At 38.7% G+C, this 70,075-nt stretch overlaps 7 protein-coding genes across 10 annotated transcripts in view; 2 read left to right on the top strand and 5 right to left on the bottom strand.

Moving 5' to 3' along the window:
- Nucleotides 1-21,010, bottom strand: part of nectin3b (nectin cell adhesion molecule 3b) — a 31,515-nt gene extending 10,505 nt beyond the window's left edge. Inside the window, exons 1-6 of one of the 2 annotated variants that reach the window (XM_042500025.2) lie at nt 20,806-21,001; nt 12,088-12,435; nt 10,219-10,518; nt 8,890-9,007; nt 8,243-8,394; nt 1-4,538 (exon numbers count right to left, since the gene is read on the bottom strand). The exon at nt 1-4,538 is cut by the window's left edge and continues 341 nt beyond it. In XM_042500025.2, the coding sequence (XP_042355959.1) occupies nt 3,868-4,538; nt 8,243-8,394; nt 8,890-9,007; nt 10,219-10,518; nt 12,088-12,435; nt 20,806-20,884 (1,668 nt within the window). In that variant the 5' untranslated portion in view covers nt 20,885-21,001 and the 3' untranslated portion in view covers nt 1-3,867. Of the gene's footprint in view, nt 4,539-8,242; nt 8,395-8,889; nt 9,008-10,218; nt 10,519-12,087; nt 12,436-20,805 lie in introns of both variants that reach the window. The other variant, XM_088088514.1, reaches the window with a different exon arrangement.
- A 5,888-nt stretch (nt 21,011-26,898) lies between these two features.
- On the bottom strand, nt 26,899-27,849 carry LOC121952785 (odorant receptor 131-2-like). The gene has a single exon (XM_042499610.2). It carries the CDS (start codon nt 27,826-27,828, stop codon nt 26,899-26,901), a length of 930 nt encoding a protein of 309 aa, XP_042355544.2. The 5' UTR covers nt 27,829-27,849.
- Nucleotides 27,850-30,810: 2,961 nt separating this feature from the next.
- On the bottom strand, nt 30,811-38,238 carry ppme1 (protein phosphatase methylesterase 1). Its single transcript, XM_042499100.2, has 14 exons — nt 37,928-38,238; nt 36,176-36,269; nt 35,852-35,944; nt 35,629-35,686; nt 34,419-34,470; nt 33,894-34,048; nt 33,622-33,712; nt 33,315-33,380; nt 33,094-33,217; nt 32,857-32,986; nt 32,620-32,664; nt 32,428-32,492; nt 32,155-32,222; nt 30,811-31,864 (listed from the first exon to the last, which is right to left on the bottom strand). The coding sequence occupies exons 1-14, from the start codon at nt 38,011-38,013 to the stop codon at nt 31,861-31,863; spliced, it is 1,131 nt and encodes a 376-aa protein (XP_042355034.1). The 5' UTR covers nt 38,014-38,238; the 3' UTR covers nt 30,811-31,860.
- A 7,661-nt stretch (nt 38,239-45,899) lies between these two features.
- LOC121952388 (dicarboxylate carrier UCP2-like) lies at nt 45,900-49,798 on the top strand. Of its 2 annotated transcripts, none has more exons than XM_042499035.2 (8): nt 45,900-46,034; nt 46,370-46,501; nt 46,989-47,122; nt 47,218-47,425; nt 47,505-47,702; nt 47,809-47,910; nt 48,018-48,198; nt 49,021-49,798. In XM_042499035.2, exons 3-8 carry the CDS (start codon nt 46,997-46,999, stop codon nt 49,133-49,135), a joined length of 930 nt encoding a protein of 309 aa, XP_042354969.1. In that variant the 5' UTR covers nt 45,900-46,034; nt 46,370-46,501; nt 46,989-46,996; the 3' UTR covers nt 49,136-49,798. The 2 variants fall into 2 exon arrangements, with proteins under 2 accessions (XP_042354969.1, XP_087945081.1); XM_088088955.1 differs by having other exon boundaries at nt 45,906-46,016.
- Nucleotides 49,799-50,575: 777 nt separating this feature from the next.
- Nucleotides 50,576-53,868, top strand: ucp2 (uncoupling protein 2). Its single transcript, XM_042498883.2, has 8 exons — nt 50,576-50,699; nt 50,795-50,936; nt 51,186-51,390; nt 51,529-51,745; nt 51,829-52,026; nt 52,732-52,833; nt 52,929-53,109; nt 53,278-53,868. The coding sequence occupies exons 3-8, from the start codon at nt 51,265-51,267 to the stop codon at nt 53,390-53,392; spliced, it is 939 nt and encodes a 312-aa protein (XP_042354817.1). The 5' UTR covers nt 50,576-50,699; nt 50,795-50,936; nt 51,186-51,264; the 3' UTR covers nt 53,393-53,868.
- On the bottom strand, nt 53,571-59,049 carry dnajb13 (DnaJ heat shock protein family (Hsp40) member B13). The gene is made up of 8 exons (XM_042498884.2): nt 57,717-59,049; nt 57,503-57,606; nt 56,306-56,467; nt 56,075-56,223; nt 55,875-55,988; nt 54,157-54,270; nt 53,996-54,072; nt 53,571-53,730 (listed from the first exon to the last, which is right to left on the bottom strand). Exons 1-8 carry the CDS (start codon nt 57,782-57,784, stop codon nt 53,571-53,573), a joined length of 948 nt encoding a protein of 315 aa, XP_042354818.2. The 5' UTR covers nt 57,785-59,049.
- A 155-nt stretch (nt 59,050-59,204) lies between these two features.
- LOC121952368 (ras-related protein Rab-6A) lies at nt 59,205-69,608 on the bottom strand. Of its 2 annotated transcripts, none has more exons than XM_042499000.2 (8): nt 69,235-69,608; nt 67,215-67,273; nt 67,039-67,092; nt 66,260-66,365; nt 65,273-65,384; nt 64,777-64,870; nt 62,639-62,705; nt 59,205-60,791 (listed from the first exon to the last, which is right to left on the bottom strand). In XM_042499000.2, the coding sequence occupies exons 1-8, from the start codon at nt 69,302-69,304 to the stop codon at nt 60,727-60,729; spliced, it is 627 nt and encodes a 208-aa protein (XP_042354934.1). In that variant the 5' UTR covers nt 69,305-69,608; the 3' UTR covers nt 59,205-60,726. The 2 variants fall into 2 exon arrangements, with proteins under 2 accessions (XP_042354934.1, XP_042354935.1); XM_042499001.2 differs by lacking the exon at nt 64,777-64,870 and adding an exon at nt 63,401-63,494 and having other exon boundaries at nt 69,235-69,607.
- Between the last annotated feature and the right edge of the window lie 467 nt (nt 69,609-70,075).

Here is a 70,075-nt window from a genome sequence, read left to right as displayed (position 1 = left end):
GCGTCAGAAAAGTGAATATGGCACTACGGAGTCCTCCTAACATACAGAAAACAAAAAGTCAACAAATAAATCTCACAGCGCAACAAAATATCCATAAGTAAACAACAAAAGAAAAAAAATTTCTCTAGGTATTCTAAGGCACTAGTTGTATTTCTCAACCCAACGTAAAGGACATTTCTCAAGGTAAAGATATCGACGACTGATCTCTATACAAAATATTACAGTACAAAAGAACTTCATTAATCCAGGTGCGGGGCTGCAAATTGACGAGTCAAGCAAAAATAGTATATTGATTAGTGGAATTTCCGTCTTAGTGCATAGAGGCAAACACAAGCAGGGGTTAGGCTGCTGTGCTTCCTGTTGTTCTCTGCATTTATGAGAAAGTGACCAGAAAGGCAGAATGAATAAGCATCAGCAGCACACCCACCATCCCAAAACCTTAAATTCAGCTATCTAAATGAGGTTTTGTGGTTCACAAATTGCCAACTGTACACTTTGTGTTGGACATTAAAGGGTCAGTTCACTCAAATGACAAAGAAATACATGTTCTCACTTACATTTAGTGGTATCCAATAACTTAGATAGTTTTGGATTTGACCTTCACCCCAACATAACAAGGCCCGAGTCCAGCAAAGTGTTTTTTTTCCCTCACAAAACACAAGGCACTCCTCAGGAGACGCCCAGCTGGGAGGACCAAAGAGTGCTTTGGAGGCGCAGCGTTTTTTCAGCTGAGACGTTCTGGTTGTGACTGGTTGCTGTGACAAGGAATACATTCACAGAATTAAAAATGTCACTGCAAGTTAGAGTATTTACTCTGGTTGAAGGGAAAGCTGAAGCATGCAGGGAGAGAGGACGGAGCCGCTAGTCTGTGTGGGTTCACGAGAGGAAACATATCTCAATGTACATACAATATATTAACAAATTTATCCTCCATTGTTTTTGTTTAGCACTTGTACACGTACGATGTGATGGTTGGTCTTTGTGGTTTTTTTCCCTCCCCCACTGTGACTGGATGGCTAGGTAACAAGTGACAGTGAGAAGCACAGTGTTTTACCCAAATTTAAACATTTTCAACTCTTGGTGCTCAAAAAAAAAAAAAGCCTAATGGGCAGTACTCAATGCAGAATAGACACTCGTCACCATGCTGGCGTTTGTAGTGCAAATATGCAGCACTCCTTTTGCAAAGAATTAAATAAATACGCTGGCCTCTGGGGAAAAAAAAAAAGACACTTCGTCGGACACAGCCCCTAAAGGTGGAAATATTGTTTGTGGGGCTCAGTAGACTGAAACAACGCATTATAGACATTTTACAGCAACATCACTTTAAATTGTTGTGGTTACTTTGGGTGATCCACACAGTAAAACACAGATTATCTAGAGTGCTTTAGGCAACAGATGCCAAACCTTTCTGTCCACCACTAGTGGTAAGTGTGGTATTGCATTAATGTCTTGGAGTGAACTGAAACTTAAAAGTTCTTGTTAGAAAGGGAAGCTTCTGTCTACAGAAATAAATTAGTTCTGGTGTACTGCACAGCATTTGAAACAACAGTTGAAACAACATAACCTGCAGTACAGGGGGCATCATCTCCGCTTTCAACTTACAGTGGCACATTATCAAACCTCACTATGAGAATTGCAGCCTATTCACTGCACAAAATTTACATCCTAAAAATAATCAGTGAGGTCTCAGAACAATATATAACTAATTCCCATTTTGACGACTGTTACTGTAATATTAAAGTGGCCTAAAGCATCTTTTTTACTTCTATTTCAGGCTACAATACCCTGTATACAACAGTGACACGTTAGTCATTTATATAAGCTTATAATCAGCTGTTAGCTAGTCAGCAATACTAATGTGAGACACTGTCACTGTCATATTTATACATACAAGTTCAACAAATATTTGGCATCTGGCAGCAAATATTGTATAGGTGACCATACTACTAAAGTTGGCATGTCTTCACAAACACTAGTGCACATGGAAGAAACTGTTGGATCTCCTCCATGCTGTCTGGTAAATAAGTGCGTGTGCCAAAAGACTTTATCAGTGTGTATCTGATCACGTACAAAAACTGAAACTCATTTAAATCTATAGTAGTTTTATCTAAGTTTGACACCTGAACTACGAGGGCTCCACAGCCCAATGACATTGACATGTAAAACACTTTCTCCTCAGTTTAATCACAGTACTTGGTGCGTCCTGCAACATCTGAGAGTCTTGATTAGCAATAAAATGTGACTGGTTACAAATTAATACAGATTTACTTGTAATTCAAACCTGAAATCTTTTTTTAGCAAGAAAAGAACAGGGGGTATTATTTTATAGCTACTCAAAAGATAATTATGAATGAAATATTTAATAATCAGTGCAACAAAATATTGGTGAAAATGATTAGAGCGTGCAGCTGCACACATGGATAAGCAACAATAATCCTATTAATGCCTCAGATTGTGACACAGCCATGTCTTTTTCTACAGATTACTCAGTGTAGTAAAATTAGTTCATCTGTGGTTATTTGTGGTCGGGTATACCGGCTGCACTCCTGAATGACTTCTTTGTGTAACAAAATACTTTGTGACTGGGAGGCCAGCGTATGGTGGCTGCCATACTGTAGCCTGCTTTCAACAATGCCCCTGCTGATAGCACTCTTGAATTTCCAAGAGGCCTGGGTTGATGCCAGAGTGCAAACTCTCAAACACATCCATGACCATCTGGTAGATGACAGGGGAATGTATTCGTGGCTGACTAAAGAGGACAACTAAACTGAAACTCTCCCTAAAAATCAATAAATCTCACAAATGTTAAGTAGACATAATATTATTCCAGCTTATCTAAACTTGCAGAGTGTTGTAGCAAATTTGCATAACAAGGCTTGACTGTTTGGTAAACACAGTCTGTTGTTACAGTGGACTGTGCCTCATTCATGCAGAAATCCCTGCTTGCCCTCCCTCCATCCCTCCATCCCTCCATCCCTCCCTCCTGGGGATAAAAGATGAGCCGCGCACATTACAGTAGAAATGCTCTCAAGGTTCCCACTCTAGGCCATTATTGGGACGTTAGTGGTCAAATCCTCAAGCTCACCAGTCTCCCATCGCCATAAGCTACAGAAAGAGTTGACATTTTAGTAGGAAATGAATGATGCGGTCGTCCATTATGAAGTTTTGCAAAAGGCAGTGCAATACGTTTTATATGTCCATGAATGAGAGTGGAGAGATTATCAGTCATAGAGGAACTCTGATTTTTCAATGGGATAAATCGGTTTTTAAATTAGCCTATATGCCTCTGCTATGTCCTACTGAGGTTTGGAAAAAAGACCTGTGACTCTCTCTCTCTTCCATTCATGGGTTATTTACTATTCTCGAACATCAGCCAATCATTTTCAGAGGTCAGAGGTCTTTTAAACAGATCTGTGTAAGCACTATCAACACATACAAATTCTAATGCGCAAGTGTCACATTTTGTAGAAACAAACAAAAAACATAAGCCCCCAGGGCTTCCCCTCTACTGAAAGACACTAGTAATGCTAAATAAATTGGCAGCCCATGTAGTAAGGCAGAGACAGCACGTGCATCATGATCTTTAGTTAGTCTCTACACACATACTAGTGACATGCCAACTTTTGTCAGCATGTTAATGACTGTCACAGTGGCTGTGCAGTCTTCAGTCCGTCCACATCAAGAACAGAAACACCACGTATCAAGTGTCGACCAGGACGCTTGAACAAAACAGGGAACTATAGAGCTGAGATTAGTAGAAGTGTGTGTGTGCAGAGGAGAAATTATGTGTTTTTTTCCCAATTTGATAAATGAAACCTTGTGATTTTTTTTCGTTGGATCTCTGCTCCTGCAGGACCAGGTAGCTTGTCAAACATACCACTCCCTGCGTGAGATGACAGACCCGTCTGTGTGGGAGACATAGTCGCCCTCGGGCCCGCTATCGTAGCAGTCATCTGACAGGTAGGGGGAGCCATTTCCCTGTAGTTTAGGTGAATGAGGATATCTGGCACATCTGGGCTGCCGTGGACTAGAATACTGCGCATGTTCCCGGTGGTGATTCTGCTGCTGGCTGTGCTGACTGCTCTCCCTCATTGCCCTAGTGTAGCCATTAGAGGGATACTCCTCTCCGTTGAAGTTGCTGTGGTGTCGTCGGTCACGCTCCTGTTTGAGCTGGCGGTCGCCCCACTCCTCTCGGTCGTGGTCCTGATGTTGGGAGCTGCTGCCAGCTTTGGTCGGGTGGAGCTCGTGCTGAGCGGGGGCTTTCTGGAGGTCGTTGGGGCCCAGGTAGTGCTTGGTGTAGTAGTTCCCGTGAAAGGTTTGCTGTTTTCGTAGGTAACACACACCAACCAGAGACAGCAGCAGAAGCAGGAACAAGGCCCCGCCCACAGCCCCACCCACTATGGAACCAAGATTACTCTCAGGAAGGGCCTCGAGTGTGGGGGAGCTGAGAAGAACATGCCCCTTATCATCGACTAAGGTGGAGGAGGCAGAGCCAGTTAGGACAGGAGCAGTAATGGTGGAAGGCATGGTGGGAGGATCTAATGGAGGGAAGGAGGGTGAGAGGGGAGAAGAGGGTAGATGGGAGAGATGAACAGACAGAGAAGCAGAGAATGTCAATGCCAACTACATCAGCATTTTACTAAGTAGGGATAGGTTGACAAAAACATCAGCTAAACTACCACACAAACTAAACTATGGAGTAGGCTTTGGTGGTATCTGTTTTTTTCATACCTTTCTGGTATTTCACTGGGGTATATGGTATATGAATATCAGTGTGTCCATAAATGGGTGGAATATGTGCTTTTAATTTTGAAAATAAAGTAGTTATAACAGTCGGCAGCTCTGCAGCAGCGCTGCAACAACAAACGCTGCCGATGTGAACACACAATGCTAACACATGCAGTTTGGCCTGGATGTAACCTCCAGGGCATTGTGATGCGCATTGCATGCAAGAACATCCTTAACACAGCCTCTCCAGCTTGACGTTAATAGAAAGATGAGGATTACATGTTTTTGATGGCATTTAAAGTCACACCGTTGGGATTTAGCCTGGAATACCGTAATACCGTGATACCGCCCGTGCCTACTATGGAGCAGGTTTGTATCCCCAGTTCTTCAGCGCTTATGGATGCAGTCTTTGATTATTGAACAATGATTGGTAAGTTACACATGAAAATCTACTTGCTATCATGGGCTAATTGAAATATTAGATGATGGACAATTGGGAAGGTTTGTCACAAGCAGGATCTATACAGAATTTCCATTAAAACAAAACACAACGACAAGGAACCGCATCACATCCCATTCCAAAAGGTTTTTCTGACACCAGAGTGTCTAAAGTTCTCTCAAGATAAATCCCACTTGTCAAAGTAATTACAGATCTGAACTAGCTTAACCCTTTGAAAACGGAGCAAATTGGCTTGATTTCTTTCTAAAACATGGGAAGGAGATGAGCAATGAACCAGAAATTAGCAAGAAATTATTAATCACACGAAAATTACCTGATTTTTTTTTTTAATTAAAAAATAAATAAATAAAAAATAAATAAAGACCAAAGAAAAACAAAAAAAAGAAAGTAAACATTATAATTATTTTTAACATAATGTTAAATTATTTATGATAATTATAAATATAGCTTCCCTTGCCATTTTTTCTTTTTCCCCCATGACATTTTTTGCTAGCTTTCTTCAAATAATTTTCTAAATCTACTTATTTCTTGCTATTTGTGAAACATTTCTTAATGAGTTTTTCATTGCCTTTTCCCTCATGTTTTTGAAAGAATTCAAACCAATTTGCTCAGGTCTAAAAGATTTAAATACTTGAGAAAGGCATCTGAGAGCAGCATAAAAAAGTGATGATGTTCCAGGTTTCAAATGGTGTAAAAAGTATTTAAGACCCCTGTAAAAGCTATATGTATACTCTGGTCACATCTCCCTATGTCATCTGTTCAATAATGCCATGATAGAAATATTAACAAATCTCTTACAGACTGTTTGTTCTGAATCAACGAGTGTTTCCTGCTGACAAAGTCTTATTTGAGTTAAGTTTTAGGAATTCGAGCACATGTTACTGTCTGTTTTCTTCACTTGGCATTAATATACTTGACAAATATTTCTCTGGAAATCTTAAGGCTAAGCAAGGTCACACCAAAGGCTACTGAAGAAATCGAAGAATTGGTGGCATGCCATATTTTAGGATTACTTGGTTCAGCAGGAGGCTGCCTGACCCAGTTAGTTTTGTGTCAGTTCAGTTACAAGTGTGTTGCAGCAAAAGCCAGGGATGTTTTTGACCACCGCCACCTGTAACACTTAATGAGTGCAGCTTTGTAACAAGTGGGTAATTAATTCCATGCTTTGTTGGCAGAGAAGCTTTTGGCTCTGTATCCAACACCCTTAATACTCCCGGATTTCTGCTACTGTCAAAGTAAATAATCCCAATTTTAATGACATAAATATTTTTTAGTGACTGAAGCCCCTTAAAGAAGAGTTTCTCAACCTCAAAATCAGGATATGCTGATGGCATTATGGGAGATATGACTGGTATTTATTTGTATGTGTTTGACATACTTGTAGAGAGAATAAAAATGGAAATTAGATTAAGTTACATTTCTACATGTAGTCACTGGGTTACCAAAATACTAGAAATTATTGTGCACTGTAATGCAATCAAACACAGGGCCAATAATAATATTACCTTTTCTGTTGACACTGACTCAAGGATAAGATAACTGAACTACATTCAGATTTTTTACACCTCCTCCTGACTGGACACAATGCAAACAAGCACACATCGGATGGTTTTGGTTTGTCCTAACCTGCTCTGTGTGTCAGTGAATAGGTAAAGGGGAGTGTTGTATCATTAAAAAAAAAAAAAAAAAAAAAAAAAAAAAGCTCACCATGGCTCTATTTTTACAAGCTTTGCACACCTTCAACCCATTTTCAGAGCATCTGCAAGCCATTCCGTAGGCTTGAAAGGCTCCCTGAATGTTGTTGTCGCTCGTAGTGTATGTGGACAATGTTTTATGCTCCATCCACCAGAGTTTGCTCACTCGCTGTATGTTAGGAATAGGTGTCAGGCTGAACATAACAGCCTAAAAAAAGGACCAGTTGGTTGACTACATTAAAATAGTGTTTTGCCAATTTTATAAAGGGCATAACCAAATTATTTTGTATATTGCATGCTTATATGAGCAGCATATGAATTATGTGCGTAAGACGATCATGTCAACATTAAAACAACTTTAAAATGAACTGGATTACTGTTTTGCGATTGACTAAACAGAAAAGCCAACAGCCATAATCAAAAGGAGCTTAAGTAATGGAAAGAATCTGAGTCTAAAAGCTTCAGTGGTACTGCAAAATTGCTCTGCCACTTTAACCTCGGTGCCAGGCCAGATGTGAGGGAAAGATTCCCGTCTGAGAGATGACATGAACCCGAAGGTTTGTAGTCTAAGTATATGAATCGTACAACTCCATGCAGAGGCAGTGAACTGGCACATGTGAGCACACCCACAGCAACACATACAACAGAGGGCACACCAACATGTGTAAGCTTGCACACACCCGTACAGGTCCTCTCAAAGGAAAATGAAATATGGATGATAAATAATAAATAGGAGTTGAAAAGAACTAGTTAATGTTTTATGAATCTGGGACATCATCTCACAGTAAGGCTGCAGGCTTTTGCCTCTTACTGCATGACACATGCAGAAATAAAAGAAACACAGAAAGGAAGCAAGAGAGATGTAAAAGAAAATCACATCATAATCAGAACTTCATTCAGGAAGAGAGTTTCCACAGACAAGAGAGATTTTTGTGAAACCAGAGGAACATGCTCATCATACACAACAGAGAGACACACTTAGATGCCAAGCCAAGAGGACAGAGCAGAAGCAGTGCACTGTGATTTGAAGAGGCCTTAAATATTTGCAGCTGTTTGGCCCAGTAACTTCTCTTTGGAACATCTGGAGACCTAATGTTAATCAAGACTAATCAGCATGCAATTAAGACTAAATGTAAAGGTCAAATATTATCAGTGCCAACACACTTTAGCATGGGTGAATGCCTGACAGGCTGTCAGTATGTACAGAATGGGTGAGAGTGATGCAGTGTCACATTTCAGCTTGAAGGACAATGTCACAGGCAGTGATACCCTCTATGACGTGCGTGAACACACAGTGCTTCCAAAGGGAAGAGTAAGGCAATAGGAGTCAGCTGTGTTCCGGTGTGCATGCTCTGCTCACCTTGTATGAGAATGCGCACATCCCGACTGCGGAGGTTGATGTCATTGGCAACCTCACACCTGTAAACTCCAGAGTCATTCCGCTGGAGGGGACGCAGGAAGAGCAAAGTGCTATTTATTATTTCCACCCCCTCTGGCATTTCACTGTCCAACCTGTGATGCACAAGAGACACAAATATTTAGACACTCAGACACACCCTTAAACAACTATCCTGTGACGTGACCTTGTACATATGAATTGGAAAATTGGAATCCAAAGAGAGGACATAGAATGATTTTAAAAAAAGGGACACACACAAACAAAAAAAGGGAAGTTTGCTGACACCTTTATCTCCGTCATCAGCAATCGCCACACACAGTTTCTGATTCTGCGGGGCACACTGTGGATATTAACTTGAAATGATGAGGTTTTGGATGTTTGAAAAGTAAACATTATTCTTCAACTGCTTATCTTCTAACAGTCTGTAAAAACAGAATTTTATGTTTACTGAATGTACTTCTAAAGCTACAACTTAGTGTTTAGGTCAGCTCTTTGGCTAAACACAAAACCTTACCTCAGTAGTTTCTGAAAGAAAAGTTGGCCTGTTTGGTCAATTTTAACTCAGAGAGAGAAAAAAAAAAAAAGATTTTACACACAGATACACATACCTGATCCATCTGAAGTGATTAGCTGGCGGGTTTGCGTTGGCTTTGCATGTCATTTGCACATTTTCCCGACCCACATACCAGTCTCCATCATAGCCAACAACGGAGATATCAGGAGCAACTACAGAGAGAGGGGAAAAAAATGATAATCACTAGAAACAATCAACCTTAGAAAACTGTGTTCAGCTGCACATAAGGATCATTTTGTCCAACCATAGCCTTTAACTATACTAAACTACCTGGTATACTAAGGCAAATTTACACATTTTAAAATTGTTCCTGCTGTGTTGCAATGGCAGTCATCAAGATGACCATTTGCCTGGTTTGTGTGCAGCACTGTATGAAGTCTGAGGACAGTCATGGCCTCAAGACACGAGCCAGTGTCCTCCATATATGCACTAAGGTGTTCAAAAACACAGTATATTGTACAGAGACTAATGACTTTCATGTTGTGACGCTTTTCACAATTTGAAATCAAATCAACACAACTATTCCCCAACTGTTGATATTTTTAGTCATCCACAAAATGTTAGCTCATCTTTTTTTTTTTTTTTTTTTTTGGGGGGGGGGGGTGTGCCATATGTTGAATGAGCATCACCATCTTTATAGTTACCATCTGTCACAAAACAGTGAGTCAGACACCAAAGTTAACTGCATCTGTCAAATGAAAAAAAGATTTTCAAGGAGGTAATTTTACCCCTCTCACCGGTCTATTTGCAGCTGCTACACTGAGACCCATTAGTGCTCCACAAGTACAGATATGTGCCCTAACATCTACTGTATGGGGGCTTTACTGACAGAAAACATTTTCACTACTGACAGTTTAGGGGCACACACTGACATGCACTGACAGAAACAGAAAGAAGAGCAGACTGAGAAAAAAGAAAATTCAAGGAAAACACCAAGGACAGCCTTTCTTAAACCATAATTAATATCTGTAAGGAGCCTGCACGGGCTGTCCTTGATTTCATCTCTGTCAGTTCAGCTGTTTTCTAAAGTGAATTGTTGTTGAAGTGCTTCAAATAAATCAAACGTCAACACTGACAAGGCTAAGCATCATCAACAGACTACTGTTGGAAATCAAATACTGTTAGTTTTAAGATTTTTCACCTGTACTTTCTATACTCTTGGACATTAAAAGTTGACCCCATTTTATTGTATAAACTCTACTGCAACTTTTCATATACTCACTTCAGGTCTGCAAGGTTATTCTGGCCTTAAAAATACCTAATAAAAGCCTTACAACAGGAAAGAATCAATATCAATTTTACTATAAGGTCATCTTTCAGCTGTGAATATGGTTGAACAAATAGCCACTAAAAAGGCACCCACACTGCACATTGAGCTGGTAGGGGATCCTGAAGTCACTCTGCAGAGCTGGGTGGCGGACCACACAGGTGAGTGTGTGGCCCTGGACGTGGCGTGTGGGTTGCCAGAGGTAGCTCACTTGTGTGCTGGTCGTGCCGTTGGCTTCGTCAAATAGCTGCACTTCTGACTGGCCAAAAAGGTTGGACTCCCAGGACACCTCAGCAGGAGGCCGCGCCCGCTCAGCAATACAGGTGGCCACCACAGTATCATTTCCACCATCGATCAGGGCGGATGAACCTGCAGACACATAGACTTTCGGCTCCACTGTGATTCAGAGAGGGAGCAAAGATAAAGACGGAGAAAGTAGAAAGATTTACATTACATTTCAGTTTTATCAGGACCAGTTTTCTTTTACTGCATTCTCTCCGCTTATGTCATTCCACTACTACCTAATCCAACCCATTACGAGCAGCTTGAGCCACCTCTTTGATCTGTCATGTCAAAAGGGATTGGGTGAGCACACACGCACGCACGCATGCACGCACGCACGTCAAGATTGACAACTGCTGATCTAAATGAAAACAAAAAGAGTAATCCCTTCAGCAAAACTCAAAACACAGGATTGGAATCTGCTGTTGCTTACAAACCCTTTAATGCCTGGACTAATATTAGACAACGACTACATCGATGTTTTCTAATGCCGTAAAACTAATTTTTCTCCCTCCACTTGCTCTGGAGATTTTCTGTATTTCATTCCACTGATGACTGTGAAAAGGGTAGAGTGTGAGCTTATGCAGAGGGGGGACACAATATCAAGAACACCTGTGCAGTATAACCTCATCCAAAGTTCAGAGGGACATGTTCAAAGCCACGAGGTTGAAGAGATCGAGTCATACTTCAGGCTGGCCAACAATTTAATATAACTATTATTATTATGATATTATTATCATATGTTTATCATGTTGACATTGAGTTATCCTTGATCAAAATTCTGTTGTACAATTACAGCCCTGTGTACGATGACATTATCCCCTAAATTTGCACAAGTCAATTGTTGCTTTGTGTAATGAGCGTGTGCCAGAAACAATAGCAATGATGACGGACTACCAGTATGGTTACCTTTTGTTAGCACTGCTTGGTCTAATGACTAATTCACATTTAAAGACATATTTCACTGCTGGAAAGATGTTTTTGTTGTTGTTTTTAAACTGAGCTGTCTATGCAGTAGAAAGACACACATTGTATTGGTGCTACATGACCAGAGAAAACAGAGGAAAAGGGCTGTGGCTTTAGCTTTTACTCAAAAAGATAGAAAATCTACAATAACCAGAATGCACTGCTCTAGACTGGACCAATAAATGCGCCCACTGATGGGTGATTTAATCCAAATTTATCTGTTTCAACAGAAGAAACAATATGGCAGCTGGCTGGTAATGAACGACAGTAAACCAAAGTATATTTCTGAAAACATTTGAGGCGAGAATTGGGCTACACAGTAACAGAATCTTGGTTCATATTTGATCTGTCTCTGTTTTTACTATACATGAAACAGTATGGCCCCCACTTTCTGTTCACAAATTCTTGTACTATAGCCAAAGTGTGCCTAAAATTTCTGTTTCTGGAGACATTTTAGGCAAGAAATGGACAATACTGTAACAAAGTCTTGGTTCATATCTTATCAGCTCTGCCTATTTTTACCATTTGCTCTGAGTTTAGTCTGAGTTTGACAGAGTGTGAGAGAGTGGGGAGTCTATCTCTCTCAATCCATTACTATTCTCTTAATGTTCGTGGCGGAGGGTACATAAAAACATGGAAGGACAATCTGTAGTTTGAGAAAAAGCCCTATTGAAAATCTGCTCACATACACACATACGTATAAATATAGATACTTACCAAGTACATTGACAGTGGTGGAAGCTTGAGTGTTTCCTAGAGGAAATGTGGCAACCTTACAGGTATAGATTCCGACGTCAGCAAAGCCCACGTTCCCCAGGACAATGGTAGCATCATACGAGGAGGGGGAGCGAAAATACAAGCGATTGATAAATTCTGGAGGGATGGAGATTCCGTACCGGGGATTGTAGACAGCCACTGTGACAGAGCCTGAAGGCAGACGGCGCTCCCAGGAACTCTGAGTGAGAGTAAGGTTTGCGCCCACCTCAACCCGGCACTCTAATGTCACATTCTTCCCCAGCACAGCGTTCACCCTCTGAGGCACCACTACCTGACTGCCCCACACACCTGCCAAAGAGACAGATGCAAAAACAAAACTTTAATCACTTACAATCACGCTCATTAGCAAACAGGTTTGGACAGTTAAAAACGCTTACACTACACCTTTGATGGTTAATACATCATTAAAATGTATGACATGCACTTTTTTGAAGGATTAGTGTTATTAATACTGTAAATGTTAATTTGCACTTATTCAAATGCCATCCTGAAAGCGAGAAATTCACTGCTGGCAAAAACTAAAATTACCACCATCCATGTCTGTCATATATACATATATAATTAGAGACTTTGAACTAATTTAATTTAGAGACTTTGAACTAATTTAATAAAAGGTATAAAGTGTATTTTTTTGGCAAGTTATCACTATATTGACATGTAATTCCAGTGAGAAAAATGCACTGCATACACTGCACTTAGAGACTATTTTTAAGGAGGAGTTAGAGGATTGATATCTCTGTTACATGGTGCAACAACAACCAATGAGCTTGTGGTGGACTAGCAGAGGAACAGGAGGGATAACAATGTGTCGTCATGATACTTGATAATGCTTCAAATATGGAAGTTACTGCAATTAAGTTATAAATACCAAAACATGAATGCTTCACACACATCTTCAACCCAGCAGCACAAAAGATCTATACGATCAACACTTCATCATTTTATTCTATTAGACATCTGTGGGAAAATTGGCATTAATTAGTGAATGATTTCTTGAGTTCTGGCCAAAAACAGGTCAGGTCACAGTGACTTTGACCTTTGACCTCCGAAATCTAATCAGTTCATCCTTGAGTCCAAGTGGACATTTGTTCCATATTTGAAGAATTAAAAAAACAAAACAAAACACTTTTATCCTTGCAAATGTGAAGGGTTTTGAAACCAAAACAAATACTGAAAAGACAAGTGAATAAATTTCCACCGTAAGTAAATTCAAATTGAAACAGTAAGTCGATCTATAGAAAATCTGCAATATTTTTTTTTTTTTTTTTACAATCAGCTAATTATTGCAGTTGATTAATAAAGCAAAAATGGCAATACTTTTTAACCAAGTGCATACATGTCTTAAATATTTACTTTCCATTCTTTGAAGACCCTGGAATTGAGGTTTTAATTAAAATTAAATGAAACAATAAAGTCATTATTAAAATAGTTGTTATTTTCTGTCAGTCAACTAACCTATGAATCGAGTTATTGCTGCAGATTCAGTTCATGTTTCTCCAAAGATTTGCTGTTTTTCTTTGTTTTACATTATTCAATATTGAAAATCTGTGGGTTCTTGAGCAGTCGACATCTAAAAGATGCATTCGTATAACTTCGTATAACTAATAATGTTTTTTGGCAATTTCACACATTTATCAATTGATAAATCTCAAAAAAAAAAAAAAGAATAATAATCCATGAAAAACAAGGCTTGTTATTGATAGGGCATACAAGTCAGTTTTCTGACTGACAAGAAATACATAGCTTTTTCTATTAAATTGCACAGATGACATTTTTTAGTTAAAAATATCAGACTGGATTATCACAGTGATCGAGTCATCAATATAATACACTGTGGCAAATGAAAAATACTACAATAGAATCAGTGAGTGAAGAGTATTTTCGGTGTTACCTCTGACGTCAGTCGTTAAAAACAAAGTTTAGTACCATCTGACATCTGTGGGTATCAGATTGGAATCAAAGCTTGATACCACCACAGCAGGCGTTGGGCTTTTCAACAAATAACACAGCTGACTGAGTGATCCATTGATGATTTCCTTTTGTCTCTATAGCTTTCCTCCTCCTGACCTGAATTCAAGATTTAAAAGCAGGCTGTCTGTATGTCCTTTGTCCAAATATAACTAACCCATGCACTCTGTCACCTGCACTTGTCAGAAATGTGGCATCTCAAAAGCAAAGAGCTCAACGGTGTGTTGAGGAAAGTCAAAGGGATATGGAGTGAACAGACTGAGACGGTTGGAAAAAAAAAGGGGGAAGAGATATGCAAACACGACGATGACATCATCGCTGAGAGAAGAAAAAGAGGGCTGTGAGTGTGGAGCGGCGAGAGCAAAGTCACGTATGAAACACAAGTGAGAGGAAATGTATCACCAGGATCCCAGTAAACAAAAAACGGAGGAATTACGTTACTGATTTAGAAAAGACAATATAGCACTGCTAGACTGCCAAAGCCCTCAACCAGATCACTAATTGCAACAAGCTGCCAGCAGGAAGACATCATCATAAATCAAAACCTTCTGTGCTGCTTGGCAACTGACTCCAAATATTCTATTGTTGTTTTGCCAAAAACAGCTCTGTCTCTGGCCAATCTCTCTCTAAAAAGGCCGCGTCCTCAAATATTTGCACTGTTGAGGGAACTTTCCCTCCCCTAAAGTATGACGCACAAAATATCTATTTTTTTTTGTCTTTTGATTTCTCTGCCACCATGATGAAGTCTGAATTTGCAAGATGACTTATCAGGGATTCCACACAATGACAAAAAGATCCTGACTGGTGTCACAGTTTAACCAGTTACAGTGTGACACATGAATGAGACGTCGTAATATTAGTCACTTGCCAAGTTGATGCCAATTGACACAGCAAATTTAAACACTTTACATATATAGCCCCAGACGAGGCTGAAAATTAACCAATTGTTCAACTGTTAATCTCAACTCTTGATAGCACATTTTTTACATTTTTTGCACAGTAGGTATAATGAGTCATTGTATTGCTCATCCAGAGAAAGGGCAGCAGATATCAGTACAACAGTGGGGAGATGTTCAGCTGTGGAAGCTCTATTCCTGAATTTGTGTGCTATTTAAGGCTATGCATGGGTTTAAATTCATACAAAAATTCACACGCACACACCAACACACACACACTGTTTGCTTGCTGCAGTCATTCCTCTTCATACTGGCCAATAAGACATCCCCTCCTAATGTGCTTCCACTGGAAGTGACAAAATCCCCAATCCTCCTTCTGTGCAAAAATGCATTCCAAACTTTATTTGAAACGACATGAGAGTTCAGCAGTCTGAGTTAGTCAAAGTTTGTTTTGTACAGAATTCCCTCTGTGTTTCAGTGTCACTGGCCAATTTCACAGTGTCACAGAGGAAACACAAAGGAGGTATTCTGTAGTTCAAAGACAGCAACTTTTGATGATACCCCACTTGTTTTGGCTGACTCAGACTGCTGATCAAATCAACTTTGGTGAGTTTAGTTTTTGCACTGAACAGTTCCCCACTGTGATTTTGTTCCCCATCATAGCTATTGGAAACATGGAGAAAGACATATTTTAATAGCCTGTATGAGCAGATTACAGCCAGCTAAAACTATTCCAATGTATGTATATAAGCACCATGTGAGTTAAGACTTAAAAAGTATTTGAAGCGAAAGATAACCTTTCCTTTTCACTGGTGAATATAAAACAGTGAGGCTAGTGTGAAACACTGGAGGAATTACTCGGTTTTTGTTTTTTTTTAAATATAACATCCCGTTTGCATATAAACAAATGCAAACGGGATGCTTGATTACCTGTGGGATCGCTGAATATGAATTAGAAATTATTTGAGTAAGAAATATGGGTTAAAACACTATTTGTGGGGGAAAAAAAACTTATGTAAATTCTGATTCTGTGACAAAAGAAAAAAATATTTTTTTCAAAATCTTGCAACACATTTCTTCAAAGTATTTATTCGCATAAATTAGTCATAGTCTGCACTACAAACAGTAATGTTTTTACTTACACACAGTATCACTGGGAGTTCATTATTGCTGTTTAGCAGAGCTGTACTGGCTGCTGTCTGAAGCTATTCTCTGTGTCTATCTGAACTATGACTGAGCTACACCTTATGCTGGCTGGACCAATATGAATTTATTTTAAATGGTAAATCAAATTGTCTGACTGAGTCATAATTTAGCCATTTATGGGAGATTTCAAAACATCGAGATATATAACCTGTATCGCAATATAGCCTATAAATATTGTGGTAGTATTTTAAAGCCATATTGCCATAAAGTGTCTGCTATAAATAGTGTATCTGTTAATATGTCATAATTACCCCAGAGCGCTTGTCCTGCACTAACAGCTTGCATGGAAGACATCTTGTCTACATGAGCACATAACATACAAGATTTAAGTTTGGTGAATTTAACTGAATAGCAGGCAATGCTATTACAAAAATAAATGAGGTAAAAAAAAAAACAACTTTTCTTATAAGCTTGCCTGTGTCTGCCATAGTTTGCTACTGCTTCACATAAGGAATAAGGACTAAAATAAGCATGTGCAGAGTGAATCAGATGATTTTTGTTTCAGATTTGTGAAATTGAAAGTGCGATAACTATCTTGTGTTACGAATATCCCCAGTCTCCCCTATATTTCAATAAACTGGTACTTAATTGCATTATACAGTGCATGATACCACAAATGCTCCATGACAAGGTACTTAATTGGCAATCTTTAAAAGTATATATATATAAAATATACCACACAAGTGTAAACAGGGACACAGTAAAATATTCCAATCATCTGCATTAAATTATAATGCATCGTATTTCCCCTTCTACCCAAACAAAAACGTAAGTGGTGTGTAAAAAAAATGCTCCACCTGAACCCAAACAGCAGCTACTATGCAATATACTATAAGTGAGCGTCTGCCTCACATCGTAAACTGATTTTACTCTCTTTGTCATGATAAGGCTGGGTGGAAAAAATAACAGCAGAGTAAAAGGAAAGAAAGCAGTATTTTTCCTGCACAGAGTATGCAATGGAAGAGGTATAGCGACCATATTAAATTTTTATTGGTGACATGACGACAACCTTACATAAGCGTGCCCTCGTTTTCTCCAACTCAGAATAAAAAAGTGATGAGAACAAAGTCTATCTGATCTTATATGCAGCCTAACTTGACATAGCAATAAGAATGTTTTCTCTCTTCTTCTTCTTGAGCTCTCACAGACAATAAAAAGAAACTGCTTTAAGTTCTCACAATCCTTACATCCTCAAAGAAAGCAGCTACTGGAGACACTTTCAGTTTGGTTTGCAAATGCAACACAATGTGTCTCATTCACTCACACACACTCAGTAGAAAACAGATTATAGATATCCTGGCATCAAGGACACATTGCTCCCCAGGGACACACTCTGCTGCTCGTTCACACTTTAGTCAATATTACCTTCACATGCACCACTTATGTGGCAGCAAGTGTATTAATATGTGTGTCTTGCCAGAGGGCAGCGTGCTTGTTAAAAGTGGAAATCAGAACATAAATGGTGATGATGTTAGGGTTGAAGTGGCAGAGCCAGCTGTGCAGAGCATGATAGGGATTGGATTGAATGATCACTCGACAGTCTGGCTTATCAGACCTTTAAATCAACTTTTTGTACACATATTTTCCAACTGGCGTGATCGAACTGAACAAAGGCGCATAAGGACAGCATTAGCGACTAGCATTTCTAGTTGACTGCAGAGGGCAGCAATGTGTAAGTGTAGAAACGCAAATTTCTACTACATGAAAAGGGGCAAGATCAGCTGTATGGCAGCTTGTAGTGTCACAAAATTTCACTTATTAATCTATAATAGGTAGCCAGTAGAGGGAGGATATTAACACATTTTACACAAATTACACATTTTAGATCTAAAAAAAAGATAAGATAGCTACTGGCTGTGAGTAGTTATGCTTTGTCACATTACATTCAGTACACGTTGTTGCATTCCAAAAGTTTAACTTTTTTTTTAAATCTCAGAGTGCAGCCATTGTGCCCTGAAAAACCAGCACTTGAGAACACTTTGGATCGCTTCTGAGCACATCTGCCATACAAATGTTGAAAAGAAGGCATTTGAGGATGCATAAATGTAGCACATGCACAGGCCCTTACATAACTGTGGAAGCTAAAGAATTTGTATCGGCCAGTTTATTATGATTTTCTTTGCCCCCTTGTGGCTAGAAATAATTTGAATTATAGCACAGAGCACCTAGATATACAACATTAAATCTTATAAAAAAGCATGTTTTTCCACTTTAAGGTCCTGAGATTATAAGCTGTGAGGGTGTGTGTGCATCTATTTTGCATTCAAAAAAGGCACAAGGTCAAACCCCTCATTGAAATACAGGCAGCAGACTTAAACTGAAGCTAGACAAATGGACACCTGTCTCTGCTCCTTAACTTAAACTCCGAAGGAAGTCTGTTTATGAAAGAACTTCAGGATCCCCCTGGCAATAACATGACAGAACGAGCAGTTCATTACTAATGTGATAAAGGATCTCTGGGTCACTCTGGCTGTGACTCACATTAAGTCTTTATCAAAAGAGTTATAGATCTGTCCAGGAGATGAATCCTGGTATAGCAGCCCAGAGGTTCTCTTCTCTGCAATCTGCCCAGTAGCCAAAGTGCAAGAGAGCCCCAATTTAACCTTAAAGGTCCAGTGTGTAGGTTGCAGAACTGAAACTTCTTCTGCGTCCCAGGCAAGTAGGAGAACTATGGCAGCCGACGCGAAAACGTAAATGGTCTGTTTAGCTCATTCTAACAATTTTTGTTCTGAGGTGTCTATAAACTAATGGTTAGAAATTTTATACTCCATTTCTTGCAAGATACCCTAAATCCTTCACACTGGACCTTTAAAGCAGTGGTATGATGCTGGGAAAAGTACCCCGGCAAATGCAATATAGCCATTTCTTTTTCACTGGACAATGGAAAGAGCTTCTGATAACACACTGATGTACAATGCTGCTCTGATGTGATTATGTCTAAGATATGAAGACCATTTTGCTATCCTATTTATCACATGCACTGCAGCTTATGGCTTTAACACAGCCACTGTTGAGTTACAAAACAATCTGTGAGATAAAGTGAGTACAAGAAATATGGAAACTCTTTTGCAATGTAATACAACCCATGAGCCGTGCAACAAACTGTTTCAGGTTACATACTTTAAATTTTGGAAAGAGGTTTTTTTTTTTTTCCTCCAGATAAAGCAAAAATATGGTAAAGGAAATTATCGGGAAAGACGCAAACTGTCTGACCTGATTCACACATTCTTAAAAGACTATTGATTGTCTATTGAGCACAGCAAAGTTTGAAATGGTGTGGATTTAATTTCCTCATACAGGGTTTGTTCAGGGATTCCTTAGCCCAATTCTGTGCATCACACATTATGAAAAGCATTTAATTCAGGGTTGCTGCAGGTTAAGGCCAGTTAGAGTTAAAATTTTCTTTTTTAATTAGTGCCACCTGAAAAGAAATTTAACCCCAATTTTTGAAAAACATTCATTAAAATCATTTAGTTAGGGAAAGAGACACTTTTGCCCAAATATTTCTTGTAACACAAAACGCAACGTTTTTGGTGCCAATACTGCAAGATGCATTTAGTTTTTTTTAAGGTGTTGTCATTTATTTAAAAAGCTACATCAGACACACGATTCATAAAATCCTTTTTCCCATTTTTGAGTTTGAAGACTTTAAAGATTAATTTAAGACATAGTACAAATTCAAGCCTTTTTAATAAATTCAGTTTTAAGATTTGTTGAGGATCTGCCAGAACCCTGTACAGTCCGCATATTTTTAACAAGTTCCTTAATCATACATCCTATCAAACACTGTCATATACATCCATGCATTTTCCTTGGTTTCTTTTAGACACATTATTTGCTAATTTGGGAGTAGATATGAGGACAGTTTGGAGACAGACGTGGAGGTAAGACTGTGATACCCTTACTTTTTGAGGTTTTTAGTTTTAAACACAGAAGCACACTGCGCTGAGGACAAAGTTGTCGTGATTCAGGGTGGAGTTAGTAAACTGCCCACCCCTTAATTAAACCATAATGAGCTCAGGCTCCACTGCAGGGGGACACATGGAGGCTGACCCTCATTCCGACCTGACAACTACTGACATTTAGCTTTGTCTGCATTAACACAAATGTGAGTTCCTCAACATTTTGCAAAAAGAACCGTCTTGACACACATAGCACCATGTTACTTTAGTAGCAAATGTTTCTGGAGCTAATATGGCTGCCACTGGAAATGCAGTGACCCAAGTGTAGGTTGGGTGACGGTATAGATAACTGAATATCATAGCTCGTGCTCCTCGGTGGTTTCTTTGGACTGTTTCTATGGCAGCCTCGGGTAGCACTATCATCCGCGTCGGTGGCGCTGGCTGCTAGCTAACACTCCGAAGCGTTGAAGTGAACTTGTAAGCAAGTTTCATTTGCTCTTTAAGTGACACCTGCTAAACTTGCTCGCAACTTCAAATTATCCTCTCTTGGAGCACGCGGTGGTAGCTAGTTCTGCCGACTCGTTCGCTGAGATTTCAACATAACGCGCGAGACAGTCGGCTCTTTCAAAAAACTTCTGTGTACGTTAGTTTAACACATAAAACTACAACAAAAAGCCCGGACTCACCTGTAATACTGCACAAAAGGTGAAATAATGCGACCCTGCCCTGCTGTCCGAGGTTACTCCGGTGAGAAGGCGGTAACATTTTCAAAAGCAGCGCAGGCTCCTGCTACAGGACCCGAGCGTAGGCTGCATGCCAATTTAACGGTATGTGCTGAACAGTGGAACCTCCTCAGCAACAACTCCGAGCTGCATGTGGACTGTACCATCTACCGAGCACGGTGCGGGGAGACCGCGAGCTCACCTGACAATGGAAGTAAACGGTCATTTGTCGAGATCCTACAGCAACTTCCCCCCGGAGGAATGATCCATTAATATACACATTACGTCATCTCTGTTGATAACCCGACATACATTGATTGATCAAATCACTTTATTCTCAGGATCAGAGTCAGCTTTTTGGCCGAGTGTGAACACAAAGAACCTGACTCTGGTGTTTCATATTCTTAACACATTTATAGCCTATAAAACAACAACAGAATTTTATTTATGTAGCCTAAAACAGTGCAATATGCCAGAGTGTAAAGGGTGATGGAATAAATATAGAATTATTAATGTAACAGGTTGCTTTATATGCATGAGGTAGTTGGAACTGGCAGTGGCCTATATATAGCATGCTTATATTCATATTGACAGTGACTATATTTGCATGGCGTGTATAAACTCTCTCTCTATATACACACACACACACACACACACACACACACACACACACATATATATATATACATACATACATACATCATTTAGGCTACAGATACATGGTATGGAAGTACAATGGATGTTGGTGTTACAGTGATGCTTCTTACCAGTTTTATGGAGATGTACAAGTCCTGAATGGAGGACACCCAAGCACTTATGATTTTATCAGCAATCTTTAACTGAATTTTAAAAATTCTTTGCTTTTTTTGGCTGTAACTCACTGATAAAATACAACGTCATGGTTTTACCACTGCCTCAAAGGATATGTCTTTGGTCTGTTTTGATTTTTTCTCTGTCTGGAGGTTCTGATATATGGTCGCCCTGAGTGTCAAAACACAACAATATTGCAGAAAACACCACATAATCACAGAAAAAAAAATTAGTTGCAATTGTGTTTTCTGAAATGTCATTGTGTTGTGACCCTCAACGCCACCATATTTGGAAAATATTTAATAGATTTCAATTAAATCAATAATCCATTCTTCTCAGTCAAGCCAGTTAACTGAGAAGAATGGATTATTTTTTGTGCACAAGGTCACCATGTGAACATTTAACAAGTTCATTTAAATTTATTTAGATATCTCTATTTATTATTTTAATTATTAAAAGTGTATTTATTTCAATTTTTTTTAAAATGAAGTGTGGGAACACATTTTAATTGACTGCTTGGCCAAACTTAGTCATAGATTGCATGGTCCAACCACAGTGGGTCATATACGCCACACATGCAGTCATCTGCATGCCTTTTCCCATGTTGAACTTTTGGAAAAAAAAGTAAATAAATAAATTCAATCGCGACATATACAACTTTCATTTAATGTTTTCAAAATTTGGTTTAAAAAGAAATACAAATGTATCTTCTGGTCTTCCATACCATTTTAAGAGGTTGCCATCAGACTTGCTTTAGTGCATCACACACCTGAAACCATGTTCACATCAAATATGCTCTCATCAGCTCTGAGCAATCTTGCAAAATTTTAATAGCATTTTGCCTACAGGTGGCACTGTACCAACAAACATCAATGGAAAATGTAATTAATAACATCAATTATGGCTGCATCCCATTTAGTTTTGCCAGTTGCAGGACCCTGTTACATTGATGGCCTCCTGGGACACTTTGAACTGAGCCATCGTTAATGTTATTACTTTCCTCTGTGTTTGTCCTCTTTAAAGTCAGAGTGTCTGCAGTAAAAAAGGTCTAGACCATTCATCTGAGTACAGGTCCTCAAGGAAACATCACATTTATATCCCCACAGGGCATAGTAATGTGTCTGTGATGTTCAGCAGTTTATGGTGGCAGATATTTGGAATGTCATATCACTGTTTTTCTGATATATTGTATAGTGTTTTCCTGGGATGTTTGTAAAATTTTGGGAAAATGATTATATGGCCTAATTATCATTTTGGACTTGAATTGGTGATACCAAACTGGATTTTAAAAAAAAATGATGCTGAAAGGTCATTGAGAAATTGCCCTTACTGGTCAGTCATGGCTGTGTGGGTCCCTCACATGTAGATGTATTGCTGCTCAAATCAGTCAACAAGTAATCCTTACAAAGTGATGTGTGGGTGGGATGGGTGCTGGGGGGGCAGCACCCCCTTCTGCTGACAGAAAGCTAACCAGGTCAGTGCTTTAATTTGAGTCTCAGTGCTGTCTTCTGGAGAGCCACAAGGGATACAATTACTCTCCCACCACCCCATTCATCTGTAGCTCTATAGTGCAGACATTTGTGTGTGTGTGTGTGTGTGTGTGTGTGTGTGAGTGTGCCTATGAGTATGACTTAAAAAAAATAAAAAAATCTTGAAGTGGGTAAAATGGGTGCATTGAATATTCCCATTGTTCTTAAATTCAGTCGGAATATTTTGCCTTGAGTGCAATGCATTGACATGAAAGCTGTATGTTGCTGTGGCAAAGAATTTATGAGGAGGGAGAGAGAAGTGCCGACTAAAAGACTGGATAATTCAATTTAGGGGCTTCCTCTAAAATCACAGCCATATTAGGATTTGTACATTCTAAAGTTTCCCGCTGACTTTTCCATAACCTCTCCTCAAGGAGTTTAGACTTTTCCATTAGACATGATTAGGCTGCACTATTAAATCACTTTTTGTTTTGTTTTGTTTTTTGCTCTTTGTTTCATATTTCCCTTTTCTTTCATCAGCAGCTTGTTTTTGAAATTGAGCTTCCATTTCACTCTAATGTCTTACAGAACTGCTATACCTTGCCAAATCAGAATAGACAGTCAAATGTTTTGTAGGGTTTTGACACAAAAAAGATACATATGTGCAATCCAATACAAAAGCCTTGTAATACAGATTGTATTGGAGGTACAGTGGAAGTACAGTGAGCATGGGTGTATTATTAGAGAATGGGTTCCTCGGGCAGAGATATGCACCTCTCCTACATAAAAGCAAAACAAACACAAGTTGTGCTGGTTTGCCTCTTTTTTGTTGTTGTTATTTTGTATCTCTGGGGTAATTTTGTGTCTCCTTGTAGCCATTTGTGTCTCTTTTGGTCACTATGGTTGTTTTGCCCCTTCTTGCTGTTATTTTGTGTCTCTTTGCATCTCCTTTACAGGTGGGGTAGAAAATTATTAAAGCATAGTATCTTTTGTGTGGCAATATTGTATCAATAGATGGATAGCAAGTATCAGTTTTTTTAAATCACATAAATAATTAATACATAGAATTTAAAACTTGTTGCCTACCACAATAATGAAATAATTGCTTTTTCAGTGTGTGCGTTAGATTTTGGTGCAATAAAAGTGACCGGAGTGAGATGAACAGACTTATAATTTACATGATGAAACAGATGTTGACATAAATGGCAGTTTTTAAAAAAATTAATAAATTGCAATATCTTTTTATAGATATTTGGCAAAATGTTTAGAATGGTGATAATATTGTGCTGTGACTGAAGTTGTTATTTTGGGTTTTCTTAAAAGTTAAGATAAAAAAAGTTTGAGTCATTACCCTCTAAATTCTTTGATGAAACATTTTCTAGTAGGGATGGTTTTTTTTTACTGACTTGCCTAAAGTACACAATAGACAATTTCGGCTGAAAAATTCAGTGGGTTTTTCCTTCAACTCACATCTCAGTTAATGAGTAAACACATAGATAAGCTTTCTCTGCCTTCCCTTGTTCATGCATTTGGCTCAGAAATAATTGCCTTTTCCCGATAGATTCTCTGTGAGCACAGCAGGCTGTGGAAATGCCACAGCACGGTGGAAAGAGTGACACATAACCTGCTTGTGACCAAAAGTAAAACTGAGCTGCGTTAATGAAACTGGCCATTATTAAAGCAAAGCCACAGAATGAATTTTCTGTGTTAAGGATGTGAAGGATATTGTGATCATGATAAGAACCTCTCTCTTGTGCTCTCGCTCTAAACTAAAGCTGCTCTCCGTCACCAGGTACTTTGTCTATCTGGAATGTTTTTCAACCCTTCAAGTGCTCTTTCACGAAGGCCAGAGAGGTACTGAGAGGGCTTCAGGATTGTGGCGGAGTAAAGATCGGTTAAATTAGTCCACCTCCTGCTCAGACGCTTCTATTATTCTGCGGGTCAGCACCTCCCTCCCTGTTTACCCACATAAATTGGCTCTCTCTGCTTTCTGTCTCTATCCTTTCTCTCACACAAGCATCCATGTGGACTGTGAGAAAGAGGAGGGAACAGGAATTTCATCAATAATATCACAAGTTACTGAGCATCTCTTTTTTTCACAGCCTCATACAAGTTTGCTCAGGTGCTCACACACCAAAGACTAAAATTAAAGGCCGCAGTTACAGGCACAGTGTGTGTTGAAGGATTTACAAAGCAAAAGTGACATCTGCTGGCTGAAAGAATTAATTTTTAAAAAAAATCTTTTTTAATTTTTTTTTTGACTTTTATTCGAATTGTTATGAAACATGTTACATACTGTATGTTTATAATATCGGAGAAAGCTGCAGTTATAACTTCCTTAAAAATGTTGACTTGTCCTGAATTTTATTGTATTTGGTGTTCATGATTTTCACAAAGGGAAACGTCGGAGTTATTTTTGTCGACAGCTGAAGTAATGTGTTGAGTTCCATTGACTTTGGATTTGAAAATATGTATAATATGTCTATAATAGGTAAAATTTGTTTTTCATTTTGCAGAAATGCTCATATTTACATGGGAACATCATCAGTTATTGAGATATTTTCAAACAATTGACAAGCAATATTATAGCAACCAAAAATTTATATTTTTATGCTCTTAATACTCTGTTTATTAGTTTGTAAATCTAGTTTGTCTGTGCCAAATGTGTTGTCTTTGGTTAAAAAAAATAATTAAAAATGTTTTAAAAATTTAAAAAAAGGAGAGGTAACTATTATTATTTACTAAAACCAATTAATTAATTAATGACTTATATACACAGATCTTTTTGTGGACTTTTCATTTTTTTCTTATAGTCAGCTTGCAAATACAAAAAACTAAAATTTCCCCAAAGAAATGTGAGATATTTCTGAGTAAAACATTTTCTTTCCTTTTGCCTCCAGAGTAATGTTAGCTGGCCTTAGACGCATATTACATTTATACAAAGAATAAGGAGCAGCAAATAGTTGAGCACACATATTAAAACTGGGAAGAAGTGTCTCAAAACATTGTTCCCTGTTAACTGTAGAAAAACAATGTCGATGAAAAGTTAATAAACCTCAATTATAAAAGATTTCTGAGCTTTTTATAACATGTTTCATTGTAAGATTACACAACTTTAAAGGAAGTCAAGAGAAACCTTTTTTGTTATATATTTCACAGTGCTATCACTGATACTACAAAACAATACAATCATACTGTACAGATCATTCACCCAGTGTCATTTTCTTGGTATATTGTGTCTCTATGTATCATATAAATACAGTTAATTGTCTTCTTGTTTTGGATATTTTTATTATAATTATGTATCGTGTATCAATCGTTTTTTGTTGTTTGAAAATCAAAATAAAATACAGTTAATTGTGTATGAAAGAAAAACATAGATAAACAAACATGAACATTAGCAAAAGGTGAAACTGTCTTGAATGCAACATGAAGACTTTTGTGCAAAAATGAGAAAAAGTGATTAAAACGCTGCTGCACTTGTGTCTTTGTAATCAGTAAATTTTGAGTGCATCCTTCACAAAAAAGTATATATATAGAGAGATATTTAATTCTCAGACTTTACATCTCTTTGAAAAAAAACGATCGCTCTATGCTGATGCATGACTAAATGCACTGAATAAACAGAATATTAGTTAAACCACATTTTACTCTGACCTTAATCGGATCAAGTTCAAATGATCACACATCTCATCACAAACTTAACTGCACAATTTAACAAATGCTAACTGCAAATATAACTTCTGCTCAATGCACAACACAATGACTGTATTTCAACTCAACATTTAGGAGACGTCTTTGCAGCGGTTTTCAAGCCAAAAGTGAAATAGTATTTGAAGACCTGTCTGAAGGTGTAATCTCTGAGGCCGTATATGAGGGGGCTCAAACACTTTGGGAAAATGATAAGACCTAAAAAGAGGGCATAGCGAACGTGAACGATCATGGCAGGATTAATGGTCCATGTGCTGCTGGATTCAATCATGGTAAAGAGAGTGGAGGCAAGACACACGCATAACTGAAACAGATGCAACAGCACTGTTTTACGAGCCTTAGTGGTGTTACCAACATGCGAGGAGGCTGACTTTGCAGTAATCATGATTGCAATGTATGTGTAGATAATAATTATGCCCACTAATATAAAATACACAATGGTGAAGGCCTTGTTTATAGTTGAATAAATTTGTAGCCGGTAGACGTTCTGTCGGTAGCAGAACCCGTGCAAAGTAAATCCTGTGTTTTCCAGACTGACAAAGAGGAAAAGGTGCGTGAACGAGTCCAAAGAAGCCACCGTCCACATAACAGCAACAGCCACTCTCGTACTCCTGCTGGTGGCAATATCAGCATGCCTCAGTGGAAAGCAAACAGCAACATACCTCTCTAAAGACATCACAGCGAGGTTAAGGGGTGACATTTTAACAGTGACTGATGCCAGCAGTGTGAAAATAATACAAACGTAGCTGATCATTCTGACCATGGTGACAGCAAAGATGTAGAGCAACATAGTGAACAGGATCTGCAGAGATTCAGTGAGGAGCAAATGACCAAAGAGGAGGTAGCGGGGGGACTCCAGGAGGAGAGGCTTCCTCAGCAAGGCAAACAGCATGACAGCGTTTACATAGAGGAAGAAAAGGCATGGCAGCATAGACAGCGCAGCTTTGACAGGTTTCTGAAACAGGATTGCTATGTTTGTTTCCGTTGTGTCGTTCATGATTGCAGACTAATTCTGTACAGACACGGCTCATAATCACACCTCACTGACCCTTCAGCAACATTATCCACAGTCCTGAAACGTGAGGAATAATTTAGTCAAATAATATCTTCAATAAGCATGTTGGTCTGTAACAAAAGTCACAGTTTTCAAGGGTTGAAAATATGAGACAGCATCAGAATAAATAAAAAATATTTAGAAAACACATCATTTATGAGGTTAAAGGCATGGTAAATTATATGTCTGTGACACATAACTACTTACATGTTACTGGTTTGGTCTGAGTTTTAGGACTGGTTTTGGGACTGGTCTGAGGAATAAATCAACCTCTTCCCCATCATGTCCTTTTATTAAGTAATCTGTGCGTTGACATCATCACCTGTCAGTTTGGCAACCAGTAACAGCTCTGCATCGCTTATGGTTCTTTTGAAGGAAAGTTTGAGAAGCTGAGTACTACAAGAGCAATTAATCATTACTTTTTTTTATTTAAGGTTGCATAAGGATATATTGGATCAAATGTGTTTATATTTTACACTGTGAAAGTTAGTGCACAGTTTGCCAAAATCCATATAAATTTGCTGGGAGTATTTCTAAACTACTGACCACCTGCAGACAGTTATTTTATTATATTCAACTGTAAACGTCAAATGCAAATGTGACTATAAGCCAATGTTGTTATTATATTGTTTTCTCCTCTGAGCCGTGGGCATTTTCTAAGGTGTATACTTTGTCAACCTCAGCTGGACATGAAGTGATTGTGTACACAACACTCACGAGAACAGTCCATTTGATAACAAACTGATATGGTATTCTCAGTTTTGTGAGTATACAATTTCTTTAAGTTCCTTATTTATATAAATATGTCCACAGGGATTACTTTTAAATTTGATGAATTACTTTTGTTTTCTACCCTCTCTTAGTTCCCAACATGAAACTGAAATGCAGAAAACCTTAAATCATGTGTAATGCTGTGCTAACATACAGATCTCATTTTCACATGCTTACTGTCAGTATGCCAACATTAGGTATGCTTTGTTAGCGTGAGTACAGCTGGGGCAGACAGGCGTTTAGTCATTTATCTTGTAAATATGTCGTCTTAGATGTCTTAGTGTTTAACAAGTGGAAATTTTGACCTGTAAGTTGAATTAAATGAGGTCAGGGTATCACTAAAAATGATTAGGTTTCATCCTTATAAATGTCAAATTTAATTGAGTCCATGTTGTTGAGATAGTATTTAACCCTGGACCAGTGTGTTTGCTTTAGATCAACCAAAGTGGGACTAAAAAGTAGCATGGTATAGCTGTATCTGCGCCTTTTTTTATCACTAAAACAAACAAACTCGTCGCTCTTTTCTCTTGTTTGTACGGAGCAGCACCTCTTTTCCTTTCATCATGTCTGTGCAGCTTTCAGCACCACAGCGCAGTGGACAGCTCCTCCATGAGGCTGCAGGTGTGTGATTGACAGACTGACGTTCTGTAAACGTTTCTTTGTGGCAGATTTGTTTTCATTAACTATAAGAAAGCATATTTAGTTTCAAAAGTTATTCTGTATATATGTCCTCATATACAAATAATATAAGAAAATAATTCAGATACAGTTACCATGCAGGAAACAATGCAGAATTTGTAAACACTGTGTTATACGGGTATTGATATCACACTGTACGGCACTGTATCACATTATTTACAGAGATCTTGTTGTGTTATTGTAAGTCCTGCTCTTTTCTGCTTTAGTTTCATATCATATATTTTTAAGAACTTTTGGAAAATTACAAAATATTATTTGATAGGCCCAAAATGATGCAACAACCTAAGTTCTGTTTTTTTTGTACTCTCATAATGATCTCAGTGCCTGTTATTCTTTAGAGGACCGCCATTAATGACACATTAATAATTCACATATTTACATTGCACATAATTGCAAAATACATCTCGATGTGCTGGTCCACAGAGGGACAATTAAAAGATGCATGTCATTCCCTGGAGTAGAAAAACATAGAAAAACATATTGCCTTTGTCATAAAGTTTGAAAAACTATAACCTTGTTTTTCAGTTTTGTTTTTGCTGCACACTGATTTATAATTAAGCAGCTGCCCTCTTGAGGATGCTTTAGAGAAATACATGCTTTATAAAACTACACATTTCTATTGTTTCATCATTGAGAAAACATAACAAATACAAAATAGAATATTCTTCCAATAACTCAAAATGTAAAAACCAGTAAGGAATCAGGTCATGTTTTTTTTTTTAACATTCATTAAATCATTGCTTCATTTTATGAGGAATAATCATAAAATAAATGATCTCCACCAGTTGCAACCTTCCTTTAAGTTCTTGCATAATTATCTTTTTCAATAACAAAAAAAACGGCAACATTACAAAAACATGTCAATCACCAACTCGTGTTTTTAGGCTATATTTCCATTAGGTAGTTTTCAAACTCCAGGCTTCAGTCACTGGTACACAACAAAAAGCAGCATTGTCTAGTCATGTGTAATCTTTCCAATGAAGAAGAATTGGAATTTCAGAACAGGGTTTATGTAAAACAAACACCTTCACTATAAAGTGGGGCTGCAAAAACTAAAAGCCAAATAAATCTCTGTTTGTAAAAACCAAACTCTGCTGTTGGCTATGGTCACTTTTCTTCCAATAAGGTGACAAGTACAGCAAGATACATGCTGCCTTCACCAGGGAAATAAAATCCCCACTGTCTCACCACACTGAAACCTTTCTAATGTTCTGTGAGGTTTTGGGATTTAAAAGGTTTTTATACTATTTGGACACTGTAAATTTCAACACAAGATTGTGAGGGGATAATAGAAAACTTGTCTAAATGCTCATATTTGAATTTCTCTATAGAACTGACCCCTATTCTAAACACCTAGAAAATGTATTTTACTACATTATATAATTTTTAATAAACTACCACAATTAAAATTATCACGATGTTGTTTTAATACACGTACCAAATACACAAGCATGGTTGACATTTTTTGCTGCATCCATCTTTAATCACTTGTTTGAATTCAAACATTACAAACACATTGACAATGATGCAATCACTCAAAATAAAAAAAGGCATACTATGCAGGAAAAAACTCTTTTATATTAAGTAATCACTGTCAGTTATTACCACACCCACAAAGAATCTGCACCCACAGCATTTCAACACCACCTCTGCAGATTTTTGTAATTTTAAATAAATATTATCAAATTACAAGTAAAAGAAATCCACTAAATTCCACAGATTTTTATTTGGGATTACTGTTTAAAACTGCAAAAATAACTCCACAGATTATGTTTAAGTGAGTTTATGACCCATTAGAAGAAGATGGAGATGTTTCTTCATAAATTTTCTGTGTTCGGGTTATTTATGGGCTGTGACCTTTAGACAGCAGTATTTAGCCACAAGCCAATAAGAATGCGCAGGTGAGGTTAAGACCTTCAATCGGGTAGAAGCACAACACATCCAAGAGGAAGGTACAAAAATCGTGGACATAACGTCGTGAAAGTTGGCTTTCACTGTCACTGACAGTGAAGAGGAGGATGGGGATGAAGAGAGCTGGCCTGTTTCCTGTTGGACAGGTGGGTGTGAGTGACTACCTTAGCTGGCTTACCACAGTATCTGCTTTTCTATTACAACATAATACATTCCTGCAATAGTACTAAATAGTAGCTGCAATGCAGCGTAGGAAGGAGCGGCCAAGTTTATTATATTATAATATTATTATTACAAACAGTAAGTGACTATTCCTGCATAGTATACCTTTAAATAAGGAGAGCATTACTTAAAAAAATATTGTAAAGAAAAAGTACAATAAATCCCAGTGTTTTAAAATAAAAATAAGGCAAAGCTGAAAGGCAAATTATCTACATAACAAAAGCAACATAATAATAATAATAATAATTATTATAATAATAATAATGCTTGTCATATTTTCCTTAATTTGCAGTTAAATTGTACGAGGATGTGGATGAATTTTGAAACATTTCTTCCATGGCTGCTGGCTATATTTAGACTGAGAACTGGAAATTAGCTGTGGAAAGATTATTTCAAAATTATTATACAAATACACAAGATACATTTTTATTTGACAAAAAATGTGACATAATGCTATCTAATTGCGTCGACAATGCAGCCCTATGCTATGTATAATTTTGTGTTTTTGTGTAACTCGACTGTTCATCCATCCATTTAATGTAATTTTCATTATTTTGTTGAACACTTCAGTCTTCAATATCTCTACACACAAAATATGTAAAATGTATTTATAACGCTACATATAATGAATGTGGTGTATACAATATTTAGTAGAAGTTCACTTACCACAGGTATCCTTCCTTAAACTCAGTGAATTTGTGCCGGACCATAAATGTTGCTAGAGCATCTGCTACCTAGCAACAGATGACAGAGGACTATGTTAAAATCAAAACAAACTGAGTCTGGATCACATGCAAAACAAAACATAAATAAAAAAGTGGCAATACAAATAACAATAACTCAAAGTCAGCATTAGGTTTAGCTCCTCAACAAGCATCATACGGTAACTTGTACAGATCCATACTGCCCATAGTTCACGTTCAGGTAAACAGCCCTTACTTTTTCAGGTGCGTCCTCATGGACAGCATGACCACACTGAGGGAGGACCTGCATCTGAAACTTCCCTGTGGACAAACAGTGAGATTATCAATATTTTTTAGGTCTGTATATTCTGCAATATATGTATGACAACAATCAAACATGGAAATCTAAAGAGAGAAAATGCATAAAATCTCAGTTTGTGCTGAGTACCTTGCATCTGTCCAATAGTAAGGTCTTTGTCGAGCCTGTCCACTCCTGTACAATGGATGAAGTCAGGGGTGAAATTGTGCAGTCAGTGGCAAAATAGTTTGGAATAAAACTTGAATGATTTGCATTCATTCAATCTAGTGTGACTGCCCTGATATTCCGTCAAACCTGCCTATCCGGAAACTTTTTGAGTATTTGGAGTACCAAATAATAATGCACGCTCACTGAGGGAGACCTAACCTGCAAGCAGAAGCAGTTTTGGCACCGGGCAGGTAAGAAAGAGGGCAGACAGGCCTCTGAACCAGCCCTCCCAGTACTTCTCTGTCTTTGACAGCTCCACTCGCCAGGTGAAGACGCTTTCCTTTTTTATCTGTGTGGAAGAAATCAACCTTTTCAGCTACATTTCAACCTCTATAAAACACACAGACACATATACAGTATGTTACAAGAAAATAAAAACAGTAAGAGAGTCGAGACCTCTTGGTCATCTTCCTTCATCCTCTTCTTGTTGGATTCTTCTTCCGCTTCTTCATCCTCTTCCTCTTCTATTATACCTTCGATGCTATTAGACACACCTGGACTGCTGGTGGATTCCTCACATCTGTAAAATTCAGAACAGACCAACTGAATTGAAAGTACACATAAAATATGTAAAATATGTCTTTAATAAGTGAAGATGAGAAAAAGGGCAGACGTACTTTTTCACCTGGCCTCCCATCGACACTCGTGCTGACTCAGTGTTTCGGATCTGGCCGCTCTTCACGCTGAAAGCAAAGGGGAGGAACATTTTCAAAAACTTAGCACCTTAGAGGACAGCCAAGCTGGGAAATCCAAACTATAAGAATGGAGACTGAAGGTTATGACAGTTAGTACTTTTAACAAGGCTCCAATGAGTTTTTAGCAAATTATATTCATGACACTGTTCACTGACATTAGCCAAACTGCAGAAAAGCATAATCTGGCTCAATCCTACTTCCAAAATGTTCCTGTGTCATTCATGTTTACCTCCATTCAATGGCGTTCTCCAGAGATTTGAAGGTCTTTGGCCGACTTCTGAGGAAATTCTGCATACTGTTCAAAGCATCCATTGCTGTACCTGAATGCAATTAACAATTATTTGTTATTACTACACCAAATACTGTACTGAGCTTATTTGATATGAATATTAATCAAATAAATTCAAAATTAGAGTGGCTGTGAAATCAACCAGCTATTACGTCAACTAGATGCCATGGATTGAAAAATATCTATGATGCTGTAATCGAGCAAGCACTTACCTTCTACAACATCAATGACGCAGAGGCCGAGCAGGGATGGTATATGATTGGCAGCGGCTGTGTGAACTGCGATGGCCCCGCCCATGCTGTGTCCGATAATCATGATCGGAGGCGGGTTCTCTCCGTAGAGCGCCTCCACCACTTTGCCAATGTCCCTTTTGAAAGCAAAGCAAGGCAACCGTGTTAACCTCATAATATTTCTACCACATGTCGGTGTTTCTGAGTATACAGTCAGAAACCTCAAGACTGAGAGTATATTTAGCAATTCAACTTTTTCATTTTTCTTTAAAGTAAATTTGTTAATCCAAATGTAAACAACCATAAGAAACATCCAAACTCTCAAATCTCTTTCTTGATGTAGCTGTAGAGGATAAAGCTGACTGTGCGTCTGACTCGGTTTCAGGATCACTGATGCCCTCTCTGGCTTCACATTAAGTGTCTGTGATGCAGAGCTGAGCTGTTTAAAGTGTGTGTGTGTGTGCTGTTCTCAAATGATCTGATTTTACTGCACCAACAGCAACTTACTTGGCCATCGTGTCTGCAGAGAGATCGTCAGGATTTTTCACTTTGGTGTCGCCTGCAGGTGATGAGAAGAGAAGCAAATTTCTCCATTTGTTCCATCTAAGCACATGAATATACAAAGAACGGCCTTCTGGGTGATGTAAGGGGAGAGGTGGCTTCTAATCACCGGGGCGTGATCGAGCTAATTTGATACAGCAGTGTCACTTTTTAATAATTTGTGATACTGGAGCTGCAATTTGAACGGCAAAATCTGATATATGACTTAAAGCGATAGTTTGGGATTTTGGAAGTAGAGCTGTACGAGATGCTTATGTACAGTCAATGTAATACAGTAGCTGGAGGTCGGCGTGCTCCTGGTTTGCAGAAACAGACGGGCGCAAACCTCACAGCTTAGCATTACCATGCTATATAGCATAGTAATTTAACATATTTCAGCCACTTTAAAAACCTGAAAATACACAAACACACATCTGTCTGAGTGAACGCTGTATTAAGAGTGTATTCAACGTGAAGTTTGGTTTCAGTTGGATTGTGTAGCAGCCGCTTTCTGATCCAAACAGCTGGCCGGCGGCTGATGAGAAATGTAGTGTCAAAGGAAAAGGCTGTGTGACGGCGAGGTCGAGAGGTGTAAATACTCTAAATATAGCATCCAATTAGACTGATACAGATTTTTTAGGGTGGCCTTTTTCAAAGTGACTAAAATACCTTTTAATATCATATCGTGTGTAGGTCAGCGCCCCATCTGTTTCTGCAAACTGGGAGCACACCGACCGCCAGCTACTGCATGCAATACACTGACTATACATACATATAGCATACAGCCCTACGTTGAAAATCCCACACTATCCCTTGAAGTTGTTTTGTTGTATAAGAAAATAATATCAAGTGACAGCTCCTTTATTTCAACACTCTATATCACTGCAACATTGAGTTACTAGGATCTTGAAAAAATGACCGCTATGGGTTTATTGCATTATTACAGAATGCAAAAAATATGCCAACGGTATTGGGATACAGTAATGGACAGCGATCGTGTACCCAGTGAATGACACAAGAGAATCATAACATGTCTATATGTGCATAGAATTTTGTAATTCTATGATAATTATACCTAACCAAACCGACAAATATCTGACAAGATGTTAAGTTTCCTGATCTAAAAATAAAATATGTCTTGTTACTAATTTTGTATCCTGTGACAACCTGTATTTACCATGAGCTCGAAGGTCCATAGCCACCACCCTACAGTTGATCCTGCTGCATATGACGGCCTGCAAAGACATATATGTAAACCATTTAAATCAAATAATGTCCAGCAAATATGCCAAAATAAAAGAACTGGTTCATAAAAATACCACAAAATATTTATGTGCATAAACAAATAATTTATCAGAGTTAAGAGGTTACAAAGTTTGCGTAATAGCTATTCTGCGTACAGTAAACACAGCCCAGGAGAGAGCAGAATGGCCTCCACCGTGGAGCAGAAGCAGCACAGGACCATGGGCACCACTGCAGTAAATTCTGAAAATGTTCACAGTAGTCAAGGAAATTCATACCAGAGCTGTGCAAGAGCTTCAAAGCATATAGGTGCTACTCTAAAGACAAATAAAAATGAATTGTATAAACTGGTTATCTTCAATAGTTAATACTATGCTGATGTTGAACAGCATTGTGATATAAGAAAGTGACCGCCAAACCAAAGTGTCAATAATTCCTGCTTATTTTTTCTTTTAACCAACACAAGCAGCAGGTAAGGATATATCTTTGCCATTTTCATTTTCCACCTCAACATCTTCTATGGTTTCAAAGTACTGACTCCAGGGCAGAGGGGTGAAATCTCGCTTCCGTCCGGGTCTGTCAAAAAAAAAAAAAAAAAAAGGACAAGCAAAAATGTAAACCAATCAATCCCACATCGCAGCAGGATTATTAAAGCACACGGTGTAAGACATAAATCTTTGAATATGTTTCCATGAAGACAAACTTGTTCTATGGCACTGTAGCTTTTTCACACCCTCTGACTGATGGCTTTTCAACTGACAGCAAACCAGAGACAGATAACGTTTCAAGGGTAACGCCTGAGGGTTTATGATTTAGTGTAGTTTCAGTTAGGTGCTATTTAATTCAAATCCCAACTACACAACAGTGTCCAAGTCTGTGAAAACAACTCAACTAAAAACTTGTTTATATAACTCTTGTCATATGACAGTAAACAGGCAACCAGAACCAGACCTTGACCAAAAATCTTAACTATTTTTGGAAACTACTCATCTTATTCTAAGATTAATATATTTAGACACTGTTTTTTAGTTGTGGACTCAGGCTTTCTGTCAGGACAGTACAAAAGGATAAAAAGGGCCCCGGGTTATCTAGGGTGAATGTACTTCCAAAACTGTTTTAGTAGTTTAGTTTTTCTAAATACTGTGTTTTGAATACTGCAGCAGGCATAGGTAACAGCGCCTGTCCAAAGACTGTAACACAGCATGACACTAACTTTACATTCTTAATACGTCACTGCATCACGTCTACTCAGTCTTCAGGGTTCGTACAGACAGGGGCCAGTCAAATTCAGAGAATTTCAAATACTTTTTCAAGCACTCATTTTAATTTTCAAGGATGGAGTCGTTTTCTCCACACTCATCTGTTGCAAGAAAATTGTGCAAGTTTGTAAATGGAGCAAACATGCTGCCAGGGCATAACACCAACTTATAATTAATTAACTGCTGCTTTTTTTCAGAAGTACAGCTCAAAAGTGTGCTAAAGGCTGCTGACTCATAGGAGCAACTTCTGGGTCACAACAAATCAGACAAATTAAATATCAAAATCAAGTTCATCCCACTGACTTTTTTCCTCAATGCCTATTTTTGATTTAAGCATAAAATCAGAACAAACCATTATTTGTTTTTTGGTATCCAATTCATAAACAAATAATGAAATATCAAATTGTTTTGTAATTTTTCAATTTTGGACTTCAAGTTAAATATCAAAAGAACAAATGATACACAGACTCTAGAGGGCAATTCATGCTGTTTTGTTAACTGGAGGGGCACTATAGGGGGCACTTTATCAGGGTGTTATCTACCATAAAGGCATCCAAAAGGGCACTTTAACTACATTTTTTTAACATGGGGGCACCAGGGTGGTGATGCCCCCGTATTTGAATAAACCAGTGCTGCTTTAGTGTGTCGTGAATCCTCCTGAACTTAACATATTTAAGCTAATGTCTCTAAGCTTGGTGGATGCAGCCATGTTGAACATAGTTTAAAATAATATATACAAATAACTTGGGCTCCAAATCTACTACGTTAATTAAAATGCTCATGTTATATTTGGCGTACATCGCTAATCCACCACTGTTGGTCAGAGCTAGCTTAATTTACGCAGCTAACGCTATCGGTTATTTAACAAACTGTAATGACACGAGTCACTGTGACGGAGCAACTATTGTGATGGTGGTTAATATAAAATGTAACAGCTAGTACAGCTGACAGCATGTTACTGAGATGCTAACTCACCCCATTTTCATTTTGGAGCTGGACTGAACGCCTCCTGCCATAGGAGGTCTGGAGGCTAACAGGTTTAAATGCAGCTGTTTCTCCATGTTGTCGAAAGCGGGGTCGGCCTCTGTCAGGAACTGTTCAATAAGACCTCCCCTCTCCTCCGCAGCATATGATGTTCTTCGACACCTGCGGCGACGCTAGCCAGACATTGGATAAATTTTAGCTAAAGCTAGGATGATACGATTTTCTGACAAGCTAACGGCTAGCGGTCTTCTTCTTCTGCTGCTGTGATTATTTTGGGTCGGCGTCTTCTTCTACGGTTTTCTTTCTAGGTAGCGCGGCATGAACCTTGGGAAGCCTTACTGCCGTCTACTGGCAACGATACTACACACAAAACATGCCCTATCTAAAAGATTAAAAATTTTAAAATGAATAGATTAATTAAAATTCTACATTAATGGGTTTCCATGACTGATTGTGAGTAGGAATGCAAGATATTGGATTTATTTTTTTTAGTATTTGTTCATATCCGATGTGCTGATATAATAACACATTTGACAGGTAATTGTCACCAATATTGATATTTCCACTTTTTTTCCTCACCAAATTTTAGTGGTTTATATTTCTATATTTATATTATAGAACTCATTAAATAATTATATATATATCCATGCTCCTCTTATCTTGATGGCCCAGCAGCAGATGGATACATAAAATACAATGCTTTTCAGTGCATGTTATATAAATTCATTGTGCAAAATAAGAGAAATACTCCAAACTAAGGGTTGTTGTTAAGTACATGTTTGATTTACCAATAATAATAATAATAACAATAATAATGGGTTTGTGATATCTGCAGAAATCAGCATGTTGGCCAATTCTGATATTTCATTTTAGAGCCATTTTCTGCAGATACCAATGACATGGCAATATTATTGTGCATCTCTAATTGTGAGCACAACCTGTACAGTGTTGGCCACCTATGGCACAGAAATTATCCTAATTTCTTTAGACAAATTAAAGAAGAGCTGCATGGCTGTGAACTTTTTGAGGAGACAAATGAGAACATTTATAAAAAAAAAACCTAAAATCTGAATAAATCTATCATCCTGAACAAATACTATATTTTTCCACATTAAAAAGAAGTAACGATTACACAAAAACAGCAGCACATTTCTCCCAACATTATTGAACACATGGTGGCAGCACTGCACTCTTTAACCCTACAACTGAGACAATTTCCTTAACATAAATCTCAGTTTATTCACCACAAGTATTCTTCTTAGTCTGTGAAAACAGCTGCACAGAGTCCAGTCAAAAAATAACCCCAGTGATGTCATGGTGATGTCATCAGGGCTACCTGATCTTATGATCAGACATAACAGTTAAGGATGTGTTACAAACTACAGGTGTTGAGTAGTAAAGATGTAGATGCTTACCAGCCTAGAAGGATCTAAAGAAACACTAACGAGTTGCATCATGGGAAATGTAGTTTTTTAGAGCTAGACCCATGTGAGAAGCAACAAGTCAATATCCACCGGTTTTGTTTTTGAAAGTTTTTCATAACTTCATCAGTTTTATGGTATTGCACTCTAAGAAAAATCCCCTGAAGACAGCTTGTCCACACGTGGATTAAAAACAAATATAAGTACATTGCAAAAGAATGTGTTTGCTGCTGGTAATCTGTTCAGGAGTGTCCTCAAATACTGATTTTGATCATTAATAATCATGTAAGAAAAAATATGCAGGCATTATGGTGTGGTAATGATCACCGGGAGCTGCAGTTTTATAAAGTTGCAGTGTCAGTCCTGTGATGTGTCTCTGTTATTCAATGGGAGACATCTGAGAGACGTTAACAGGGTTACATAAAGAGATTGTTGCGACAGCTGCTCGTCTATGATTGCAGACTTTCTAATTTCATTGTGACAGGCACAAGAGAGAACATGAAGAGGTGAAGGTGAATAGTTGGCCATGCACAATTTTACCTTAAACTCAAAGATGCCTTCAGTGATCATCAGAGGAACTCAGCTGATATTCACCTTATTCAGTTCACACCAACACAGAGTCAAAACTTTGAGGTTACACCCTTTCAGCTGGGTGAAGATATTACAAACTCTAGCAAAGTCCTTCCATCTGTAAGTATTACTCCTCCTATTCGAACAATAATTTTCGTTGCTGCTGCCAAGATGCAGATTAGAAAAAAATACCTACTTCTGACAAACATTTATCTATCATTCAACTTAATACTTTAGAATTTCTTTTAGATAATGTGGAAAACTTAGCTGGAGCAAATTAACTTCTATAAATTATCAAGTTAAAAACTTGTGTTCAGAATTATTACGTATTTACTTATTATATTTATAAACACACATTTTTAAGTTGAGTCCTCATAAAAAAAAAAAAACAGTTTTCACATTATTTAAAAGGGATTTTTATGTACAGTTACCACAATTATGAACAAATGTTTTTAGGTTGATTACTAGTTAGAATTAAACTGGTCCGACATTTTATTTTTTTTTACATTTAAAAGGAATTTTAAAGTGTCACACTTAATTGCCATACTTGGGAACACAGTTGAAACATCAAAAAATTATGTTATAGCAACTAATTTTTTTCCAGATTATTTTAAAGGAATTTGAAAGTGTTAAATCCATCTGTTTTTTACAGAGCCTTAGTGTCCAATCAAATGAACAGTGTGCAGATCTGTTGTCTTTTTTCCCCAATGAAAGCTGAAATAAAAACTGAACTGTGAGACCAACAACACCAGTAAAAGCTAAATATGAACAATTAGCAAACAGCTGAGTTGCTCTTGGTATTCAGACCCATTTTTTGTGTCAGTTAAATATCTCTCGTTACACAGTATGTGCTGTGAAATACTGTCAAAACTAATTAATTCCAAAAGATTTTTGATGAGGTTAAACAGAGAAGCTTGGAGATGATATGAAAGGATGGGATCTTTACCTGGTACTAGAAGCAAAATTAAAAAAAAAAAAAAAAAATCCAATTAAGATAAAAAAGAAGCAACTGAAGCCGTCAAAATGAATTGACAGTCATGCTGGTTCAGTCTCCTCTCTTTCTTTCTTTACCTGATAATTAGTTAAATAAAGTTAGGAGAGAAGGTTACATGTAAATGATTCAGTGAATGAAGAAAACAGGCCATATTTGTGAGTTCCACTGAGCTTTCAGTGACCCAGGCTGAATGTATTTATAGTGTAACAGTCTGTATTTATAGTGTAATGGAGATTAGCTGGTTTGCAGCCCCGTAGAAAGTTCGTGGTATTCAAACTGCAGGAGAACAGAGTGGTGACGGGGGTCTGCCCACTCAGTTTCATTTTTCAGAGACTGTCTGCGAGGTCACTGTGAACTGGTTGAAGCCGGACCACAGAGCTGTTTACTGGTTGGTCTCACTGTGCTCAAAGGTTGTTCACAAAATGTTCTCACTCAAGGACCTGTTTTTAGCGATGGGTCAAGAAAACAGGTGGGGAACGCAGCTCGCTTCTTCCTCAGAACCAGTCCAGAGGGGGCTGGTTTTAAGGTTTAGAGTAATAACCTGAAAGGTTTTTTCATTCAAGTAAATGTTTGTTGAGTCACTATTTAAAGCCAGATGAGGTAACGCCATAGTGATTGAGCTATGGTCTGCTGATGAAAGCCCTTGCATTTGCAATATTTCCAACTGGGTGTATGTCGTGAAATTCCTGGGAAAAATCATAGTCACTCACACACGCACGCATGCGCGCGCACACACACACACACACACACACACACACACACACACACACACACACACACACACACACACACACACACACACAAACACCAAGCCATTCTCATTCCCAGGTCATCAAATATCAACGCTGTTTCTCGGCCTTCCGCATGTGATAGCACAACCCTTTTGCGTAACTATGTGATACACAGCTGAAAGACATTTTAACACGTGGTTAATGTTGTGAAACTGTTAAGGCAACAAAACTACTTAATTAGAAAAAGAGGGATCATGTTTAGGGTTAAAATAAGTAGCCTGTGCCTGTTACATTTGTTACGTAACAACATAAAATGATATGAATAGGTCACACAAGTGACATTAGTGTGCAATGACCATACGCAAGTTATGTAATGATACGTTAAAGGGGACTTATTATGCTATTTTGCCTGTTTTTTATTGTTTTGTATAGCATTATTGTGCTTGTATAAGGTCTGCAAGTAATAAAGCCCAAAGTCCAAGCCAGAAAGAGCTCTCTCCCTCAGAAGACACTGCTCCTAAGCTGCATGAAACAGCTCGTTTGAGTGTCAGTGTTTACTTCTGTACCAATATGACATCACAATGTAACAAATTGAATAGAATGTGCATAGAGAGAGCCAGCTGACCAATCAGAGCAGACTGGGCCTCTCGGGAGATAGGACATAAGCTCAGACAGACCGTGTGACAGAGGTGCAGCAGCAAAGGGCAGTGTGAGACACAATGCGTTTTTTGAACATTAAAGCATGTAAACCTATTCTATTAGACCCCCAAAACACAAATACAATTCCAAAAATGAGCATAATAGGGTATCTTTAAAACAATACTGACTTTAGGTTTTACACAGGACACAAACTGTGGTTTCTTTGGGGAAGTCTGGTTTTGTTTGACCCATTCCATTATGTGGACATCTTGTTATTCTCAGCATTAAGTATTGCCATGAATGGGTTCACAGTGGAGTGAGTTGAAAGCTGGTCTCACAAAGACACTAAAGGTTACCTTTGAGGTTGATATCATACTCGGAAAAGTGTGAAAAAGCATCGGTGGTTGAGAACCTGGAAATGAGAATAGGCTGCACGCGCGCGCACACACACACACACACACACACACACACACACACACACACACACACACACACACACACACACACACACACACACACACACACACACACAATCTATGCTATGGTAGCCCTTTGATTGCTAACTGCAGAGCTCGATAAACAACGTGATGAAAATAAATTCCAGCTGGGTTTTGTTGGCCAACAAACTGCAATTATGCAATTACTGCTTAATGCCATTGGTGCCACAAAAAAAAAAATTGTAACTTTAATTGTTTCCCATCTTTGTCTTGCAAATTAGACTTTAAAAAATGTATTGGTTTCTTATTTCCATTGTCACCTGTGTATTGTACAGTACTGTGATTACATTTTTCTTTTATATTACCAAAATAACTGAATGCTGCCTTATAAGTTCACATATTCCAAATGATATATATAATATAATATATTATAATATAATATAAATATTTTCACTATTAACTAAATTCTATAGTATGCTTCATTACTACTACCAGTACTTCTACTTCAACAAAAAATTGTAATGAACAATGAACAACAATGAAGCCAATATTTACAATAACTGAAAAATGAACAAATCTTGAAGTAGATAGAGTAAACATAAAGGGAAAAAAACAGACACTACTGTATGTATCTAAACTCCACCTCATGCAAGTGGAGCCAAAATAACAACCAGCAGCCCACATGAGGTGCTCACTTAATGTATACATGCAACTTGCAGCCACTTCAATAGCTGTTAATGCTGTAAATAAGGGAGAATATGTCAAAAGTGCAGGTCACTTGCAGAGGCAGGACTTCTCCTCTGTTTACAAAAATAACTTAAAGGATGTTGGAAAACATATTAAATATGAAGGGAATTATATTTGTACACAGTGTGTCTATATATTACTGAGGCACTCGGACAAAAGCAGTCCATAGACATAACAGTTGAAGCAGCAGTTGTCTATACGGGGAAAACACAGGTGTGCATGTCACAATGTAAAGAACTAGCTGTGCACTTTTAGGAACAGAACAACATCTTGGCACACGTCGCAGCAGGTGAAACCTTAGCTATGATGAGAAGAGTTTTGCACAGTCAACCGCATGACATGACGTAAGCTGGCTGGGGGCCCTGACCTAGAGCTGCTATGGAAAATCACATGTGTTGAGGTATGCACACTCAGGACTCCGACACCCTACTGACAAAGTGTCTACCCTCTCTAACACTTTCCATTCGACATCTACTGCTCTCTTTGGGTGCTGCAAGTTTGCCTGAGCTAACACTAATGGCTTGTCTGATTGCATACAGATGCTATGTGCATCCACCCACCCTCATTCACCGTATGGATTGGCTGAGAAGCATGGCGGGTCCTCTTTTCCTGGAACATTTTGTGACTTTATTGCTTGCAGGGAGGAGGGATTGGGGATTTCTAAAACTCCTCAACAGCATGTTGTTGTGAGGCACTGACACTGAGAAACAGGCCGGCCCACAAAAATGGCCAGGCCCCTGAAAGATTTCATTGAAAGAGCCCTTCCCAAATTTGCTTTGTTCATGTCAACCAAGCGGCAACCTCCAAGGCTGAGAAATGAAACCAGTGTGGAAGTGCCAAAAGCTGCAGTTCCTCTAATGGCCACTTGAGGCTGGCTGCAAAAATCCCCACCTGTATGTTGTAATGCTCAAATTTACAGCTGAAATAAACATGTTTACAGCCTGGTGAAAAAATTGTCTTGGTCTCTATAGTTAACTTATCCATTCATGACAACTGCACGGGGGATGACATTTTGTGTAACTCACCCGTTTACATTTTAATAAGGCCTAAAGTGACATATGTTTATGGGTGGGGCTGCTTGAATGACAGGATGTTTCGGGAATTGTTGTCAACTGTCACTGCAGTCTGTGAATCACATCCGCCCCTCGCTCCTAAACAGCTCCAACCTCGCATTCAAATACAGTCACTTATGACACAAAAAAACCCCAAGGTGACGACAACCGAAATGCCGAACTGCTTTGCTTTCTATTTTCCCCAGTGGTCACTCGTGGTATTGCAGCAAAAAAAAAACCCCAAAAAAACATATTGCTCAAAAAGCATTTTCCCCATAGGCCACCATTGCAAAAGACCCAATAAACTGTTGACAAGAAACCTTGAACTGCAAGCAAGGTCAGTTATTACTTTTTATTAGGAATTTTTGATCCATGGTGGTTTTATATTAGTAAAACGTTCTTGTGCCGAGAAAAGCAATTTGAACATCTGTGACATCATTATAATGTCTATGAGCTGAGTAGGACCTTGTGGGTGGAGCCAGCAGGAAAAACATTACTGCGCATATTCAGTGGACTGCAATCCGTGGAGGTAAACCTGGCAGATAGAAACTTTTTTTAATAAGCGCCAGAGGAGCAGTTGTATAGGCAACATCTTGGCATCCAGTAGCTAGGTATTATTATACATCTGTGGTGGGTTGCGTATGCAAAGAAAATGAATAATACCTTTTTGAGGAGAGAAGGTTTTTTATTATGAAACAGCTTATATTTTACTAATGACAATAAATTCAATGTTTATTTTTGTTGTTTTGACATGTAAAGGTAAATATTTTGGTTTACAATAAAATATGGTTATCATTACTTTTAATTAGGATGAACACAATTATTGCTGGCCTCCAGGGTCCCCAGAAAGCTTTCCCCCCATTTCCCCCCTTCTGTGCAGCCCTGCTGAGAGAAGGATGTAGAGCAAAAGTTATCCGCCATAGAGCTCTTGTCAGCTATTCAAATGCCCCATGAAAACATTTAGGGAATCCAGACAAGCCTCTCTGTCTGATTGGCCACATATATCAACCAATAGAAACACGAGTTATGTCCCTTGATGTCATTGTAGTAATATGAGCTGGTATCCCCACATGTTCAAGTGTGACATTTTATGTACCAAGATATGGATTTATAATTTGAATATATTCATGATACTGTCAGCAGGTTTTTCTGTGAAACATCATGAAAATACTCCCAGTGTTTACATGTCCTCATAAAGTGTGAGTCCATACTGGGCTGCCATAACAACGACACTATGAGGAGCAGATCAACAAGTGCTCAGATATCCGGCTGTGTCTCACAGACCAGTAAACATGAGATATACATAACAGGTGTGTATAACTTGTCAGGCTGCCCAGTAGTCATGTGCATAAGGTGCCTATAAATTCAACAGCGTCTTCTTATTCCTCAACAGAAAGCACACAGTGTGAGACGAGGACACTGAACGGCCTAAAGGATTATACATTCTTTTCTCTGTTCTGGATTATAACTTTCCTGGAAAACTATTTAGGTAAACCTCTTCATTCAGGTAACAGTGATTATTTTTAAAAGGATGCATTTTCTGTGTTCATCTTTTAAGCTATGTCACTTGATTTAGTACATATTATAATATAAATATTGTTTTTTTTAATTCATTAAATAAAATTTTAAAAATCTAGCATAAAAATTAAAATGTTTAAAACTTTTATTTTTCTGATTTTTAAATGATTAATATTGATTTGTGTGGTTGTGTCTTCTACCTCTTAAGTGAAGTACAATGTATCGCTCAGTTATCACAATGATATACTTTTAATGAAATGTATGAAACCAGCAATACTTATTCCCCCTGGGTGACGAGTAAGTGATAAATGCTTGTTTTTGCAGTGAGTGGTGGTATGCTGGCTGTCTCACTCCAAACAGAGTTTATGGCCAAAGGAGTTTCCACAACAGAACCGCTCTCAAAGACAAGTGTGCTTCTTGAGAAAACTTGAAGTTTTCCTTTATCCACGTTCACAGGTATGCACAATGGATTATGACATTTTAGAACTCCAAGTAATAGTAGTTTTTAGGGTTTTACCACAGTTACTGTGGGTGTGCAGATGTTATATCCAGCAAATGCAAATGATTAAATGCAAAATGTGAAAATATGAACTACGGCCGGCGTGATATCAGATTTTTACACAGTTATTTTGGGCAAAAGAGGTGCAAGGTACAAGGTAGAATTATTAAAATTTGTCCTTAAATACTGCTACATCATTTTGGAATCCAAGTAAAAGAGTTCATGATAACAATATTATCATGATATTTATAGAAATGTTTTTTTTTTTAATCAGTCAGTTTTTTTGGTACAATGCAACACCCTTAATATGAAAAGTTATATTGTGTGTGTGGGTGTGTCTAGAGTTAAGTAGTAAGTTTCTTTCTTTGGTGTGTGTGGTAATACACCAAGGTTCAGGCCAAATGGCACTAAGAGCAGATTTTTCCTCTTATGTCATCAACTTAGTTGTAGAAATGGTTGGCATGAAACCCAAAGACGCAGTGCCCTCTGCGGCGGTTAAGTTCTTTGGAGCAGGCACAGCGGCCTGCATCGCTGACCTCATTACCTTTCCACTGGATACGGCCAAAGTCAGACTACAGGTGAGAAACAGCATTCTTTACGCATTTTAACTTGAGATTTTGTTTCAAATTATGTCATGCTGCTAATGAACCTTACATGTGATGCTGCTGTCCAGATTCAGGGAGAGTCTCAGAAAGTTGAAGGGCCCAGAGAAATGAAGTATCGGGGAGTGTTTGGCACCATCACCACCATGGTGCGCACCGAGGGGCCCAGGAGTCTTTACAACGGACTGGTGGCAGGACTCCAGAGGCAGATGAGTTTTGCCTCAGTCCGAATCGGTCTTTATGACTCAATGAAGCAGTTCTACACTCGAGGCACCGAGAGTGAGTTGCATAACCTGAGCATCATTGTGTTACACAAACATGGTGGTGTCTCTCCCGCTAATGTACTCATGTTACACAGGTGCTGGAATTGTTACTCGGCTCATGGCGGGCTGCACCACAGGAGCCATGGCTGTGGCATTTGCTCAACCAACAGATGTGGTGAAGGTGCGTTTCCAAGCACAGGTACGGCTGGCTGATGGTGAGAGGAGGTACAACGGCACTCTGGACGCCTACAAGACGATTGCCCGAGATGAGGGAGTACGAGGCCTTTGGAAAGGTGCTTGCCATGCTATTTTAAATATTTAAAGAATGCATTATATTTGTGGCTTATCATTTACAATCCCTACCCTGTTCTGAAGTAACCATCCCTTCCTTGCTGTCAGGTTGTATGCCCAACATCACCCGTAATGCCATTGTAAACTGTGCAGAGCTGGTGACCTACGACATAATCAAAGAACTCATCCTAAAGTACGACCTAATGACAGGTGAGGTGGAGAAGTGAACACATTGTTGTAGATATTTTTCCAATTTCTTACACAGCCAAATATCAAGTATTGTGAAAGGATGTGATTGAGTTTCTGTTCGTCGACAGACAATCTGCCGTGCCACTTCACTGCTGCCTTCGGTGCCGGTTTCTGCACAACAGTTGTGGCCTCTCCTGTGGACGTAGTCAAAACACGGTTCATGAATTCGGCAGAAGGCCAGTACAGGAGCGCCATCAACTGTGCTCTCACCATGCTGAGAAATGAAGGACCCACGGCCTTCTATAAAGGGTAAGCACCAAAGTGTGGACTCAAATCAGATTCTTTGGATTCGAGACAGACTCAAGATACAAATTCAGTGGCTTTAGACTCGACTTGACAAAATCAAACAAGCCTTTGCAACTCGACAAAGACTTCAACAACTTGTGACTTCGTTTGAGCCTTTTGTCTTGAACACACTTGATACTTTCCTCTAAGACCAAAGATTTAGAACATGTTATTCAAAATGTGTGGCACAAATCATTTATTTTCCCTTCATTTCCTGATTCAGCATACATTAACTCTATTCATACTTCAAATAATCCACTTTTTTTGAACCAATCCAACTGTATGCAGTCAAGCTGCAGGAGAGAACCATGAAGAACTAACGTTAAATCACTGAGCACGAGTTGGGAAAAATAATAGGCTACCAAAAACAATTCCCCTTGCGTACCTCAGCTATGGGGTGCAAGAAAAAACATATTGCAGTATACAAAGCATGTAAATCGAAATTTACAGACTGTGATGCAACAGCTTAATTTGACATTTGAAATTGCACAAAGAATAGTAGTCCGAGGCTAGAGTTAACATAGTTAGCAGGCTAACGTTACTTTTAAACCAAGTTGTTTCAACAAATGCAAGGTGATTTTAGAAAGCATAACTCCTTTACATAAATCTGACACCTTATTATGTTGTTAAAATGGCATTACGTCTGATGAGGACTGCATTATGACTTGTTTAGGACTCAAAGTTTAGGATTTGAGACTTGAGACTTACAAAACAGTGTGACCTAAACAACAAAGGTATAATCTGTTTGGGACATTTCTTTACTCTTCTTTCCTTTGCCTCATTTAGGTTCATGCCTTCCTTCCTGCGACTGGGCTCATGGAATATTGTGATGTTTGTGACATATGAACAAATTAAACGAGGTATGACCAGGACACAACAGTACTGGGAGTCGCCATTCTGACCTCAGCTCGTCGAACTGTTTCTTCAGACAGAACCGCACCGACACGACGGTCTAACCTCCACCACGATGTAGGGGTGATGAAGGGTTGGAAAAGAATGTTTTAAAGACTTGTGGCAGGAAGTTGTAGCTCTATGAATGAAACTGAGGGCATCATTGCAATACGAGACTGATACAAAGACTCAAGTGTAAAAGGGACTTTGTAATGGGTCCTCCATTACAAACGCGCTTACTCAGGTGAAAAAAGACGGATGTGAAATTGTAATTCCAGAAGGTTACTGTATGTTTTATTGCTTATCCACAAACTTTGATGAGCTGTTTGTTGTATAGCTTTGAAGATGGATTTTTGTGTTTACAACAATGAACTGTGAGCTAATTTGAATAATGTTACACATCATTTTGTTTTTGTTTCTTAAGCAGCTTTTCCAATAGAGGAATAGAGTCTGGCATCACAGACCTAAGCAGTGACCATTTCTATATTTCTTAATATCTGTGTTGCAGATTGTTTACAGTGTTTACCATTGTTTGTGCATGTGATCAGGGGTTTATAGTTAAATTAATGTGCTGCTCATTGTAAATAGTATGATTTATTGCGGGTCAACAAATCATAAATATATTGCACACAGTGATAAATAATGCCAAAATGAATAAAGGAAGTGCCTTTTCTCTTTTTGTCTGTAATTGAAATTTACAACACCTTTGTTAGCACTATTACACCAAAAACACTTGGAAAACAGTTTCAATACTGTGATGAAATTAAATGGAGTAATAAATTAGATTGCTGTTTATAGAAAATTGAGCATCTTGGCATTTAAGTGGGGCACTATTCAGTATTTAGATTTCACTGTAGAAAACATGAGAGCATTTTGCAGGAACTACCGGTCACGGGTCGTATTTTAAAGAAAGCTGTGGTGAGATGTTGAAGAGTCTGAACATACGGATCTAATTTGGCGGGTGATGTTCTGTGTTTCTGGATTTTCAGCATGACTCAGCAGTTACTTTGCAAGTCTGTACTCTTTGTACTACAACACTATATACAGATTTTCAAACAGATGGCTGGCTTTAATTAGTTTTAAGAAGTTGGATAGTCAAATTTTGCAATTAAATACTATTATTGAATTATTATTCAACTCTCAATATGCTGAGCCTGCTTTTCTGCTTTTTAATGTTTGTTGAGATGTTGTTGGGCGTTAGGGTCAGGGTTAGGGTCTGAGGACACAACATAGGTAAAGATTGATCATGAAGTCAGGAGGACAAAGAGCAAACATGCTCCAAGACACATATTGGACAAAAACACCCCCAGGCTGTTTGTCTCTTGGACAGGTTTATAGTCTGCCATTTGACCAGAAGGCAGCCCATATACCAGTATATGAGGTGGAGGTGGGGCCCCGGGGGTGGGGCCCCATCTGCAACACATGCCATGCCATGATGTAACAAGGACAAGGCATTATTTAAAGAGGCGGCTCTCCTCTCCACACTGCTGAATCCTGTCCATTCACTGATTGGCTATTGTCACTTGGAGACGCATTTTAGCAAGCATTTTTATAATTTAACAAATTAAATTACGGTACAATAGAGGACTTTTTATCTGCATATTTGTTTTTAATTTTGTTAATACTGGACATCTAATATTGTATTTGACCTTCTCACTATCTTTTCAAGGATTTAGAGTATGATTTTAAGACTCATCACTTCTATGGAAAAACAAGGACACCAATTTATAGCTGGGACAAAGTTCAGCCAGAGGGACACCTTTAGAGAAACCTGATCTCTTGTGTTTCTTCCCTAAATTGCTCCATCAAAGGTAAGAATGAATAACAAAAATCATGAGTAAAAATGACATGCATAATGAGAGAAATCATTTGAATTTGCATGGTATTTTTAGCCCATGTGAGCCCAGCATGCCCCTGTCTGCACAGAATGTACTGAGCAGCTGTGTTTCATTAAGCATCACCAATGCTTCTACTTCAGGATGTCTCTTTACTTAACGGAGTCCTTTAATGAGCCAAAGATACATAATAGTTGGATGTGTTTTGCGGTCAATCTTTTTCAGATTTTGGAGGAACTTCCTGTCTTGTCCACATTTGTAAGTCACTCATCAATCCTTAAATTTATCACAATTATTCTGGAAAATGGTTGGATTCGGACCTGCAGATGTGCCTCCATCAGCGGCAGTGAAGTTTGTTGGAGCAGGAACTGCAGCCTGCATCGCTGACCTGTTCACGTTTCCCCTGGACACAGCTAAAGTGCGGCTGCAGGTACACAGACTTTTTGCAAAAAAAAAAGTTAACTTCCGATCAACACATCAAATTCTGATATTGTCTGTGCACATATGTAGGTATACTGTATGTAAAAGTCACGTGTCCTTTGTTATCCTCTTATTTATCCTTGCACAGATACAAGGAGAGGCTGGACCTTCTATAGCTGCAGGGAAAGCATCTGCAGTGAAGTATCGTGGAGTGTTTGGCACCATCACCACCATGGTGCGTACAGAGGGGCCCAGGAGCCTTTACAGTGGACTTGTTGCAGGACTACAGAGGCAGATGAGCTTTGCCTCCGTACGCATCGGTCTCTATGACTCTGTTAAACAGTTCTACACTAAAGGCTCCGATCGTGAGTATCTATGAATGTATTCTATATGTTAGTAAGGGATTCCTGCATCATTTAGGCTCACACCTCCCTAATCTCTGGCTCAGATGTTGGTATCGGCAGCCGGCTGCTTGCAGGCAGTACCACTGGTGCCATGGCTGTTGCTTTTGCTCAGCCAACAGATGTAGTAAAAGTTCGCTTCCAGGCACAGGCCAGGTCTCCTGGGAATGCAAGACGCTACTGCGGCACCGTTGATGCTTATAAGACCATTGCTAAGGAAGAGGGCATCCGTGGTCTGTGGAGAGGTACAGTAGCTTGAGTTTAAAGGAACACTTCACCTGTAAAATGACCATTTGTATATTAATTACTCACCGTGTGTTATCTTGAATTTGTGGGAAAACATTTGTTTTTCTCGCACGCCTCCACTGTGAACGGAGAATCCAAAAAAGGCGAATATTCTCTATAAATTGATGTAATTGAATTAAAAACTATATCAAAACATCCATTTACAAACTCTCACACAACTCATACAATATAATCCAAGTCTCACTTATATAGTTATATGCCTAATACATAGCAATAATATGTATTTTCACTAAATATCACAATTTAAAACATATCGGTACTAACAGTCTCATGCGCTCACTGTGCACTACTCACAGGCAGAAGTGTTTTGCATTGTAATGTTTTTGTGAAAATAATGTGTTTGGGATCATTACTGCACGTGTTGTGTATTGTGAATGGATGTTTTGATATATTTTTGCAGTTGTTAAACAAGGTCCTCATTTACTTAAATTCATTACGGTTGATGGCCTTTTTTGGATTCTCCGTTCACTGTGAAGGCATGCAAAAAAAGTTCAGTTTTTTTTCATGAAATTACGGTAGCACACAATGAGTAACTGATACACAAACAGCAATCTTGCGGGTGAAAAGTTTTTAAAGGATTATTTAGGTATAAAGCATAATGCCCTTTTATTTCTTATGATATTGCGCATCTCTATGTCACGCAGGCACAGCTCCAAACATTGCACGAAATGCAATTGTTAACTGCACTGAACTGGTGACGTACGATTTCATTAAGGATACACTCCTCAAGTCCACTCCCCTGACAGGTAAAACAATGGCTGCAGACAGTACAGCATGATGCAGAGGAATGACATATTGTCCCTTCTCTTCGGAGGAGTAACTGTCAGCCTTTACTCCACAGATAATCTGCCCTGCCACTTTGTGTCAGCGTTCGGTGCAGGGTTATGCACAACAGTGATTGCCTCTCCAGTTGATGTCGTGAAGACAAGATATATGAACGCTGCTCTTGGCCAGTATAGCAGTGTCCTCAGTTGTGCTGCTGCCATGATGACCAAAGAGGGACCGCTAGCCTTTTATAAGGGGTAAGCACTGACTGCGCGGACAATATCGGAATGATTAATGAGGACAGAAATCAAACATTTATAGAGGTGGGGGAGGAGAGAGAATGGTTGTATATTTGAGGTACACAACAGCTAATAATATAAACGGATTGAAATCATTTGTGTTGTTTTTCTGTGTTTTTTCTCAAGGTTCATGCCATCGTTCTTACGCCTGGGCTCCTGGAACGTGGTGATGTTTGTGACGTATGAGCAGCTGAAACGAGCCATGATGGCAGCGAACCACAACTGCACAACTATACTGTGACAGCTGTCTGATGTTGTATTACATTGGTGCTATTTACAAGTTTCTTTACTTTATGTTACCTCCTAGAGTATGTTTCAACTCAGAGTATCAAAGTTATACAAACTGTGTTGATACCTCTCTCTGTCATGACCACATTAATGATTACTCACAGGGCAGCAGCACATGTATTAGAATGTGATCAATATTTAAAAGCTAGGGCTTGTTTGATGAGATGCTTCCTCTCAGCGGAGAGCTTCTCGGGAAACTGGATGTCAAAAGTAATGATGAGGTTTCCTCTGTGGGACGGATCCTGGGACAGCGGCATTCCCTCTCCAGTCACCACTTTGTTGTACGCGGGGCTGATGTGTTGTGACAAAACAAATCACAGACAGGAAAATGGCAATTAATGCAAATGATGCATAAATGCAAAACATATTCCTCTAGAAATGTCCCTGTTTAAGTGTACTGTTTATATAAAGTCCTTGAATTTCTTATGATTATCTCTCCTTGTCGTGATCTTTATGTTTGAATAATTCATTCAGCTTTCAGAGCATCTGAGATGAATGTCGTTTCAATAGGATTACAAAACACGGTATTATACATGAATGTTATTCAGTCACTTACTGCACAATGTCATTGATGGGAATGCTGAGTATCCTGCCATCTAGTGTCTCCACATCCACAGAGAACCCAGTCAAGGCCTGTTTGGGAGGTTTTAGTGTTTATTCTACTTAAAACAAATCTTTAAGTATGACTCATGATTAAAAATCATTAACATGACTCACCATCTCTAGAGTGATCGGAGCCTTGTATATCAGGTCATTGTGTTGTCTTACAAACAGAGGATGACTCTTCTGTCGCACTATGAACACAATATCTGCAGGAATGTTGTTTGGTCCCTGAAGGTAAAATGCAGCAAGGTGATTACTATATAGTCAGCCTCTTTCCCTAAAATATGGCTTAGTGATTGGTTATTTCTAAGGGCATGGTTTTGTTAGGGAGTTTGGGAGTCCTCTGACAGTAAATTTTTGAGCATTAAAAAACTTGCATTTTCTGCACCAATTTATGGTGATAATGCCTTTCATTTTGTAAAAAAATAAAAGTCTTCTGCTAGTTTTATGTTTTCATTACAGGGGATAAATGCACATTCTAAACACTGAGGGTGTCATGTCCCTTGCGTACCCCTCAAAATCTATACTCTATAGTTACTATGCACAGTATGGTAAAGAATGTCCTACACTTTGTTTTGACCAAATCAAAACAAGTAAAAAACAAATACATAAGGGAGAACAAGAAGAGTCGCTAAGTTCCTCATTTCCATGTGGTTTTAGTCATAGAGGTAAACATGGGCACTTTGAAAGAGATCAGCTGAGGCCACCTACTGGTGTGTTATTATATGTTCACTTACCCATTCATATAAAGCATTACTGTCTATTATCTTAGGCAGTTTCCAAACTGGCCAAATCTGTTCAAGCGGCCTTTTGTCAATGGCTTGAGCAAATCTTCAATCATGTTTCATCAACATTTATTAATCAAGCATAATTTCAAATATGACAGGTAGATATTTTTTTGAAGGAGTGGGTTGTAAAAATCTGATATGAAATTCTATATTCAGACTTATTTAGTATTTATTTAATATCAAGTCAAATTAGTAATTCCCATATGAGTACACCTTTATAATAAATGGACTTACACTGGTAAAACACCTCTCCGCTCTTCTGACCACTCAAAGCGTTTTTTATTCGCACACTGGTGGCCAAGGTTACCATGTAAGTTGCCACCTGTGACCCCGTTTTTAACACACACACACACACATCTCCCATTGGGAGCAGTTTGGGGCTCAGCACATTGTCCAAGGATACTGTGACACCTCTACCCTCCTCTACCAGAGATGCCATACACACGTTGCTATTCTCACTACTTCTTATGTGTTTAATAATCCAACAAGAATTGGCACTATTACAGTGTCTGCAAAAATACTACTTCACATCCTGCTTGGACACAAAACAACCTTCAGGAATACATTTTGCTTTTCTCCTCCAAAATTATAAAGACTGGTATATAGGTAAGATGCTAGACTTGCCTCGGAAGCAAATAGCACACTTAAAGATGGGGCTTGGAAATCAACAGTGTGATGGATAAATCAGCACCAGGGACAGCGCCACAAGCCAGAACTCAGGCCATAACACATGTTCTTGTAAGAAATTTTGCATGATGCAAAGAAATAGTGGAACAGTGCCAAATATGAAAAAAGCCTTATTTTGTTTTTGAACCAAAAATAGCTCATCCTAACCTTAAACAAAACACCTAAACCTTGATCAGACTGGATAAACCATTTCAAATAACACACTGAGCTCTGTTTCTGGCCATTCTCACAGTCAGGTTGGAAGAAGTATAACAACATGGTCACATTCTTTGTACAGTATTACAGCATATGTTATTAGTGATGATTATTATGACTGTCTTTAATTTCTATATTAAACAGTGATGTATAGTCTCTTACCTGATCTCCCTCTTTGGGGAAAACTATTCTTGTGCCTTCTTTCCATCCAGGCTTCACGTCTATAGTCAGGAGCTTGTCTCTGATGCTGGATGTGTATCCATCCTCGTTCATGACCTGTTCAACAAATGAAGCAAACCTGAATTAATATGCGAATAAGCTGTTTGATGAAAGATAGTTGTCTCACATAGGGTACTGTTTACCCTGCGAGATATCTTAATCTTCTTTGTGCATCCGTGGAAAAGATCATCCAGGGACAGATGAAGGTCTCTCTCTATGTGAGGATCTTGTGTCTTCACCACACCTGTTTGCAGGCCACCAAACTGAAGCGGTTCATCATTTGTGTAGAAGTCTGGCAAATAAAAGTTAATAAATATAGTTAATGTAATTAGCATGAAATGTACAATAACCATACTGTATGATGGTTTCCTTACCTGCAAATGGATTGTCGCCTCCAAAAAACTGTTTGAATGTTTTTTCTGGGTTCCCGTGGTAGACATACTTAGATGACCAAGCCCCACTGACGCCAAACTCAGGTGGGAGACCACCTCTTAGACCCTCCTCACCAAACTTGTCATAAGTTGCCTTTTTTCGAGCTGTCACAAAGAATAAAGGTGTTGTTATAGACACACACTGCCAGTCTCCATGCAGCAATGCTGGCTAAAGCAACAATATTTTCGTATAAGGTGGATAATTTGATAGATTCAGTCAGATGATGATCTTAAATAAGATATATTTGCCTTCTAACTATTTAATAAAGAGCATATAAAGAGCATACATTCACACTGCACATTAGCTTTAATTATTCATTTTGGTCACACAGTGTTTATCTTCTGCTAATAAAACATGGTTGTCTTAGTTGAAGCCTTAGAATAGTTTCCTCTCAGTCATCAGCAGTATAGACATGTTAGCCCACTAAAAGGAAGATTCAGGGGGATTTAGTGGCATCTTGGTATGAAGGATTGCAGATTGCAACCAGCTAAAACTTCTCACATTCAGGATTGCCTCAGTGCTCATTGTTCAGGTTTTTTTTAACCGGGAACTGAATTATCTACAGTGGTCTCTTATGTTCCAAAACAAACAGACCAGTTGATTAAAAACCACTTAAAAAAAAACACAGAACAAAGCATTTTCACTTTACAAATCACTGTTTCTGACAGGTTACTTTACCCTTGCACATTAATTTAGTGCATCCATGCCTGCTCTCTATGTAGCTATAAATGGCTCATTTTAAGTTATCAAAAACCCAGCAGTTCTTATTTTCAAGTGATTAGACACTAAAGAAAACATACTTATTATATTATATTCAATTTCTGTCGACATATCCCCCTAAATCCTACACACTGGACCTTTAAGTACAATATTTATTATTACTTAGAAATATATTCATTTTGAGACATATAAGTTAGCAGGATAGCAAGTTAGATAAACAAGCTGACAATAAAATATAAAGTTATGGACGTATTATCACTTTTATTTGCAGTCTTACTTTTCTACAATTATTTGTACTATTTCGATTTTAAAAAAAAATACATTTTACAAGTAGGCTAAGTCTTCGTGTTTAACCTAGTTAAATGGTTGGGCTACTTATCCAGCATTTAAGCTAAAACAAACCTCCCTGTTGTACTTACGGTCGCTCAGCACATCGTAGGCTTCGCCCAGCTGACTGAATTTCTCCCTGCTGCCTTTTTCTCTGTTGCTGCTCGGATGAAACTTCAAAGCAAGTCGTCGGTATCTAGTGAGATCAAAGTGTGGCAATGAGCACAAAACGCATGATGCTTCAACTTTTAACGTCTGGTAACTAGTTAAGCTAACGTAGCTTATGGCTAGGTTAATAAAACTTACGCCTTCTTGATATCTGCGTCTGTTGCATTTCTGTTTATTTCCAGCGTCTCGTAGTAATCATGACCCATACCTGCGTGAGTTACATTCACTTAAATATAACAGGAAAAGTGAATATTGCCGAAAACGGTGACGGTCTTAAAGTAAAGTTTTCACATAAGCTTAACACAGTAACATTTGTTAAGGTTGGTTTCCAGGGTAACAGATGCTCGAGAGACTCTCGCGGGACTTGTAGCGATGGCTGAACCATGCTGGGCTGAGCAGGGATCCACACACTATTCAATGGTAAAACTAATAATAATAATAAAAATAAATATATAAAAATAAAATAAATTTAAAAAAATAAAACAAAATAACAATAAATATTTAAATGCTGTGTTCATGTTACAAAAATACAATGAAGTTATACATTGTTATAAAAAAAGTTATAATGGGAATAGTAATTAATAAGCCTAATATTCTCAGTCACATATAAACTTTAAATGGCGCTAACCTGTATGAAAGACGCTATACATATAAAGTTTAACTGATTAATTGACTGCTGTCAAACTGCATACAAAGTGAGCGTTCTCCGATTTAAGTTAAACTAACAGTCAAGGCTGGATTAACCTGTTTTGGGGCCCACACACATACAGCTCCTGCCCTCCTGTGCATTATGTACCCTGTCACTGCAGTAAAAGGTCATTTGATAAAGCACATTTTTTCCTTTTGTTTAGCAATATGCACCATGTAAACTGAACACAAACTAGAATAATGATGGTCTTAAAACTTGGGCTATCATTTTGACATATGAAACCCTCAGAAACACACATGATTAGGTAATGATGCAGAAGCCAATTGTTGCTTGTTCCTATTAAATTTTGCAATTAATCAAATTATGTGAAACTATCTGACAGACAGTGAACCTGGGCTGAAGGGCCTTCAGTCTAGGGCCCTGAGACAGTTGCCTGCTTTGCAATCTGGCTTTACAGGTGCACACAGGTCACTTATTACCCTAATATCTCCAATTCTTCAATAAATTAGCTTCCTATGATTAAATGTTTCATGACAGATATTTGAGCATGAATAATGACTATATTCTATTTTGGTGTGCCTGCTCAAGGTTGTTATTGTGAACACTGGCTCAGTGGCATGGCATATTTTTAGAGCCATCATTACATCCATTAGCTCCACCTGTGCTTTCCCTGCAATGACAAGTCAAAATGCCTGCTGTGAAATAAGCCTATTAGTTCAGGTCCAGCATATCGCTCCTGCAGGACATTTCAGATTACGGTCAGTCCTTCAGTCCACATGACTGAGCTACTTTCTGCTCCATGACCACAGCAGCACTTTTCAGGCCTTGTTTTCATAAAGTACAGTCGCTGCTAGTGTTGTTGCCACAGCTGAGAGACAGGCTCAAGACTTACAGATAACGTCTCTGCAATACTCGAGTATTTTTCACGTTAATTATTAACTCCTACAGCTGTCCATAACACACTGATGTATTCCAGCAGCAGTGACAAGTGTATTTTTATTCTTTCATTTAAAACCATTCCAGACAGAAACGTTAAGGACTACTATGCTATACAAATCGGACTCTCCTCCGCAAGTTCACACAGAAAATTGCACTGTTTTATCAGTATGATCAAATTGCCATTGAGAAGGAGCAGCAGAGGCTCTCTACTGATTCGGTTAAAGGTGATCCCGATGGATGAATATTTAATTAGCAATTCAGGACTCATTCAAAAAGTGAAGATATTAACAGCCATAAAAAAAGACATGAATCCAATAGAAATAAATATTACAAGTCATTGTGGATTAAATACACATGTAGAATAATCACTAACAAAAGATCAATGCCAAAAAAATAAAAACAAGCAAAATCTTTTAAGTGTTCATAAAACATCATACCAAACGTAACTAGATAAACCCAAAAGCCAAGGAAGCCCTCTACAATTAAATTCCAAAAGGCATATTGTATATCTCCATCTCTAATGTTTACAGTGGGTTTTATGATTATGACTCTTAATATGAGAAAATCCTCCTCAAACACTATGTTCAAAGAAATAGTTTTAATCTATGATAGCTGTAGTCTTTAGAAAAAAATAATTAAAGATCTATTCAAATAAAAAGGAAATAGAAAATGGAAGCCAAGGTAAAAAATAACCCATCTCAAGAGACAAGTGAGGGAAGGACGGTAATGTGGATGGTGCAGTGATAGTGTTGCTCTTGTAGTAGGTGTTGTGTGTTTGTGCTGGTGTGAGACTGTGCAGTGGTGTGTGTGTGTGTGTGTGACCATGTATTGACTTGTCATGTCATGCTGGTACATGTTGGGAGAACTGGGACTCTGCTGGTACAGGCACCACTGAGCACATGGCTGCCACTTGCAACTTCAGCTGCATCATGGGTGTATGTGTCAGCACTAAGATGTCCTAGCTGATGTATTTCAACCTATTTGCAACCTTTCCCACAAATTGTTCTTGACAGTTTAAAAAAAGAAAAAAAAGTTTGTTGATAATGAACGAATCCTTGCCGATTGATCAAATGCAAAATCACAAATTATGTTAACTGACAAATGCACACGACACCCACACTGTGCTTATTAAGCTTAAAGCGATATTTAACTTTTTTTCAAGAATATTCTCACTCTTAAACACATACTTTGATTTCATGTCTTAAACACACGTTCTTTCATTCGGTTTGGTTCAAAATGTCATTTTTAGAGACAAACTACAGCGGTGTAACTCTTTTTTTTTTGCTGCCCCAACTTGTCTGTTTGAAGTGACAGAAAACAGCTGTTTGAACGTATGTGTGTTAAAGTGCAAATATTCAACTGAAGTGATTTATGACTTCCCAATGAGAGAGCAGCTTTCCACAATGGCAAGGATAACGGCTTTAGTGTTCTCTTTCAGGCTGGGGGAGCAGCGACGGGTGCAGCGAACGGTGCAGATACAAGGGGAAAAAAAGAAAAAAAGACTGGGTTTGAGAAAAAAAAGCCAGTAAGAGAAATATTTATCAATGCCATAAGCCGGCATTAGCAGGAACAGCCTCCTTCGTTGGCAGGTAGCTCTGGTGGCTTCTCCAGCTTAATGTCAATCACTGAGGGGTGTAGGAGTTAAGGGACATCACAAAAAGGTAAACATGCCACTCAAAAATGTACATGAGAGGTTGTAAGAACTAAACCAAACTCCCAGACCGCTTTGCAGGATTAAATTCTTGGAGATCACATATTAAAGTTTCATAACACGCAGAAGACTTTGTAATTTGTTTTCAACTGCCTGACATGACAGGGTGCAGGGCTAAATAATATTTGAATATAATTTCCATGCAAACAACACAGTCATTGTTTACGCTCACATATATAGGGCAAATTCCACATGCTTGATTTCAAAGCAAATTAAATTGAAAGAAATAAAGACATGAGAATGCTCATATTTTATGTTCATTTCAAGCTACAGTTAATTGTGGAGTATTTGTAAAAGCGATAAATATTATAAACTTAAACTGTCATAGTACCACAGAAAGTGTTGAATCCCTGTGAGAACAAACATTACTGACGTTACTCACATACTTATCGAAACTGAGGCCGTAAGGTAGATAAAAGGCCTTTGCAAAGTCTGTGTGTTTTGTATGAGTTTTTTAAAATCAGGCATCCAATAAAAAAATGTTATGCGCAGAAACCATGCACACTGAGTCCGATGCCTTTAACTGCTCTATACATTGCAAAAACGTGCAATAAGACACAAAAAGGAAAGACAAATTGGTGCTCTGCCTCTCTCCACTGGAGGAACCTCCCTGACTGTCGCCACTCTTCCTGCGTCTTGCATTTGGCACAGCGACTTCCTGAGTTATGAAATGATTCTGTGCGGCTATTAAATTGCACACTGCTGTCAGCATCTTTGTACATTGTTGGATAGTTTCCTTGTCTTTGTCAAGGAAGATTTCAAGAAGGCAATTGCTAAATATTTGAACTTATTTTTCTCGCTGGGCCCCTTTCTACCTCTGCCCAGTTTCTCTCTCTCTTTGCAGATCTGTGTGTCCTGTAGGTTAAGCCACATCCCACCTGTTCTGAAAACTTGGATGGGCAAAAGTTTCAGAGTTGCTGAGAAATGTTGAACAACGCAACAATTTTGGATGAAAAATACAGACTTGGTATAATGGCCTCAACGCTTGTCAGCAATCTGAATCCAATTGTTGTGAATCCAAGCTGAATGCAGACAAGAGGTGGTGAGTATTTCTGTAACACAGGGTTCCCACACATTTGGACAACATTTCTAAGACTTTTTAAGGATATATGCTGCATTTTTTTTCTTGCCAAACTTGCTTTAAGTTTTTTTTTAAAGTTGTATTATTCAACTCTTTCCAAACATAATTTTTAGCTCACTGGAAAACATGATGGAAGAGACTGTATGAGGAAAGAAAATGGGGAAACATACATGATGCTAATCAAAATGTTGTCACACACTGACACAAACTAGAGCTACCTAACATCGTCACACTACAGAAAATAAAATTTCCATTACCTTAAATTATGTGGAAGGTTATCTAAGAAATATAAATGTAAAAATTTTATTACACACAAACAAAATTCCATGACTTCCCAAAACCTCTGATGACTTTTACTAATTTCATTAGTTTCCCAGGCCTTGAAAATGTGACTGTGAAATTCCATGACTTTATCAGGTTTTTCATGACTGAGGGAACCCTGGTAACATTATACCCACAGTAAAATATTAGAGAGCTGGAGTACAATATGTGTCCTCACTGGTAAAATAAATCTAAAGGGACACACGGATTAAAGAACAACAGCTTGTTGTCATTCTGCTGCACCAGATTTTCCCTTCTGGCAGGGTTTATCCATATGACACAACATTAGAAAGAGAGGAGACCCTCTGACCCTTTTCTGTCATGTCGGACACAGACGTTGACGTCTACACAAAGGATACTGTCCTCTCTACTCTTGTCCTGTGTGGTATCCATGCCAGGGAGGGCGGCTGCCACACGGCGGAAAAGCTGGAGGGAAAGAGAACCAGATGTATTCTGTCAGACAAGGAAATATGCCCAGAGCATCAGAAAAGCACAAGATGAAATCTAGATAGCGTGCTGTGTGTATTCCCATTAAATGATTTAGCATAAGGTTTGCTTGAAGCTCGCACAGAGGAAGAAGGCCACCAGAGCTTTTCCAAATTTGATTTGAATTTAGCAGCATATGTCTGAGCTACTGCGAGGCATTATTGCTGCACTGCAGAGGGACAGGATGTAACTTGTGCCTTACTGAGAACTTCCATTGATGGAGCTTGGAGGATTTTAAGTGATTGATGGATTCAAATGCATTTAAAAGGGACAGTGTTGGATGTATGATGATGCTCGAGAAGCCCACTCTCACAATAAAAAGCATCACATACTGCAGAACTAGAATACATGCAACAAAAAATACTGCAAATGTGCTGATCAGTGTAGAGTATTGGTTTGCACACCCCGACCCACCTCCAGGGCTTTACGATCAATGTTTGGCCGATACAAATCAATGCTGCGAGCAGGTGGGAGAGGGCTTGCAAATCAAATCCACGCACGTCACTTTCAACCAGATGAAGCTGATGTTCAAAGCACACCTTTATGCACGCATGCGTGTGTGAAATAGAAGCCAATCAGTAGAGAGCATGAGCGCTATGAACACACAGACACACACAAAGGTGCACACGCTCTACCTGTTTGACATTGTAGCCTGTCTTTGCACTTGTTTCAATAAACAGAACATTCATCTCTTTCGCTCTCTGTTCTCCCTCCTCTGTGGTTATCTGTCTGTGATGAGCCACCGCGCACAAACACACAAACACCCAGGGGGACACGCACATATCGCCACAGACATTGACAAAAAAGACAAGGGAAAGAGAATACAGACTGTGATTATGTTGAAAGGGAGTAACAAGCCGTGCCCCTTCCTGCTGCTGCTGCCACCTGTGCTTGAGACCAAAGGTCCTCTAGTAAAACTTTGGGCTGTTCAGTTCATTAATAAGGACAGAGGGCTTTAGATTTGGTGGACATTGACCAGTTAACAGCTGGTAAATTTACAAAATGCCAAGGATGCACCGATTTTAAAACTCTGTGCCAATACTGATTTTTAAAATAACAACTTGGCCGAATGAGATAGAAATGTTTGTTGTTGATGTGTATTTTGTTATCTATTTTCCCTTGTGTGCAAGGGAAACGAGAAACTATAAAAAAAAATAACAGTTTTGAAGTCTGTCAGTCCTTCATTAAACTATCTTTGAATGTGCACAAAATCAATCATACATATTTATGAAACAACCTTTGAAATAACCATTTCCCCCCACTTTATTTCAAAATAAAAGTCTCTGAAGCGGCTTGCTTTAAATAATATATAATAATTCCCTCTTATAACTATTTTATATTGCTGTAAAATGATCAACACATTTCTCCTTCAAACAACTGCATTTAATCAAGGTTCTCCCCAAAATTAACATTTTACAAGACTACATTGAACTTGTCACGAGAATAATATAACTTACTTGCACCTGATACTCATTTTTACTGCATAGAGCTCGAATGCATCATAATATAATTCAATGCAACCCCCATCAGCTGTTGGTTACAGCCACCACCTGCTAACAGCTAACATTAACTAGCTCCCTCCCTCTGATTTCAACACAGTTTTATTGTTCACAATGCAGCATTATCAGGTAAACTGGGTGTTTCCCTTTATGTCAATAGTGAGTTTGCTGCTACTTTTTTCCAGACGACATCCCAGGTAAGATCTCTGTTTCTCCCAAACTCATTTCCTATTGTCCCAGAAATAACGGGATGCTACTAATCAAGCCCTGCATTATAGCCTAAACAACATTGATATGACTGATATTGACTAATACAGATGTGCAGCAGATAAATTGATGCATCCCTACAAAATGCCTCTTTTAGATGGTCCAAAAGAATCTAGGATGACTCTTTGCAATCTTTGAATCCCCAAGCCTCGGACCTCTGATTGTCGTATCCAACCTTTGGAGGAGGAGCCCAGGCGGCAGCAGCTGCAGCAGGACTACAGAGCACGACTCACACACACTCTTACCTGCTTTACGTTGTAGCCCGCTTTTGCACTAGTCTCAATAAACATTACATTTAGTTCTTTGGCTTTCCGCTCACCCTCCTCAATAGATACTTGCCTGCGGTGGATAAGGGAATTAAGAGATGCACAGCGAAAGGCATTAAACAACTTACTAAATTAAACAGGTGGATAAAGTGGATCACACAGCAGACACTTTCAGATTGAATATTATCAAACATTACAGCTGACAACTATCAATATATTCATGAGATCAATCTGTTAATGATTCATTGATCAATATCTTCAAACAATGTGGTATGAAACAATGAGAAAAAGGTCATATAGTATAAAAAAGTCAATGAGAGCTTTAACATCCACAAAGAGCAGAGATAACTTGCTCTGCCCATGAAGGGCTGAGGAGCTCCGCATCGACAGGCCGGCAGCAACAATCAATGACTTCATTAGTATGCTCTTAATGGACCCACTTACACAGAGGCAGGAGGAAGGAAGAACAGATTACCTTTTGTCTGCAAGGTCTGTCTTGTTTCCCACCAACATAATAATGACATCACTTCCTCTCTCCGTTCTCACATCATCAATCCATTTTGTGGTTTGCTGGAAGGAGTTGACATCTAAGAGACAGAGACAAGGGAGAAACAGGAAGCAGAGCATCAGTATTCAGGAGATGAAAGGCTTCAGCTGTGAAAACAGGCAACTTTGTGACAGGAAGGAAGTATAGCAAGTCGTACACATCTTGACCAAGGCCAATGATTACATTTGAAAATACAGGATTTTAGAAATAAAAAGGGAACGTGTGCTTGAATTACATTACGAAATAAAAGTTTACCAACTGTGGATTTACACTGACACTCGATTTGCTTCCAAACATTAAAGGGACAGTTTACCCCAAATCAAGAGTGCATATTTTTCCTCTTACGTGTAGTGTTATTCATTAATCTGAATATTTTTTTTGTGTGAGTTTTTGAGTGTTGGAGAAATCAGCTTTAGAGATGTTTGACTTCCCTTCAATATAATAAAACTAGATGGCACTCTGCTTGAGGTGCTCAAAGGGCCATTTAAAAAAAAAAAAAGCATCTGACAAACTCATCAGCAATGTCTCTTTCCAGAAATCATGACCCAGTTACTCAAGATAATCCAAAGACCTTGCTATGAGCAGTTTAATGTAGGATCTTTTTTCTTTCAACCAAAATACACCTTCCAACCATATCACCGCAGAGAAGGAAGCGTGCATCTACTGCTAGCTCATCTAGCATCACTGACCTGGCTAATGTTACAGCTCAGCCGAGGACGCCATTAATGTTTACACTTTGCACTGAAATGACTCAACAAGCTCTGTGGCCTATCCCTGCAGGTAAGAGGAAAAGTATGTATTTTTGATTTTGGGGCCAACTGTGTCTTTAAAAAAAAAAAAAAAACCCAGTACACAGAGGATGAGGCAAATGTGGCATGTATCTGAAAATTTCAAGTGCACAGGTATTCCACCTACTTGTGATGTCGTACACTACGACAGCAGCAGCAGAGTCTCTGATGTAACTTGGGATGAGGCTACGAAACCGTTCTTGCCCCGCTGTGTCCCACAACTGCAACCTGATCTGTGAGGCAGGAAGGGGAAAGGGATGGGAGGAGAAATGAAAGAAGAGAAAAAGAAAAAATAATACAAAAGGGATGAAAATAAAACAAGATAAACCGAGGTCAGAAAATGATGTAAGTTATGGTGACAAAAAGAAGAAGAAAAAAAACTGAACAAAGTCAGACGAATGGGAAAAGACAGAGAGAGTTCAGAGAGAGCGTAGTGCATGCAGGTAGTGAATGACCACCAGAGAGGGCAACCTGTCTGGGCCTGGGGAGGAAATAAATAAATAATCAGCCTTCACTTGTCATCAACCCTCCTCTCTTGATCAAGTAAGGTGTCTAATTTCAAAACAGGGATGAAGAGAATAGATGGAAGGGCAGGAAGGAGAGGAAGAAAACTTGTTTGAGGGGGGAAACAAAGAAAGGGGGGAAAGTCCAGGGGGTACAGCATCCAGCTCACACGTGAATGGCAGTACAAATGCTGCATGTGATAGTTAGAGAGAACATAACTGAATGGTTAAAGAAAAAAGAGCAATACGACATTATTTAAGCAATCAGCATCTGAGAGCCCCTTCACTTTATCTGCACCAAAACCTTACAGTCACTTAGAGAGTGTCCACAATATAGACAAAAACAAGAACAACCAACAAGCAAAGACAGATTAAAAACTATTAGTCAAAAAATACCACTTACTGTTCGGTCTTCAAGGTACATGGTTTTCGACAGGAAATCTATTCCTATTGTGGCCTGAAAATGGATAATACCTGGTTAAATATGCATAAGCTTTTTCGATTCATTAACATTTGATGTTAGAATAACATGTACATTATCAATGATTATTAGAAATCAGAAGGAGGTGTTTGTCTCACTTGGTATGTGTTGTCAAAGCTGTCATACATGAACCTGGTGATCAGCGAAGTCTTTCCCACTAAAAAAGCAAACAAAAAGGATGGATTATGATCTACTGCAAGATATACAAATTTGAATATGAGAAGCAACATCCAGTGGCAACATCAAAGTTGTGTCCAGTTTATGAGCCACAGATGAAGGGCCGTTGTAACAGACTGCAGCTGAGAGCAGCTCACCATGCAGCACCAGCTGCCTGCTGAAAGTTCTTGTCCATTAAAGGGTGTGGTGCATTTGTGGGAGAAGTTGGAGGGTTGAGGAATGTAGAGAGACAAGAAGGGGTGGGAACAAGGCTCCCCATTTATTTCCCTTTTAAAAATGTTTTGTCCTGCTGTGTTAAATAGTACAACTGCTCATAATATTTCCTTCAATCTTGCTGTTATTTATTAGTAAAACATCCCTTAAGCACATTATTACAGAGAGAGACTGTTTTGAACACTGGCACAGGGCTCCCCAGCCTCGGACTGTTTTGCTGAGCTCAAGTTACACTATCAGTTACACTGCACATCAAGTGATGATGACATGGCCAAAGCCAACACTGCCGTTACAAGGAGCCACAGCTGATCATACACTGTCTGACAAGCACAAAGTCTGTCTTATCTTGATGAGAGTGAAGGGTCATATTACAGGACACAATACCTTCGGAAAAATAATCACTACCAAAGAATTAATTGAAACCTTTTCTACAGAACCTTTCCCTTTTTCTTCACAAGGGATAAACTAATCAGATCAGCTGGATTATTATCAGTGCTTATACTGACCTCATTAGAAAGAATGGATGTTGTCAGATCAGAGAGGATGGCTCCATTAATGCAAGTTCTCTTTTAATGTCATAATATAGTGTTTCCACTACCACTTTCATTCATTTCATTCACAACAATGCCTGACCTCAAAAATGACCAAAACTTATGCCGAGTTCCATGCACTTAGATGAACAAACTTTAAATTGGGGATAAAGAAGGTACAAGTATCACCAACTACTTATCGGTGTCAACAGATCATACACCCACTTGATTTATCAATATTGGGAGAGAAAAAGTTGGAGCAGTGCTTCCCAATTCCAGTTAAAGCTCCAAATTCACTTTCAGCGTACAATGTATGTTTTTGCATCTTTGAATTTGCATGCAAAACACCCAGCTGTGAAAGCATGAAAAAGTCTATTTAGTATGGTGCTGGACTATATAATAAACGACCGCACACCTTTGAAAAAACATGATTGATGGATGGATCTATACTGAACAACCCCCCTGCACCCCCCACCCCCCACCCCTGCTCCAGTACAATCACACCTTGTGTTCAGTTTGGCTGGAAAAGGGGGAAATTAGTAGGGAGAGTGTAGGAATGCTACTAGGCAGGTTTGGAAATGGATGCATCCTTTCTCCGCAGAAATGTCCCCGGGGTAAACGCACTGTTCAGGCTGTGTAATCACAGTGATACGTGTGTGGACTTTGACTGAGATTGATAGCTTTTGCGTGAACACATCAGCAAATACAACATGTCACCTGTAGACAACTTAGCATGTAACTGAAGCCTCAACTTACTGACTAAATACAACTGATATTAATATAGCGTTATAGAAATCACTTTTAATTCCACCTACTATGTTAATCACACTACTTCACCACTTTAGTTAACTGACACTTGTAACTTGCTAGCTGCCACTGCCTCCATTAAGAGTATGTTTTTACAGTTTAGCCACGGAAGTTAGCCAACAAGCGAACGACACATTCCCTTAGACATGACTAAACCTTTCAGGAAGAAAATAGATAACATTTCCATGACGCCAGCGTGGACCAACAGTAACAAGTTATGCTGTCGCAATACTACCACAGTATCAAGTTTAACGTTACCCAGCTAATGCTAGCTAAGCTAACAGGTTAACGTTAATCGCCCACCAAAGCCACCAAACTCTAGTGTTAGCTACATTTCCCACAGAGTATAATTCCACACCCAAACAACATATAACATTAACATTAGACTTACCACTCTGTTCCCCGAGAAAGACCAATTTAAATTTTCTTAACGGGTTTCCGAAGTCTCCGGCGGCAGACATGACTGTATGAAATAAGCTCTGGCGTTACTTTTCGGGAGCTCCCCAGCTAGCCAGCTAATGCTAGCTAACCAGCGGTTGTCAGATATCAAAGGTCGGGATTCGTAACGTTTTACCGGTCTGTCAGCCCTCCACACAGGCTACCTGGTAAAGTTTCGTGCTCTAAAATCTTTCCCTCACGCTCCCATGTACTTTTTAATAACTCACTAACTACTGGTGCCAAGTTAGCATTACTGTCAGTTCTCTGACATGTCAGGACCACCTACAGCTAGCCACCCTGGGCTACTCTTCTTCTTTGGTTACAAAGTTGACACTGTTTGTCATGTCATGCTGCTCTCTACTGGTGGAACAAGGAAACAGCTCATGATAAAAAGGGTGTCGCCCTTTGGCAGAGCAACGCACGTATTAATTTAACACGAATAAACACGAGTTGATTTATAAACCACCTTCACTTCTTTAGTCGGGTGTTTTGTGAACAATAGAGGGCTAAAGGCTGAACCAAAATAAGCAGACTGTGAATGGAGCATGTTGTGTCTTTGTATGTCCACAAGAGGGCGGACTCACCGCACAGCCAATCTCACTAAGAAACGTCTTGGAGTTTTCTCAATCATTGCACGTCCCGAGGGGACCAATTGTGGCCAAAACTGATATTGACATGATACTGACATGACATTCTAAAATTTGTTAGTATCAGTGGTCTTTATTTTGTCCTGCAAATGCTCAATGAATGGCAGCTGGGCTTTCCTGTGTTATTTTGATATCTATCTATCTATC

Source organism: Plectropomus leopardus, chromosome 15 (assembly GCF_026936395.1).
Source record: "Plectropomus leopardus strain MGB_pleo_1.0 chromosome 15, ASM2693639v1, whole genome shotgun sequence".
Lineage (NCBI taxonomy): Eukaryota > Metazoa > Chordata > Actinopteri > Perciformes > Serranidae > Plectropomus > Plectropomus leopardus.
This window is presented reverse-complemented; position numbering and strand designations above follow the sequence as displayed.

What these genes read in the sequence shown, in the direction of transcription:
- LOC121952785 (XM_042499610.2), bottom strand. Translation starts at nt 27,828, where the DNA reads ATGAACGACACAACGGAAACAAACATAGCAATCCTGTTTCAGAAACCT.
- ppme1 (XM_042499100.2), bottom strand. Translation starts at nt 38,013, where the DNA reads ATGGAGAAACAGCTGCATTTAAACCTGTTAGCCTCCAGACCTCCTATG. An exon ending in AAAACTGCTTCTGCTTGCAG is followed by an intron (nt 32,665 to 32,856) that starts GTTAGGTCTCCC and finishes TCCATTGTACAG; the next exon opens with GAGTGGACAGGCTCGACAAA. An exon ending in TACTATTGGACAGATGCAAG is followed by an intron (nt 32,493 to 32,619) that starts GTACTCAGCACA and finishes GTTTGTCCACAG; the next exon opens with GGAAGTTTCAGATGCAGGTC.
- LOC121952388 (XM_042499035.2), top strand. Translation starts at nt 46,997, where the DNA reads ATGGTTGGCATGAAACCCAAAGACGCAGTGCCCTCTGCGGCGGTTAAG. An exon ending in CGGCCAAAGTCAGACTACAG is followed by an intron (nt 47,123 to 47,217) that starts GTGAGAAACAGC and finishes GCTGCTGTCCAG; the next exon opens with ATTCAGGGAGAGTCTCAGAA. An exon ending in CTACACTCGAGGCACCGAGA is followed by an intron (nt 47,426 to 47,504) that starts GTGAGTTGCATA and finishes CATGTTACACAG; the next exon opens with GTGCTGGAATTGTTACTCGG.
- ucp2 (XM_042498883.2), top strand. Translation starts at nt 51,265, where the DNA reads ATGGTTGGATTCGGACCTGCAGATGTGCCTCCATCAGCGGCAGTGAAG. An exon ending in CTACACTAAAGGCTCCGATC is followed by an intron (nt 51,746 to 51,828) that starts GTGAGTATCTAT and finishes TCTCTGGCTCAG; the next exon opens with ATGTTGGTATCGGCAGCCGG. An exon ending in CCGCTAGCCTTTTATAAGGG is followed by an intron (nt 53,110 to 53,277) that starts GTAAGCACTGAC and finishes TTTTTTCTCAAG; the next exon opens with GTTCATGCCATCGTTCTTAC.
- dnajb13 (XM_042498884.2), bottom strand. Translation starts at nt 57,784, where the DNA reads ATGGGTCATGATTACTACGAGACGCTGGAAATAAACAGAAATGCAACA. An exon ending in CTACGATGTGCTGAGCGACC is followed by an intron (nt 56,468 to 57,502) that starts GTAAGTACAACA and finishes TCTTTGTGACAG; the next exon opens with CTCGAAAAAAGGCAACTTAT. An exon ending in AGATTAAGATATCTCGCAGG is followed by an intron (nt 55,989 to 56,074) that starts GTAAACAGTACC and finishes TTTGTTGAACAG; the next exon opens with GTCATGAACGAGGATGGATA.
- LOC121952368 (XM_042499000.2), bottom strand. Translation starts at nt 69,304, where the DNA reads ATGTCTGCCGCCGGAGACTTCGGAAACCCGTTAAGAAAATTTAAATTG. An exon ending in CTTTCTCGGGGAACAGAGTG is followed by an intron (nt 67,274 to 69,234) that starts GTAAGTCTAATG and finishes TTGCTTTTTTAG; the next exon opens with TGGGAAAGACTTCGCTGATC. An exon ending in ACAGACCTTGCAGACAAAAG is followed by an intron (nt 64,871 to 65,272) that starts GTAATCTGTTCT and finishes TATCCACCGCAG; the next exon opens with GCAAGTATCTATTGAGGAGG.